Source organism: Bufo bufo, chromosome 1 (assembly GCF_905171765.1).
Source record: "Bufo bufo chromosome 1, aBufBuf1.1, whole genome shotgun sequence".
Lineage (NCBI taxonomy): Eukaryota > Metazoa > Chordata > Amphibia > Anura > Bufonidae > Bufo > Bufo bufo.
The window spans coordinates 280830845-280902933 of NC_053389.1; positions in this window are offsets into that span (position 1 = coordinate 280830845).

A 72089-nucleotide genomic window follows, 5' to 3' on the forward strand; every position below is an offset into this window, starting at 1 on the left:
CATCTACTAAGTATTTTGTGGCTGAAAATAATACCTGGAGGTTTTTCATGTTCGCATGCCATTAAAAAGAATGGTACCCGCTGCGAACCTGCGGTTTGCGAACATTTGAGCGAGTTCGAGCGATCGCGTTCGCGAACCGTCCCATCAGAAGTTCATCCATCACTAAATGAGAAGACAAAGCGTCAAGATAGCTTTGAACCTGGAAGAGTCGCGAAGTTTATCAAGATACATCACTAAAGATTTTACCGCATATAACCGAAAGGCAGACCGCAGAATAAATTTTGTTTTTTGACCGAAATACTTCAATAAAGATTTTACCGCATATAACCGCAGCGCTGACCACTGAATTAATTTTGTTCTTCGACCAACATACTTCAATAAAGTTTTTACCACATACAGGTATTACTACAGCGCTGAACGCTGAATAAAATTTGTTTTTCAACCTAAATAAGTCACAAAAGATTTTACCGCATATAACTGCAGCGCTGAACGCTGAATACAATTTGCTTTTCCACCAAAATAAGTCACAAAAGATTTTACCGCATATAACGGAGCACAGAGATGGACAGGGTCTTCGGATTCCACCCGCACTATACGGACGTCTCAGAAATGAACTGCTGCTCTCGACAGCAGCTCCTGGGAAGGTCATGGAGCATCCCGGTCATCCTGCATCTATTCGCCCCGCTGGAGGATTATTTTGAAAGTGTGTAGAAGCCACATGGGGCCCCCATGCTGCAGATTTATCATAGAGACATCATGTAGATTTTACCGCATATAACTACAGTGCTGAACGCTGAATAAGATTTTTTTTTCCACTGAAATACATTACACAAGATTTTACCGAATATAACTGCAGCGCTAAACGCTGAATACAATTTGTTTTTCTACCGAAAAACATCAATAAAGATTTTACCGCATATAACCACAGCGCTGACCGCTGAATAAATTTTGTTTTTCGACCAAAATACTTCAATAAATATTTTACCACATATAACCGCCGCACTGACTGACTGCTACCACCGGCACTTCTATGAACCCTTTCAACACTACTTCCAGGGTAGGTAGGCTGCTGCTACCCTGCTGACTCCCAGCCATGCTTTCAACACATATAACCGCCGACGTGAACTGAGAATATATTTTTATTTTTGTACTGAAATAGGCCACTAAACACTTTCAAGACATAACAGCCGCCGACGTGAACTGAGAATGTATTTTTCTTTTTGTACTGTAATACAAAATAACACTTATAACCGCCACACTGACTGACTGCTACCACCGCTACTTTCGTGAACCCCTGCACCACTACTTCCTGGGAAGGTACAGTTGTGTTCAAAATTATTCAACCCCCACTGAAATTGAGTGTTTTGGCCAGTTTGACATTGATTTTGATCATTTCAGTCATCTTGTTTACAATTAAATCAAAGAGGCACTTGTAAGTCAGACAAATATAACATAACATTTATAATGAAATAACCACAAATGTCTTTTCTGTGCTCACATCATTATCAGTTTTATTCAACCCCCAAGTGACATTCAATCTTAGTACTTAGTACAACATCCTTTTCCAGTTATAACAGCTTTTAAACGTGAAGCATAGCTTGACACAAGTGTCTTGCAGCGATCTACGGGTATCTTCGCCCATTCTTCATGGGCAAAAGTCTCCAGTTCAATCACATTCTTAGGCTTGCGCGCTGCAACTGCTTTCTTTAAGTCCCACCAGAGGTTCTCAATCGGATTTAAGTCTGGTGACTGCGATGGCCACTTCAAAATGTTCCAGCCTTTAATCTGCAACCATGCTCTAGTGGACTTGGACGTATGCTTGGGATCATTGTCCTGTTGAAAGGTCCAACGTCTCCCAAGCCTCAGGTTTGTGACGGACTGCATCACATTTTCATCCAATATCTCCTGGTACTGAAGAGAATTCATGGTACCTTGCACACGCTGAAGCTTCCCTGTACCTGTAGAAGCAAAACAGCCCTAAAGCATGATTGACCCCCCGCCATGCTTCACAGTAGGCAAGGTGTTCTTTTCTTCATAGGCCTTGTTATTCCTCCTCCAAACATAGCGTTGATCCATGGGCCCAAACAGTTCTAATTTTGTTTCATCAGTCCACAGAACACTATCCCAAAACTTTTGTGGTTTGTCCACATGACTTTTGGCATACTGCAGTCGACTCTTCTTATTCTTTGGAGACAGCAAGGGGGTGCGCCTGGGAGTTCTGGCATGGAGGCCTTCATTACGCAGTGTGCGCCTTATTGTCTGAGCTGAAACTTCAGTACCCACATCTGACAAATCTTTTTTCAGTTCCTCAGCAGTCACACGGGGACTTTTCTCCACTTTGTGCTTCAGGTAGCGCACAGCAGTCGAAGTCAGCATCTTCTTTCTGCCACGACCAGGTAGCGTTTCAACAGTGCCCTTTGCCTTGAATTTGCGAATGATGCTTCCTATGGTGTCTCTTGGTATGTTTAACATCTTTGCAATCTTCTTATAGCCATTGCCCTTCCTGTGAAGAGAAATCACCTCTTCTCTTGTCTTCCTGGACCATTCTCTTGACTTCACCATGTTTGTAAACACACCAGTAAATGTCTAGAAGGAGCTGAGTATCACAGTCCTTTTAAATCTGCCTAATTGGTGCTTATTATGCTTGATTGCTGCTCCTTGACATCCACAGGTGTTTTCAATACCTGATCGAAAACACTTGAATGAACCTCTGTTCTTAAGAGTGGTAGTCTTTAAGGGGTTGAATAATTGTGTCAATGAAGAAATCGCAAAAAAAAACATTTAATACTGTATTACAAAAACAATTGATGTCATTTTAGTTGCATTTGGTTCTTTAAAAAGTCCTTGTAAGATTTCATTCTGAACACAATTACAAATGTACACTAAATTCCCTAAAACCCTTTACAGCATTGGGGGTTGAATAATTTTGAACACAACTGTAGGTGTCATGGCCTTTGCTGTGTGCACCGTGACACTTTTGCCACACTTACAGTTGCCGTTGGCAACGTGTTGCTTTTATGGCATGTCGTGGCAGGGTCTCGGCTTTTGCTGTGTGCGTCGTGACATGGTGGCCACGCATGCTGTTGCCTGTGGTTACGTGTTAGCTGGTGTGTGCACTTCTCCTTTAAGTTGTAGCCTCCCTCTGTCTGGTGCTGTAAGGGTTAACTCCCTGACTGGGTGTGGTCACTTGGCATTTATCTACAGTGGCTTCCTGGCTGGAGTCTGTTGTACTACAACCTTGCTTGGTGTTGGAGCTTTGCTCCAGTCCAGGGTGTTCCATCTGCCCAGTCATTGAGGGCCTCCCTGTAGGAGTTCGATGTCATTTGCAATGTCATTCCTTTGTCTCCCTTGTATCCTCTATGTACCCATCCTCACTCATTGTATGTTTGGTGCGGGTTTATGTTCAGGGTTTGTTGTACATCTTGTTTGTTGTTACATGTCTGGGATGTTGTTGGTGTTTGTCCCTACATGTGTGCAGGACGTTTCACTGTGTGTGTTGTTCCTCCGGAAGGGGGTTGGTTTCCCGGAGGGGTGAAGGCTACAACTTAAAGGAGAAATGCACACACCAGCCAACACGCAACACGTAACCACAGGCAACAGCACGCGTGGCCACGATGTCACGACGCACACAGCAAAAGCCGAGACACTGCCACGACATGCCATAAAAGCAACAAATAAATGCACCACATTGCCAACGGCAACTGCAAGTGTGGCAAAAGTGTCACGGCGCACACAGCAAAGGCCGTTACAGTAGGCTGCTGCGAAGCAGGTTCTCTACCCCAGGCATGTTTGGGTCCCGACCTCCCACTGCTCCCACCCTGCTGACTCCCAGCCATGCTTTCAACACATATAACCGCCGACGTGAAATGAGAATATATTTTTCTTTTTGTACTGAAATAGGAACACTTTTAGCAAAAATAAATGCACCAGTGAAGTGCGTATATATTTTTCTTTTTGTACTGAAATAGGCCACTAAGTGCTTTTGCCACAAATAAGTGCACCAGTGAAGTGCGTATATTTTTTTCTTTCTATAATTAAATAGGCCACTAAACCCTTTTGCCACAAATAACTGCACCAGTGAAGTGCGTATATTTTTTTATCTTTCTATAATGAAATAGGCCACTAAACGCTTTTGCCACAAATAAATGCACCATTGAAGTGCGTATATATTTTTCTTCTTTTACTGTAATACGCCCCTATAAGCTTTCAACAGAAATAACTGCAGAAGTGAACTGAGAATATATTTTTCTTGCTGGACTGAAATAGGCCACTATACGCTTTCTATTTACTGCCTATATATAGTACGCTAAAAACTATTTATTATTTTTTATATTAAAAGTCTCCACAAAATAGGCTTGATAGGGTGAATAGGGATATCTCAGACTAATGATGCTGATCCCTAAAACACTCCTACCACTCAAACTCCTAATTCTAAGGAGTATGCTGTGTTGGTGTAATTCCTCTACCAGCAATTAGGGATAAATGAATATCCAATATTAGTGTACCTGAATGAACAACAACATATAGTGTGTCAAATCTCCTTGTTACTAGGAGAACATGCACAAGATATAGTGTCAGGTTACACTGTAAGGATAGAACAACCCTAGACTGGTAACTTTCTACACAGGAATAAACCACTTGGGCTCCAAAAATATCGGCAAGAGTCAGTCTGCATATGTGACTACAGAAATATAATGCTCGACGCTGATTGTTGGTTCATCAGGAGCAAAGTCCACTGTTGCCGCTGTATATTACCCCCTCACAGTGGGTGTGCAGCAATTAACAGAGAACTTAAAAGTGACTGACTAGACATATGTTGCACGCCACTGATGTCGTGTGTGCAGCAATCAGAAGCAGATCCCTAAGTCCACTGTTGCCGCTGAATATTACCCCCTCACACTGGGTGTGCAGCAAATAACAGAGAACCTAGGAATATCTAACTGAGAATATGCTGCACGCCACTGATGTCATGCGTGCAGCAATGAGCCTCCGGCATATGTGGCTGTAACCCGCGCGTAGCGCGGACTTGTTTAAATGGAGGAAACTCCTCCCCTCTGTGTAGCCGACCCACAATGAGTATCCAATAGAGACTGAAGCACGTCACCTGACTGCGCCCAATCCTTCCGTCACAGCCAGATGACGCGCGATCCATCATATCGTTAATCCAGGGCTGACAAAAACCTGGCTCCACTAACCCGTAAGCGTCACTCATAGGGGGGAGGATGAAACGATGACGAGTGCTTCTTCTGCCCTCACTGTATTGGTCAGTACAACAAGAGGGAGGGATAATGAAAGGTCTGTGACGCACGCTTGAGTTTCACAATAAACGGGGACACCAAAGGTAAACAGATACATAGTCATAAAATCCGAGCTCCTTGTAACACCAGAGGAGAACAAAACAGGTCCCCCATAATAGGTGACAAGGAGTAACAAATGGAATAATGCAAAGGATATATTTAGAAATAAGCACTAAATTCCTAGGTAAATATATGAATTAACCATAGGATTCAGGTAAGATGTCAAAGGTCTGGAGGGGAACAATAATCATATTACGAACCGGTATATCAAATAAAGATAAGTAGTGAGATATGCTACTGGAAATTCATTCAATAAAACAGGCAAAAGAGATAGCATCGTTAAGGCCCCTGGGCTTAACAGTATTGAGGGTGAACATCCACTGCGCCTAGTACGTCAACATCACCAACCAAACCTAGTTAATTACACTATACGCTTTCACCAGAACTAACTGCAAAAATGCACTGAGAATATAATTTTCTTGTTGTACTGGAATACGACCCTATAAGATTTGACCAGAAATAACTGCAAGAGTGAAGTGCATATATATTTTTCTTGCAGTACTGAAATAAACCCCTATACGCTTTGACCAGAAATAACTGCAACAGTGCAGTTCGTATATATATATTTTTTTTTTACTGTAATACAGCCCTATACGCTTTCAACAGAAATAACTTCAGAAGTGAACTGAGAATATATTTTTCTTGTTGGACTGAAATAGGCCACTATATGCTTTCACCAGAATTAACTGCAGAAATGCTCTGAGAATATATTTTTCTTGTTGTACTGGAATACGACCCTATACGCTTTGATCAGAAAAAACTTAAAGCGTGAAGTGCGTATATATTTTTCTTGTAGTACTGAAATACGCCCTTATACGCTTTCACCAGAAATAACTGCAGAAGTGAACTGAGAATATATTTTTCTTGTTTGACTGAAATAGGCTACTATACGCTTTCACCAGAACTAACTGCAGAAATGCACTGAGAATATATTTTTCTTGTTGTACTGGAATACGACCCTGTATGCTTTGACCAGAAAAAACGTAGTAAAGTGCGTATATATTTTTCTTGTAGTACTGAAATACACCCCTATACGCTTTCACCAGAAATAACTGCAATGTGCAGTGCGCATATATTTTTCTTTTTTTACTGAAATACGCCTCTATACGCTTTCAGCAGAAATAACTGCAACAGTGCAAAGCGTATATATTTTTCTTTTTTTACTGAAATACGCTCCAATACGCTTTCACCAGAAATAACTGCAGAAGTGAACTGAGAATATATTTTTCTTGTTGGACTAAAAATTGGCCACTATACGCTTTCACCAGAATTAACTACAGAAATGCACTGAGAATATATTTTTCTTGTTGTACTGGAATACGACCCTGTACGCTTTGACCAGAAAAAACGTAGTGAAGTGCGTATATATTTTTCTTGTAGTACTGAAATATGCCCCTATACGCTTTCAACAGAAATAACGGCAACAGTGCAGTGCGTATATATATATATTTTTTACTGAAATACGCCCCTATACGCTTTTACCAGAAATAACTGCAGAAGTGAAATGCGTATATATTTTTCTTGTAGTACTGATATAAGATACTAAAAATACTAAGATATAAGCCACTAAAGGCTTTTCAACATAACACTTGCAGTCCAATAACAAATAGCTGGAATGACAGAGCTGTCTAATAGTGTTGAGCGAGCACAGGGCCGGCCTTAGGTGTTCCGGCTCCCTGTGCGAGCTAACCTTGTGGCGCCCCCCCCCCCCCCAAAAAAAAAAAAAACACTGCTTGTTGCTGGCACACCCCAAAGGCCGGTGTAATGTTATACTTCCCTACTTCGTGAGATTTCCCTACCTTCGTCACTTCCGGTCGCACCGGACATGACGTGAGGAGGTGTGCAGCGCCGCGCAGGCGCACAACGACAGGTTAGGGAAATTTCACAGCAGAGTGCGCATGCGCCAGGAGCCTCGCCGGCGGTTAGGGTAGGGAAAAACTATGGGCCAGTGCGCAGGCGCAGAGATCGGATGGATGTTCTCAGCTGGACACCGGGCGACACTGCGCATGCACCGGGAGCCTCACCAGCGGGAAGGGAAAAATTACGTACGGGCCAGTGCTTTTTCCCTACCCTAACCGCTGGTGAGGCTCCCAGCGCATGCGCAGTGTCGGCCGGTGTCCAGCTGAGAGCATCCATCCGATCACCGCACCTGTGCACTGGCCCATAATTTTTCCCTACCCTAACCGCCGGCGAGGCTCCCAGCGCATGCGCACTCTGCTGTGAAATTTCCCTAACCCGTCGTTGTGCGCAGTGCGCCCCCCCAATATAATAAACATTGGCGCAGTGCACCCCCCCCAACACCCCAGTATAATAAACATTGGTGGCGCAGTGCGCCCCCCCCCCAACACCCCAGTATAATAAACATTGGTGGCGCAGTGGGCCCCCCAATATAATAAACATTGGTGGTGCAGTGCGCCCCCCCAACACCCCAGTATAATAAACATTGGTGGCGCAGTGCACCCCCCCTCAATATAATAAACATTGGTGGCGCAGTGCGCCCCCTCTCAATATAATAAACATTGGTGGCGCAGTGGGCAGTGCCAATGAGGGTTAAAAAAAAAATTAAAAAAATAACTCACCTCCTCTAATTGATCGTCTCCTGTTCTTTCTTCATGACCTGTCAAAGGACCTGTGGTGACATCACTGTGCTCATCACATGATACATCACATGATCCATCACCATGGTAATGGACCATGTGATCAGCTCAATGATGTCACCACAGGTCCTGAAGAAAGAACAGGAGACCGGCAGCTACGCGAACAACTGGAGGAGGTGAGTTAATTTTTTTAATTATTTTTTAACCCTCATTGGCACTTCCCACTGAGACACCAATGTTTCTTATACTGGGGTGTTGGGGGAGGGGGGGGGGCGCACTGTGCCACCAACGTTTCTTATACAAATACAGGAGGTGGGTGCCGTAATCAAATAGCCGGCACCCGACCTTTGTGACAGGGAGCTGCGATCAGCGGCAGTTAACCCCTCAGGTACCGCACCTGAAGGGTTAACTCAACTGCAGCTGATCGCAGCTCCCTGTCACAAAGGTCGGGTGCCGGCTATTTGATTCCGGCACCCGCTGTCACGGATGGTGTACAGGAAACAAGACAATACCATATAAACAATGTCTCTCTGGATCCACAACTAAGGAACAAAGGGAGACCCCTGCAATAGACCTGCCGCTCTCCCTCACTGCTCAGCCTATGCGAACACCCTAAAGGTGGATGGCCGCATATCCACGTTCCTCGGCTATCTATTACCTGAAGACCCTACAATAGTGAAGGGACACGACCACCGGCTCCCTACACTGACACGGAGGGAGTCAGGGTCACCTGAATCCAGAAAAGACAAAATCATAAATACATAAACAGCACTTATCTTGCAGACGACTGACGACTGAGGACTGGGAACTGGGAACTGGGAACAGCATGCACACACACTCCAGGAAGTTGTATCAGCCGCACACTACTGCATTATGGGGAGGAACTTAAAGGGTAGCAATCAGTCCAACTGCATGACAGCTGAGATAGACTAACGAGATGAGAAACTAAACCAAAACAAAGAAATTCAAGGAGGAGGATCTGAGAAGCTCCTGTGAGCGCTTCTCAGCTGTCTGGCTGTGACAGTACCCCTCCCTCTAGGAGTGGACTCCGGACACTCAGAGCCCACCTTCTCAGGATGGGACCTATGGAAAGCCCTGATGAGACGAGAGGCCTTAATGTCCGTCACTGGGACCCACATCCTCTCCTCAGGACCATAACCCTCCCAATGAACGAGGTACTGGAGGGAACCGCGGACAAGACGAGAATCCACAATCCTAGAGACCTGAAATTCAAGATTTCCATCAACCATAATCGGAGGAGGAGGCAAAGGCGAGGGTACAATAGGTTGAACATAAGGTTTCAATAAGGACTTATGAAAAACATTATGGATCTTCCAAGTCTGAGGAAGATCAAGACGGTAGGCAACAGGATTGATGACAGACAGGATCTTGTAAGGCCCAATAAACCTAGGACCCAACTTCCAGGAGGGAACCTTCAATTTGATATTCTTGGTAGACAACCACACCAGATCACCAACATTCAGGTCCGGACCAGGCACACGTCTCTTATCCGCCACACGCTCATATCTCTCACTCATGCTCTTTAGATTATCCTGAATCTTTTGCCAAATAGATGACAAAGACGAGGAGAATCTGTCCTCATCAGGCAAACCAGAAGAGCCCTCTCCCGAGAAAGTCCCAAACTGCGGATGGAACCCATATGCACCAAAAAATGGTGACTTATCAGAGGACTCCTGACGACGGTTATTTAAAGCAAACTCAGCAAGGGACAAAAAAGAACACCAATCCTCCTGATTCTCCTCCACAAAACAGCGCAGATATGTCTCCAGATTCTGATTGACGCGCTCTGTCTGGCCATTCGACTGCGGATGGAAAGCAGAAGAGAATGACAACCGAACCCCCAAGCGAGAACAGAAAGCCTTCCAGAATCTGGAAACAAACTGCGTGCCCCTATCAGAGACTATGTCTGAAGGAATCCCATGCAATTTGACAATGTGGTCAATAAATGCCTGCGCCAGCGTCTTAGCATTGGGCAAACCAGGAAAAGGGATAAAATGCACCATTTTGCTAAAATGGTCCACCACCACCAGAATCACAGACTTCCCCGAGGAACGAGGCAAGTCCGTTTTGAAGTCCATGGACAGATGTGTCCAAGGATGGGAAGGAATGGGCAAAGGAAGGAGAGGACCTGATGGCCGTGAATGAGGGACCTTGGCACGAGCGCAAGTCTCGCAAGCTGCCACAAAATCCTCAACCGACTTACGAAGTGCAGGCCACCAGAATCTCCGAGCGATGAGATCCAGTGTGGCTCTTGCCCCCGGGTGCCCAGCAAGGACCGTGTCGTGGTGTTCTTTAAAAATCTTGTGTCTCAAAGCGAGAGGCACAAACAACCTCCCAGGAGGACAAAGATCAGGAGCTTCTGACTGGGCTGCCTGCACCTCTGCCTCCAATTCAGGAAAAAGAGCAGAGACCACCACACCTTCAGCCAAAATGGGACCCGGGTCTTCAAAATTCCCACCTCCCGGAAAACAACGTGACAGGGCATCTGCCTTCACATTCTTAACCCCAGGGCGGAACGTAACAACAAAATTAAACCTTGAAAAGAACAAAGACCATCTGGCCTGTCTCGGGTTCAGACGCTTGGCTGACTCCAAGTAGGCCAGATTTTTATGGTCAGTAAACACGGTAATAGGGTGTCTGGCTCCCTCTAGCCAATGGCGCCATTCCTCAAAAGCCAACTTGATGGCCAACAATTCCCTATCTCCCACATCATAATTTCTCTCTGCGGAGGAGAGTTTCTTTGAGAAAAAGGCACACGGTTGCCATTTGGCAGGAGAGGAACCCTGAGACAAGACCGCACCCACCCCTACCTCAGAAGCATCAACCTCAACTATGAAGGGTAACGAAATATCAGGTTGTACTAGGATGGGAGCGGAAGCAAAACTCTCCTTGATATTAGAAAAGGCCTTACGCGCCTCTACCGACCAGGAAGAAAAATCTACCCCCTTTCTGGTCATATCAGTGAGTGGTTTAACAACAGAGGAATAATTCAAAATAAATTTCCTGTAATAATTGGCAAAGCCCAAAAAACGCATCAGCGCCTTCTGATTCTCAGGAAGCTCCCACTTAAGCACAGCGCGGACCTTCTCGGGGTCCATGTGAAAACCAGAAGCGGAGACAAGAAACCCCAGAAATTGGATTTCTGGAACCGCAAACACACATTTTTCCAGTTTCGCGTATAATTTATTCTCCCGCAGGATGAGCAAGACCTGACGTAAGTGTTCCTTATGAGTCTTGAAATCAGGAGAAAAAATAAAAATGTCATCCAAATACACTAATACAAATTTTTCCATTAAATGATAAAAAATGCTGTTGACGAAATGCTGAAATACGGCTGGGGCATTCATCAAACCAAAAGGCATAACCAAATTCTTAAAATGGCCCTCAGGGGTATTGAAAGCCGTCTTCCATTCGTCTCCTTCTCTGACCCTAACCAGGTTGTATGCCCCTCTTAGGTCTAATTTGGAAAAGACTTTAGCCCCAACAACCTGGTTAAACAGGTCCGGGATCAGAGGAAGCGGATAAGGATCACGAATAGTGATACTGTTCAGCTCCCTGAAATCCAGACAAGGTCTTAAAGAACCATCTTTTTTCTTAACAAAGAAAAAACCAGCGGCAACAGGTGACTTCGAGGGTCGTATGTGTCCTTTTTTCAGACTCTCAGAGATATAAGCCCGCATAGCGACCCTCTCAGGTTGGGAAAGATTGTATAAACGAGATTTAGGCAGCTTGGCGCCTGGGATGAGATTAATAGGGCAATCATACTCCCTGTGCGGAGGTAAACCCTGAACTCCACTCTCAGAGAAGACATCCAAAAATTCAGAGAGGAAAGGTGGTACAGTCTTAGTAGAAACCTCAGAAACAGATGTTATGAGGCAATTCTCTCTGCAAAAGTTACTAAGTTACTCCAACCATTTATTTGCCTCGCTTGCCAATCAATGGTGGGGTTATGTTTAGTGAGCCAGGGTAGCCCCAACACTAGAGGAGTAGGCAAACCGCTAAGGACGAAACATGACACATCCTCAACATGAGCATCACTCACAATTAAACGGATATTGTGAACTATGCCCTTTAATGATTTCTGAGAAAGTGGAGCTGAATCAATAGCAAAAACAGGAATATCCTTTCCCAAAGTGCATACCTGGAAACCATGAGTTATTGCAAATTGATTATCAATGAGGTTGACAGCTGCTCCACTATCCACAAAAATCTCACAAAAAATGCTCTTGCTCTCTAGCGCCACCCTAGCAGGCAGGACAAAACGGGAACTACAAGCAAACGGAAAACCTTCAATTTCCGCCTCAACCTTGCCAATAGTAACAGACGGAACATTTTTAAAAGATTTTTTCCTTTTTGTCTCTTTATTACTCCCAGAAAACTGCCTGAATCTCCTAGAGGGACAAACATTTGCCAGATGATTTATACCTCCACAACAAAAACAAACCCTCCCCTGCGGGCTGAATCTTCTATTGTCAGAGGCAATCAACCCCAGCTGCATGGACTCCTGCTCAGAAGGGGCTGACAGCGACTGAGACCCCTGTGCACAGAATGAGACCGCTGCACTGTCCCGGGACTGAGTATGACAGGAAGGAGAGATCTCTCCTCTCTCTCTAAGACGCCTGTCAATACGAACAGCCTGAGACATAGCAGAATCCAAGGAGGTAGGTCTTTCATGAAAGGCAAATGCATCTTTCAATCCCTCTGAAAGACCATAGCAAAATTGACTTCGGAGTGCAGCATCATTCCAACCCGTATCTGCTGCCCATCTCCGAAATTCTGAACAGTATATCTCTGCGGATTGTTTACCCTGGCATAACAGACGTAGTCTAGACTCAGCCAGAGCAATACGATCCGGATCATCATATATCTGACCCAGGGCTAAAAAGAATTCATCCACTGAACTAAGAGGCCGTGCCCCCTCCGGCAGCGAAAAGGCCCAGGACTGAGCGTTACCCCTGAGCAGCGATATAATGATCCCCACCCTCCGTTCTTCATCACCAGAAGAATTGGGAAGAAGGCGAAAATGGAGTTTGCAAGCCTCTCTAAAACGCACAAAATTCTCACTACCCCCGGAGAACGTATCCGGGAGCGAGATCTTAGGCTCAGCACAAACTCCATGAACGCAAGCTGAACCGGTCACTTGAAACTGAGAAAAAGTCTTACGGAGATCAGCTACCTCCAAAGAAAGACCCTGAAAGCGTTCAGCCAAAAGTGAAACCGGATCCATGCTTGAGACGGTTTTGGCGGCTGATAATGTCACGGATGGTGTACAGGAAACAAGACAATACCATATAAACAATGTCTCTCTGGATCCACAACTAAGGAACAAAGGGAGACCCCTGCAATAGACCTGCCGCTCTCCCTCACTGCTCAGCCTATGCGAACACCCCAAAGGTGGATGGCCGCATATCCACGTTCCTCGGCTATCTATTACCTGAAGACCCTACAATAGTGAAGGGACACGACCACCGGCTCCCTACACTGACACGGAGGGAGTCAGGGTCACCTGGATCCAGAAAAGACAAAATCATAAATACATAAACAGCACTTATCTTGCAGACGACTGACGACTGAGGACTGGGAACTGGGAACAGCATGCGCACACACTCCAGGAAGTTGTATCAGCCGCACACTACTGCATTATGGGGAGGAACTTAAAGGGTAGCAATCAGTCCAACTGCATGACATCTGAGATAGACTAACGAGATGAGAAACTAAACCAAAACAAAGAAATTCAAGGAGGAGGATCTGAGAAGCTCCTGTGAGCGCTTCTCAGCTGTCTGGCTGTGACACCCGCCTCCTGTATTTGTATTTCAGGTCAGTTATCTTCATTGGTGGCGCAGTGCGCCCCCCTCCTCCTCCTGTCTCTCTTCTTATTGGCAGCGGCGGGGGCAGCAGGCAGGTCAGACAGGGGAGGAGGAATCAGGTCAGACAGGGGAGGGGGAGATGGAGGGGGCGCCCCGAGGGAGAACACAAGTGTGTGCAGCCTCGCCTGCCGCATATTACATTGCGAGCTGTCGGCCACCCAGCGCCCCTGTTGCTATGGCGCCCTGTGCGGCCGCACAGCCCGCACACCCCAAAGGCCGGCCCTGAGCGAGCATGCTCGGCCGAACTGCGGTTCTGCTCGAGCATTGCTATGCTTGGCAGATCCGAGTTCTCGGCCGAATACTTCGGGTGCTCGAGTACAATTTAGTACAATGAAAGTCAATTGGAGACCCGAGCATAAAACCAGGCACCCCCTGCCCTAAAGAAAAGAGGGTGTCTGATTCGTGAATATTCTAATCGCGAATTTTTATTGTGAATTTTCATGCAAAAGGCTACACTAATAAGCTTGTCACAAGACTTATAGTCTAATATTCTTGTCAGAAGACTATGAAACCAATAGATGGCGCTATTGAGTTATGAACAGCGCCATCTATTAGTTTCATAGACTTCTGACAAAACTATTAGTCCACTCTTGTCCTAAGACTGTGAAACCAATAGATGGTGCTATTCATAACTCAATAGCGCCATCTATTGGTTTTTTTATAGTCTTATGACAGCTGAAAAACAAGGCAGATTCTGCTCATTTGCATGTCTTTCCCATATGCCCATTTTGTGGCTGTATTTTTATTTTTGAGGTAAATTTGGCTTTTTTGAAGTTTGGTATTTTTGTTCCTCCCTTAAGAAACACTCTTTTGAATGACAATTGGAAGGTTATTATTTTATGGTCACTATTTTCCAGGTGTCCCACAACCTGCACATGTGTTGTTCTGTCAGGTCTATTGGTTAGTACTAAGTCCAGTATGACCGTCTCTTTAGTCGGGTCCTCAACAATTTCGGAAAGGTCTCTGTCTTTGGTTATTGCCAAGAAACTGTTTCCTTTATTAGATGTACATGTTTCAGTTTCCTAGTCTATATCTGGGTAGTTGAAGTCCCCCATAATAACGACCTCATTATGATTTTGCTCTGTTCTGTGTATGCCCCCCCTTAAGCATGTCAACTACCTATGTCTGCATGATAAAACTTAAAAAAGGAATATACACAGAGTGCATATGAAGTGTGGGGGCGCCAAAGAAATGCCAATCCTTGGTATGTTAGTGAAGAATTACATAGTAAAAGAAAAAAAAACTACATATTTCTGAGTGAGGTAGATACTGGTTTTAAAACGGTATATCAACCACTTACTTTACCAGGGAGGGGAGTAAGAGATAAACTCAATACACTCATATCCTCACCTCCCTGGCCGAGATCGCTTGACAGATGTAACAGATTCCTTATCCCAGAGAGGTAAAAAAGGGACCTCACAGGATGTGGCATCAAAAGGTTGCTTTATCCCAATTAAAATGAGCTCTACGCATTTCGGGGAAGTAAATAAAATCCCCTTTCTCAGGAGCAAGATATGCAAGCATACATACTGTGGGGATTCCCTCTGGTAGGCAGATTAGCGGATGCAGTACAGAGGCAAAAACAAAGTCTTTGACTTAAACAGTGCAGTGTTTATTCACACATAAACAAAAACGACAGTTCGTCATCTTGGTGTTCATTCACACCATGGCAAGTCCATAAAACAAAAAGCATTCACCTTGTCAGCGGTTTTAGCAGTAGCAGTCCACAACAGGATTTAGGGCCTGCTTCCCAGCAATGCGGCTCTCAGCCTTTAGTACGGCACACATCATGCAGATCCCAACATCCCAACACCACAGAGACTCCACAGAATAACTGTGAAATGGTGGATAATCCACATACCTAACTAAAACCCGGCCTGGAGCGTGGGGAACAGCCACCCACCCTGCACTTTGGCTGCTCCCAGTAAGAGTCGGCCTGGATCGGCTTTACAGCCACACTAAATAACCAATAGTGTCAGTGAGCACTAGCTGCCGCTGACACTTAACCCCTTCAGGACACAGCCTTATTTCACCTTAAGGACCAGGCCATTTTTTGCAAATCTGACCAGTGTCACTTTAAGTGGTGATAACTTTAAAACACTTTGACTTATCCAGGCCATTCTGAGATTGTTTTTTCGTCACATATTGTACTTCATTTTGTCCAGGACAAATCTAGATTTCCCTCTGAAAAAAGGGAAAAGAAGGGGTGAAGAGAAGCGCACAATAGGGTAATATTGTTTACACAATCAAATAAAAGATAGTAAATAGTGGGATTAGTCCACACTCACCTTGTAGTGTTGTGCTTAAATAGGCACAACTCTACTGAAAACTTCGTAATAGTAATGTCTTTTTTCCAGGGATGCAGCCGCAGATGGTTTGTTCTTTTCGGTGGGATGTCCACTCCCCCAGAAAAGAGTTTTCAATATAAAAGAAGAAGGAAAATTTCTGCCTCGGCGCAAAGTTACTGGAGAAGACAATCTTGGTGCAAGAGGAATTCTTGGTTTTAATAGAAACAACGCGTTTCGGGGATTACAGACTCCCCTTCATCAGGTTTCATAGTGTACTTCATGACACTGGTAAAATGAAGTAAAAAAAAATCATTTTTATTTATAATAAAATACCAAATTTACCACATTTTTTTTTAAAAATTGCAAATTTCCAAGTTTCAATTTCTCTACTTCTATAATACATAGTAATACCTATAAAAATAGTTATTACTTTACATTCCCCATATGTCTACTTCATGTTTGGATCAATTTGGGAATGATATTTTATTTTTGGGGGATGTTACAAGGCTTAGAAGTTCAGAAATTTTCAAAAACCCATTTTTTAGGGACCAGTTCAGGTCTGAAGTCACTTTGTGAGGCTTACATAATAGAAACCACCCAAAAATGACTCCATTCTAGAAACTACACCCCTCAAGGTATTCAAAACTGATTTTACAAACGTCGTTAACCCTTTAGGTGTTCCACAAGAGTTAATGGCAAATGGTGATAAAATTTCAGAATTTAGATTTTTTGGCAAATTTTCCATTTTAATCAATTTTTTCCAGTAACAAAGCAAGGGTTAACAGCCAAACAAAATGCTATATTTATTGCCTCGATTCTGTAGTTTGCAAAAACACCCGTGTGGCCGTAAACTACTGTACTGGCACACAGTAGGGCATAGAGGGAAAGGTGCGCCGTATGGTTTTGGAAGGCAGATTTGCTGGACTGGTTTATTTACACCATGTCCCATTTGAAGCCCCCCTGATGCACCCCTAGAGTAGAAACTCCATAAAAGTGACCCCATCTAAGAAACTACACCCCTCAAGGTATTCAAAACTGATTTTACATGGAAAATAGAGATCCAATTTCAAAAGCAAGGGTTAACAGCCAAACAAAACTCAATATTTATGGCTCTGATTCGGTCGTTTACAGAAACACCCCATATGTGGTCGTAAACTGCTGTACGGGCACATGGCAGGGCGCAGAAGGAAACGAATGCCATACGGTTTTTGGAAGGCAGATTTTGCTGGACTGTTTTTTTTTACACCATGTCCCATTTGAAGCCCCCCTGAAGCATCCCTGAAGTAGAAACTCCAAAAAAGTGACCCCATTTTAGAAACTACGGGATAGGGTGGCAGTTTTGTTGGTACGAGTTTAGGGTACATATGAATTTTGGTTGCTCTATATTACACTTTTTGTGAAGCAAGATAACAAGAAATAGCTGTTTTGGTACAGTTTTTTTTTTTTTTGTTATTTACAACATTCATCTGACAGGTTAGATCATGTGGTATTTTTATAGAGCAGGTTGTCACGGATGCGGCGATACCTAATATGTATACAATTTTTTTATTTATGTAAGTTTTACACAATGATTTCATTTTTTAAACAAAAAAAATCATGTTTTAGGGTCTCCATAGTCTGAGAGCCATAGTTTTTTCAGTTTTTGGGCGATTATCTTAGGTAGGGTCTCATTTTTTGTGGGATGAGATGATGGTTTGATTGGCACTATTTTGGGGTGCATATGACTTTTTGATCGCTTGCTATTACACTTTTTGTGACGTAAGATGACAAAAAATGGCTTTTTTTACACCGTTTTTTTTTTTTTTACGGTGGTCACCCTAGGGGTTAGGTCATGTGATATTTTCATAGAGCCGGTCGATACAGACGCGGCAATACCTAATATGTATACTTTTTTTATTTATGTAAGTTTTACACAATGATTTTATTTTTGAAACAAAAAAAATCATGTTTTAGTGTTTCCATAGTCTAAGAGCCATAGTTTTTTCAGTTTTTGGGCGATTATCTTAGGTATGGTATGATTTTTGCGGGTTGAGATGACGGTTTTATTGGTACTATTTTGGCGTACATGCGACTTTTTTGATCACTTTTATTACATTTTTTGGGAAGTAAGGCTACTTTCACACTAGCGTTCGGGGCTCCGCTTGTGAGCTCCGTTTGAAGGCTCTCACAAGCGGCCCCGAACGGATCCGTCCAGTCCTAATGCATTCTGAGTGGAGGCTCAGAATGCATCAGTCTGGCACCGTTTGTCCTCCGCTCCGCTCAGCAGGCGGACACCTGAACGCTGCTTGCAGTGTTCGGGTGTCCGCCTGGCCGTGCGGAGGCAAACAGATCCGTCCAGACTTACAATGTCTACTTTCACACTAGCGTTCGGGGCTCCGCTCGTGAGCTCCGTTTGAAGGGTCTCACAAGCGGCCCCGAACGCATCCATACTGCCCTAATGCATTCTGAGTGGACACGGATCCGCTGAGAATGCATCAGTCTGGCAGCGTTCAGCCTCCGCTCCGCTCAGCGAGCGGACACCTGAATGCTGCTTGCAGCGTTCGGGTGTCCGCCTGGCCGTGCGGAGGCAAGCGGATCCATCCAGACTTACAATGGAAGTCAATGGGGACGGATCCGTTTGAAGATGACACCATATGGCTCAATCTTCAAACGGATCCGTCCCCCATTGACTTTCAATGTAAAGTCTGGACGGATCCGTTCAGGCTACTTACAGACTTAGAATTTTTTTTAAACTATAATGCAGACGGATCCGTTCTGAACGGATCCAAACGTCTGCATTATAGGAGCGGATCCGTCTGAGCAGACATCAGACGGACCCGCTCTGAACGCTAGTGTGAAAGTAGCCTAAGTCAATGGGGACGGATCCATAGTTTTTTCAGTTTTTGGGCGATTATCTTAGGTATGGTATGATTTTTGCGGGTTGAGATGACGGTTTTATTGGTACTATTTTGGCGTACATGCGACTTTTTTGATCACTTTTATTACATTTTTTGGGAAGTAAGGCTACTTTCACACTAGCGTTCGGGGCTCCGCTTGTGAGCTCCGTTTGAAGGCTCTCACAAGCGGCCCCGAACGGATCCGTCCAGTCCTAATGCATTCTGAGTGGAGGCGGATCCGCTCAGAATGCATCAGTCTGGCACCGTTTGTCCTCCGCTCCGCTCAGCAGGCGGACACCTGAACGCTGCTTGCAGCGTTCGGGTGTTGGCCTGGCCGTGCAGAGGCAAACGGATCCGTCCAGACTTACAATGTCTACTTTCACACTAGCGTTCGGGGCTCCGCTCGTGAGCTCCGTTTGAAGGGTCTCACAAGCGGCCCCGAACGCATCCGTACTGCCCTAATGCATTCTGAGTGGACGCGGATCCGCTGAGAATGCATCAGTCTGGCAGCGTTCAGCCTCCGCTCCGCTCAGCGAGCGGACACCTGAACGCTGCTTGCAGCGTTCGGGTGTCTGCCTGGCCGTGCGGAGGCAAGCGGATCCGTCCAGACTTACAATGGAAGTCAATGGGGACGGATCCGTTTGAAGATGACACCATATGGCTCAATCTTCAAACGGATCCGTCCCCCATTGACTTTTTTTAAACTATAATGCAGACGGATCCGTTCTGAACGGATCCAAACGTCTGCATTATAGGAGCGGATCCGTCTGAGCAGACATCAGACGGACCCGCTCTGAACGCTAGTGTGAAAGTAGCCTAAGTCAATGGGGACGGATCCGTTTGAAGTTGACACAATATGGCTCAATTTTTAAACGGATCCGTTCTGAACCGATCTAAGTGTTTGCATTATAGGAGCGGATCCGTCTGTGCAGATACCAGACGGACCCGCTCTGAACGCAAGTGTGAAAGTAGCCTAAGGTGGGCAAAATTTCTATTTCCTCATAGTTTTATTTTTTTTATTTTTATGGCGTTCACCGTGCGGGGAAAGTAACATGACCGTTTTATAGATCAGGTCGTTACGGAAGGCGGCGATACCTAATATGTGTAGTGTATTTTATTTTTTGTAATTTTTTATTTAGTGATAAATGTGTTTTTTTTTAATCTTTACTTTTTCAAATTTTTTTGACCCAGACCCACTTGGTTCTTGAAGATCCAGTGGCTCTGATGTCTGTATAATACAGTACAGTACACTATATAGTGTATCGTACTGTATTTTACTTACACTTTGTCTGAACAGATCTATGCCTTTAGCACAGATCTGTTCAGCACCATGGACAGCAGGATGCCTGAGAAGGCGTCCTGTTGCCATGGGAACCTTCCCTGTCTGCTCAGTTGTGGCCACAACTGAGCAGACAGGGAAGGGGAAGGAGGGGGGCTCCCTCCCTCTGTGACCCCATCCTGTCTGGGGGCTGCAAAGGCACAGCAGCCCCCCGATGGGAGAGGGAGGGAGCTCCCTGACTGTTAACCTTTTCCATACAGCGGTCCGTACGGACCGCGGTATGGAAAGGGTTAAACGGCTGACATCACAGCACAGATGTCAGCCGTTTATACCAGAGTGTCAGCAATGTGCTGACACTCTGGTATAACCACTGGACGCCAATGAATATTCAAGAGGAGGCGGGCGGGGGATCGCGATCCCGCCTGCCGCACCGCCCGCCTCCTGCACCGCCCGCACCACCTGCAACCCCCGCCGGCATAAAATCATTCAGGGTTGCAGGGGGGGTGAAAAATCTATATTTTCGGCATATTAAAGTTTCTGATCCCCGCGATCAGAAACTGCAGAAAGCACAGCAAACCGTAGGTCTGAATTGACCTGCGGTTTGCTCCGATCGCCGACACTGGGGGTCACGGGACCCCCCCGCGCATTTAGCCGAGGTGCCTGCTCAATGATTTGAGAAGGCACCTTGTTCCGATCACCTCCCGCCGGGCGGCGGTGATCGGAACAACACATGACGTACCGATACGTCATGTGTCCTTAAGGACTCGGGAAACATGCCGTACCGGTACGTCATGTGTCCTTAAGGGGTTAAAATTACCGGCTCTTACCTCACCGAGGCCAGGAACCTCGGTGACACATATCTTCCGTCAATGACGGCCCCTTGCGCTTTCCTACATACCTCCCCCCTTTGTTCAACCCAGAGGGGGTGAACACTTGCCAGACAGTGCACCCGGGACAGGGCATCTGCATTTCGCTGTAACCTGCCTGCCCTATGTTCCACGGAAAACTTAAAATTCTGTAGAGACAAAAAACACCTGGTGACCCGAGCATACCCACTTTGATGGCCAGGCACTCTCCCTCCACTATACTGTACCCAGTCTCGGCTGGGGTAAGTTTACGGCTCAGAAAAACAACAGGATGTTCCTCCCCATTGATGTCCTGAGAGAGGCCTACTTCAGAGGTATCGGTCTGTACCACAAACTCCCTCTTGAAGTCAGGCGTAACCAACACCGGGGACCCACACAGGGCCGACTTGAAAGCGAAGAAAGCCTTTTCCGCCTGCTCATTCCACTGGACCGTCACTGATCTGCCTCCCTTTAAAAGGCCTGTCAATGGTGCGGCAACTGTAGCAAAATTGGGGACAAACCTCATGTGGTACGCCACCATACCCAGGAACGACTTTACTTGCCGAGTAGTGACAGGTCGGGGCCAATTCCTAATTGACTCAATTTTGTTTACCTGAGGTTTGATCATTCTGCGTCCAATTACATACCCCAGGTACTTGGTCTCTTCTAACCCTATCGCGCACTTTTTTGGGTTAGCAGTTAAGCCAGCCTTCCTAAGGGAGTCCACTACAGCCTGTACTTTTTTTTTTTTAACAAGTCTCTTTTTATTGAAAATAAGTCTCAAATTGATGTAAAGCATACATAATTGTGATCAATGAGACATAGTGACATTGTCGATATCAGAGCATCATATTACATAAAAAGTTAACATAAATGTAATAAGGGTAAGCAGAAAAGGGGGGAGTGTGAGACGTGGGGGGGGGGTCAAAAAGTAAAATGGTAAATGGAGGGGGGAGGGTGAGGATGGGAAGGGGGAGATATACAATAGCTTGTATTACGTAATAACACAAATCTCCATGTTACATAGAAATGTAAAACAATTTAGAGAAGGGTGGGTATTCACCTAGACCAGTGGTGGGCAAACTTTTTAGTCAACTGAGCCAAATATCAACAAAACCGCAATTGAAATTTCTTTTAAGAGCCAAATTTTTAAAACCTAAAATATATAGGAAGGTACATTGTTTTTAGTTTCAATAAGTGTCCGCTGATGATAACCAATATGAAGAAGACAACTAGCATAGTATGCACATAAATCCATCAGGGTGACATAAACTTCAGGTAAAAACATAAAAAGACTATCAGCCGCAAAAGACACACTATATTGAAATTGCCTCAGACGGCACCCTATTTTTGTGGGGCTTATTAACTAAACTGCAATATCTCACCTTTCTACAGTTTGATCATTGCATTGTCCATTGGTGAATTCTAATACATTACTGCATTGCCTTTGGAGTCTGCACTTTTTATGTTGACATCGGACTTTGGGCATGACATAAATGATTTCTATGTCTCATGTTTTCTATATTTTCATTACAACAACAGTACCAGTGAGGATTATTAGAGTGTGTTTTTACATATTTTTATATGTATTTTCTGTTATTTTGATCTTGATTATTATTTCATTTTATCTTTATCATTTTTTACTTTTATTAAACTTGTATGCAGAGCCAGTGCAAGTTGTGCACGCCTATTTTATTACTTTTTCTGTTTAAATAGTTTACATGCCATGTAAATGATGATGCCAAATAATTAATGAGTCACCTGTAGTAGGAGGTAGCACACTTGACTATGCCTACTATGGCGTCACGTTCGTAGCACAGCAAGTGCCTGCGGCGGTGTTCTGTCATATTTCCCTACCAGGGAACTTTCACTACCCTCGTCACTTCCTGTTGTGACGCAGCACGTTCCGAAGTTTGGAAAGAGGTGTGTACACCCTAGTGAAGGCGATTACTCCGGCTTCCTGTGTGATGATGGGCGTGCGCTAATAGTGGGAGGAAATATGCGCATGTGATATGAGATGTACATGCCCTCTCCAGCTCTGCAGAACGCAAATGCGATCCACAGGCAAGAAGCCTGTAGTGCGTGCTTCACAAATCAGCAGGAGGGGTTGGTCATTCGGCTATGTGGGAGCCCGCACCTGTAAGAGCCGCATTCAAGGGGCTAAAGAGCCGCTTGTGGCTCGCGAGCAGCGGTTTGACGACCACTGACCTAGACTAATAACCCATACAATATCTACTAACATAAGTGAACAGTAAAACTACGGAACTACAAAACCGTGCATGACAGAAGGTTAATCTGCATCGGCAGTCTAAGGGTCCATTCACACGTCCGTTGTTTCTTTCCTGATCTGTTCCGTTTTTTGCGGAACAGATCTGGACCAGTTCTGTACCCATTCATTTTCAATGGGTCCTGAAAAAAAACCTGACATTGAGCTGTCCGATTTTTTTCAGGACCCATTGAAAATGAATGGGTACAGAACTGGTCCAGATCTGTTCCGCAAAAAACGGAACAGATCAGGAAAGAAACAACGGACGTGTGAATGGACCCTAAGTATGTAAAGCAGCAAATACTACCCATTAATTTAATAGTTCAAATGTCAGAGGCCACAATTCTGCAGAGATGTAAGATATGACAGGTCTTCTTTAACATTCCTTCCACAAATGACGAAAACATTTCCATGGCTTCCACAGTAGCACAAACTTGGAATGAGACCTAGATGCCCAGCTTGCCAATTCCTTCATCAAGTAAATCTGGTCAATCTTTTCGTACCAATTCTTTAGTGAGGGAGGTGAGGAGTTTAACCAGTTTAGCAACCTAGCTGCTTGAACTAGAAGGGTCGGTAAATTAAACATCGATGGTTGCCACTTATTGGAGGGTAGCCATAAAAGTACTGATTGGGGAGTTAACTCTATTGTGGTGTTACATATTTAATACATTTTTTGTTCATCTCGGTCCCAATAGGAGCGAATTAATGAGCAATGCCACATAATGTGACCTAGTGTACCTCTTTGTGTCTTACATCGCCAACATAAATCATGGTCTGCGAGACCCATTTTGAAAAGCTTGTAAGTCAAAGTTTTGAAAGAATGTTCTTGCGTTTTTATGCATCTGGAAAACCCATGGGATCTCAAAAAGATCTGATCAACCTCCTGTGGGGAGAAGGACTTATATAGGTCCTCTTCCCAAACTCTTATGAAAGCCGGGGTAACACTGCCTTTTTTAGGGATTAACCATTTATATAGAAGCGAGACACTACAGCCTGTACTTTAGAAAGGTGACTTTCCCAGTCGGTGCTATGGATAACGATATCGTCCAGGTACGCCGAAGCGTACCAACGTTGTGGGCGTAGTACAACGTCCATTAGCCTTCGAAACGTGGCGGGAGCGCCATGTAGACCAAAGGGTAATACCTTGTACTGATACAGCACCTCTGGTGTGATGAAAGACGTTTTTTCCTTGGCAGCCTCCGTCAAGGGTACCTGCCAGTACACTTTGGTGAGGTCCAACACAGAAAAATACTGGGCTTGGCCTAACTTCTCAATAAGCTCATCTACTCGGGGCATGGGATATGCGTCAAACTTGGACACCTCGTTTAGTTTGCAGAAGTCGTTACAGAACTGCAATGTCCCATCCGGCTTGGGTATTAAGACGGACTGGTCCATTCACTTTTTGACTCCTCGATGACACCTAGCTGGAGCATTAGCTGCACTTCCTCCGTGATGGCTTGTCGCTGAGCCTCGGGTACCCGGTACGGTTTTAACCTGACTTTTGTCTGAGGCTCAGTGATAATGTCATGTTGGATTATAAACGTGCGTCCAGGGAGGTCTGAGAACACATCCGTGTTCCGACTAATGAACTCCCTGGCTTCCTGAGCCTGTTTTTATTGGAGAGGCTTTCAGCAATTTTCACTGTGGCAGCCGCTTCCCTTGCTACAGACAGAGGTGCCGAAACCACTTCCCCTAAGAACCCTGGTCGTGGGCTGTCTTCCGTACAGCTTTCCCTATCTTTTCATGGTTTGAGCAGATTCACATGGTACACCTGCTCCAGCTTTCGCCTCCCTGGCTGGTGCACCTTGTAATCTAGCTCTCCAATTTTTTCAAGTACCTCGTGGGCTCCCTGCCACCTAGCTAGGAACTTACTGTCTACAGTCGGTACCAGAACCAACAAAGTTCCGGACCAGAGCCTGACACTTATAGACCCTTCTCTGGGATCGCTGTACTGCCTCCATATGCTCCCTAACCAGAGGTAACACTGTTTCCATCCGTCCTTGCATCTGGGTGACGTACTCAACAACACTTTTGTGCGGTGTGGGTTGGTGTTCCCACGCCTCTTTGGCAACGTCCAACAGACCGCGAGGGTGTCTGCCGTATAGCAGCTCGAAGGGTGAGAACCTAGTAGAGGCCTGGGGCACTTCTCGCACTGCGAACATGAGATAGGGCAGAAGAAGGTCCCAGTCCCTCCCATCCTTAGACACCGCTCTTTTTGACAAATTTTTTATGTTTGATTAAACCTCACTACCAGGCCATCCGTTTGCGGATGATACGCAAACGTCCATAACTGTTTTATGTGGAGCAAGTTACAGAGTTCCCTCATGACCTTGGACATAAACGGGGTCCCTTGGTCGGTCAGAACCTCCTTAGGCAGACCCACTCGAGAAAACATCTCCATTAACTCCTTAGCTATGTGTTTGGCTGATGTATGACGCAGTGGCACCGCCTCTGGGTACCGAGTGGCGTAGTCGAGGATGGCCGAGATGTGTTGGTGCCCTCTTGCGGACTTTGGTACTGGGCCTATGAGATCCATAGCGATCCGCTCGAATGGAACCTCAATAAACGGGAGAGGAACCAGAGGACTACGGAAATGTTGCTGGGGGCTGGTTATTGGGCAGGTTGGGCAAGACTTGCAATACTCTTCCACCTCTCTGAACACAATGAGCCAGTAGAACAGCTGTAGAATCCGGTCATGCATTTTGTGCTGGCCCAGGTGTCCCCCAAGAACATGTTGGTGGGCTAACTTCAACACGAACTTGCGATACGCTGGGCACCACCAGCTGTTCAATATGCTCACCCCGTAGTTGATTTACTCGGTACAGCATCTCCTGTTGAACCACAAAACAGGGGAACATAGACTCGTCCCCCGGTTGTTGCGGCTCACCCTCAACTACTACCACATTCTCCCAGGCTCGGGATAGAGTCGGGTCCTGGTGCTGTGCTGTACCAAAATTATGTCCAGAGACTTTGAGGTCTGCCAATTCCGGACCCGGGGGCAAGTCCTCCACGTCTCCCATCATCACACTTAGCGGGGTTGTCTCCCCCTCTTCCACCAAAGTGGCGGTCACCCCTACCGCTGGCCCTTCGGACTCAGGTTCCCAGGGTTCTGGTCTCCCTACTGAGCCAGGCCACTCTGCTAGGGTTACGTCTGTCTCCCGGGTATCGGTAACTTTCGTATCTGGCCATAGTGTCGGTGAAGTCTCTCCCAATTAAGAGTTCATACTGTAATTTTGTGGCCACCTCATGAGTCCACCTGCCGGCCACCGTTGATAGAGGGACCAGGGCGGTGGGCTACACACTACACCGACCTTTCGGCCAGTATACTCGGCGGGCCGTACCAGGGCAGCTCTTACCAGGGACACCAGACTCCCTGAATCCAGCAGAGCCACCTGGCACAGGTGGCTATTGTCTATAGTCTCAGAGGTTCCTGTGGCACACAACTTCCTGGCATATAATGAGTGGCGATAGCCATAGATGGTGTCCATTGGTGTCCATGGGTTCACCCTGATGGGGACAGTTGGTCCTTATGTGTCCAGGCTCCTGACATAGTCAGCAGACCACCAGGGCTGGGCCTACAGGGGTTACGTCCCGGGTGGGTTTGGCTGGCACTGGTTGCCGAATCTGGGGTTTCCGGGGTTTGACTGGCCCCCTCCCAAAAGAACCCCCCTGTAGACCATCTCCAAGGCATTACCCAGAGACACCTGGACGATCCAGTGCTGGAGGGAGTACGGCAAACCCCTGCTTCCCAGCAATGCGGCTCTCAGCCCTTTAGTACGGCACACATCATGCAGATCCCAAAACCACAGAGACTCCACAGATTCACAGTGAAATGGAGGATAATGCACACCCAGCTGAGACTGCTGGCTGGGTTTTGTATCCCTAACTAAAACCCGGCCTGGAGTGTGGGGAACAGCCACCCACCCTGCACTTTGGCTGCTCCCAGTAACAGCCGGCCCGGATCGGCTTTAAAGCCACACTAAATAACCAATAGTGTCAGTGAGCACTAACTGCCGCTGACACTTAAAATTACCGGCTCTTACCTCACCGAGGCCAGGAATCTCGGTGACACATATCCTCCGTCAATGACAGCCCCTTGCGCTTTCCTACAATACACATAAAATCTCACATATAAATAGGCAAATGCTTAGGAAGAGGTGGGCTTAGACTTGTGAAAAAGAAAAGTGAGGTGAGCATGTGCCACAGGAAGTGAACTTACTTTTTTTTTCTTCTCTTCCAAACTTAATTGCCTCTATTCAGCATATGCCAAAGGACATAACCTCACTTTTCTTTTTCTTTTTTTTCTTCTCTTTCCAAACTTAATTGCCTCTATCCCTCCTTTTTTCCCTTTTTCCCTTCTTCCTACCTGAATTCTGGTTACATTTCATCTCCTTTTTTTGTTTTTGTTTACTCAACCTGTGTCTGTTTCATCATTTACCCTTTACCTTCTGTATGTAAATAAACACTATATGAAGGTGTGTGTGAGTCAAATTTGTATGCTTCCAATGGTGGTTGCTACCGTCAGAAACAAACATCTTACAACCTAAAAAAAAACAACTATTATTTGCTAATATACCAGTATTCTCTGTGTAAATGTTATCTTGATATTCCTTATTGCTTGGAGACCTAAGGAGAGTTCCCTAGGTTTATCTTCTTCTTAGTCTCTGAATATACGTGGATCGAAACTCGCACACCTATTGATCTAACAAAAACATAAAGATAGCAGCACCATATAATAAAGGAAAACAGCAACGGGGTACAAAACCAAAGGGAACTCAAGGACCCATCTAATAAAAATTCAAGAAGGCAGCACTCCCACAGTATTCAGTTCCAAAAAAGAAGTCTTTTTATTTGCCCCATGTGGTTGCAGTGTTTAAGGAAACCTATCACCTGGGTTTTGGATATAGAGCTGAGGACATGGGCTGCTAGATCGCCGCTAGCACATCCGCAATATCCATTCCCCATAGCTCGCTGTGCTTTTATTGTGTCAAAAAAAGATTTTATATACAGTTGCAAGAAAAAGTATGTGAACCCTTTGGAATGATATGGATTCCTGCACAAATTGGTCATAAAATGTGATCTGATCTTCATCTTAGTCACAACAATAGGCAATCACAGTCTGCTTAAACTAATAACACACAAATAATTAAATGTTACCATGTTTTTATTGAACACACTATGTAAACATTCACAGTGCAGGTGGAAAAAGTATATGAACCCTTGGATTTAATAACTGGTTAAACCTCCTTTGGCAGCAATAACTTCAACCAAACGTTTCCTGTAGTTGCAGATCAGACGTGCACAACGGTCAGGAGTAATTCTTGACCATTCCTCTTTACAGAACTATTTCAGTTCAGCAATATTCTTGGGATGTCTGGTGTGAATCGCTTTCTTGAGGTCATGCCACAGCATCTCAATTTGGTTGAGGTCAGGACTCTGACTGTTGATTTACTTCTATGTTTTGGGTCGTTGTCCTGTTGCAAAACCCATCTTCTGTTGAGCTTCAGCTGGTGGACAGATGGCCTTAAGTTCTCCTGCAAAATGTCTTGATAAACTTGGAAATTAATTTTTCCTTCGATGATAGCAATCCATCCAGGCCCTGACGCAGCAAAGCAGCCCCAAACCATGATGCGACTACCGCCATACTTCACAGTTGGGATGAGGTTTTGATGTTGGTGTGCTGTGCCTCTTTTTCTCCACACATAGTGTTGAGTGTTTCTTCCAAACAGCTCAACTTTGGTTTCATCTGTCCACAGAATATTTTGCCAGTACTGCTGTGGAACATCCAGGTGCTCTTGTGCAAACTGTAAACATGCAGCAATGTTTTTTTTGGACAGCAGTGGTTTCCTCTGTGGTATCCTCCCATGAAATCCATTCTTGTTTAGTGTTTTACGAATCGTAGATTCGCTAACAGGGATGTTAGCATATGCCAGAGACTTTTGTAAGTCTTTAGCTGACACTCTAGGATTCTTTTTCACCTCATTGAGCAGTCTGCACTGTGCTCTTGCAGTCATCTTTACAGGACGGAGACTCCTAGGGAGAGCAGCAGCAGTGCTGAACTTTCTCCATTTATAGACAATTTGTCTTACCGTGGACTGATGAACAGCAAGGCTTTTGGAGATACTTTTATAACCTTTTTCAGCTTTATGCAAGTCAACAATTCTTAATCGTAGGTCTTCTGAGAGCTCTTTTGTGCGAGGCATCATTCACATCAGGCAATGCTTCTTGTGAAAAGCAAACCCAGGACTGGTGTGTGTGTTTTTTATAAGGCAGGGCAGCTGTAACCAATACCTCCAATCTCATCTCATTGATTGGACTCCAGTTAGCTGACACCTCACTCCAATTAGCTCTTGGAGATGTCATTAGTCTACTTTTTCCACCTGCACTGTGAATGTTTACATGGTGTGTTCAATAAAAACATGGTAACATTTAATTCTTTGTGTGTTATTAGTTTAAGCAGACTGTGATTGTCTATTGTTGTGACTTAGATGAAGATCAGATCACATTTTATGACCAATTTGTGCAGAAATCCATATCATTCCAAAGGGTTCACATACTTTTATTTGCAACTGTATATATAAATGAGGCTACTAACGTTTCCGGAGCCCAGCCACGCCCACTGTGAAGGAGCCCAGCACCGCCCCGCATCCTCCGAATCTTCTCCTTGCTCCCCAATGTCACAAAGCTAGAGCGCCGTAATCTCGCGATGCGCGAGCTAGCGCATGCGCAGTGTCGGCATAGTGCTCCTTCCCTTTGCTGGCATCTGCCTCAGGGAATGAACTGCGCATGCGGGGCGGTGCTGGGCTCCTTCACAGTGGGAGTGGCTGGGCTCAGAGTCAGAGAACGCCGGACTCATCTCTCAAGCATGGAGGAGACAGGACTCATCTAAGGTTAATTTACATATCTATAAAATTGTTTATTTGACATAATAAAAGCACAGAGAGCTATGGGGTCTGGATATTGCAGATGTGCTAGCGGCGATCTAGCAGCCCCTGTCCTCAGCTCTATACCCAAAATCCAGGTGACAGGTTCCCTTTAATCTCAGCATTAGAGCTTTTTACAACCACTGTATAGAATTAATGTACGTACTATTTCAATTGGTAATAGAGTCGTGGACTGCAGCCCTGTCTGCCTATACTGTAGGGTAATAATGAGATGGTGGTACAAAATAAAACCAATCACAATTTTAATCAGACATTATTGTTAGTATAGGGTTTATTAGTTTTTAAAATGTTCAATAAAGTTTTCGTTTCATAGTTGAGTGCTGTGGGAATTTTTTTGCCTAGGAATTTAAATAATGGGCACATTTACTAATACTATCTGACATTCAGACAGTGTAAATTTAGACTCAGGGCTCATGCACACGGTCGTTGCTTGCAATTTGCGGTCCCCAATGCACGATTCCGCAGACGGATCCAGACCGATTCAACTTGAATGGGTCCGTGATCTCTCCGCACCGTAGTGCTTCCGTGGGGTTCCGCACCGCACCTTCCGGATTGAGGACCCATTCAAGTGGCTGATTCTGGATGCTAAATTTGTACCACCTATAAGTGTCTAACTTTGCCTCAGAACTTTGCACTAAAATTCTAGAGCAATCTTGGTGCATAGTAACATATCATAAGCCACACACCCATTTCCACAAAGCCACACCCTATTTACACTAAGACACACCCCTTTATTGGCGACTGTTGCTAAAACCCCTTACAAAATATGGTGTTAGGTATGTGGACAGAATTCTGGCTCAATCTGAATTTGCCCTGTTGTGTTTGCCACACCATGGGATTTGGATCTACTTTATGTTTATAGTGCCGGGTAACAAACCCAATTATCTTCTGACATGAGACAATGGTATTAGACAATTACTGATTCCCAAGGCACCATGGTACACTGCAGAGAGCGTTCGCCACTACGGGAATCTCTTCTACTAGAAGGGTTTTCCAGGATATACATTTTGAAGATCTATCCTTTAATGGGAATGAGCTTGCCGTACAGTTCCCAGCATGTTGTGGCCACTTCACCTAGAACTGTTGGACTGTTGCTATACCTTTCATTTCTTGCTATATACAGCACATGCTGCTTTATTTCTTTCTGCACTTAACTGGTCACTTGTTTCAACAAACTTTGCATTAATCTATAGTACAGGTGAAACTTGTAATGTATCTTATCAGAGAAAATGCATGTTTTTCACCTGTCCATCTCCTAAACCAAGATTTTCTGCTTGAGAGCCAAGATGGTTGTCACCTCACTAAAGGATCAGATTACATGCTGCTCATAGAGGGCTATGGAGAGGGGAGGGTGACGAGGAGGGAGTTTCCCTGAGAGACACAGAAAATAGCTTATTTAAATAGACATAGCCACACGTGCTGCTAATAGAAGGGGAAGAAGATGGAGAAATAAGCATTTTTCTCTAGAAAGGTATATTACAAAGTTTCCTATATTAGCCTGTAATATTAATTTATGCAAAGTTTGTTAAAATGACAGTAAGCCATTTAATGTTCCACTATGAAATTGCATTTTTGTTGATATGTCATGTTTTAGAAGTAATGTGGTGTGGTGTGTTGCATATGTACCACAAGAGTAGGTACTGTTCTAAAAGGATAAAATACCTTGAAAGCAGACGTCCTGGACATGGCTGTCAAATGGTAGGTTATGTCTCCCATTCAGGGTTAGGCTCTATTCACACATCCGCAATTCCATTCCGCATTTTGAGCAACGGAATTGCGGACCCATACATTTCTTTGGGGCCGCACGACGTGCAGCCCCGATCCGGAATTGCGGACCCACATTTCCGGGTCCGCAATTCCGATCCTGAAAAAAATAGAACATGTCCTATTCTTGTCCGCAATAGCGGACAAGAATAGGCATATTCTCTTAGTGCCGGCAATGTGCGGTCCGCAAAATGCGGAACGCACATTGCCGCTGTCAGTGTTTTGCGGATCGGCAAACACACACGTATGTGTGAATGGAACCATAGTCATATACAATGAGCATGACGCAATGGACATTGTTGATGAGCCACACTGGGGACAGGAGAAATACCCTGTAGATATACTGCACAGTAATGCATTGTATTGAGCATGCTGTAATGTATTGCACTGTATTGGAAATGTGTTGACCAATTGTATCATTATTGTTGGATAATATGCCATGAGAGATGTAGATGAGAGGACTGATCACATGATAGAAGTGCTCTTCAGACTTCATGAAAGTAGGAGTAGCAGGCAGGAGATTGAACAGTCAGCTGGGTTGCTGCTTAAACAATGACAACACTATTTCTGTATGTAGCTAGCTAGCAGTGAAGGTGGTTAATACTAGTCATCAGGGTGCAACACTTTAGGGCACAGGTAGAGCCACAGAACAGCTGAGCTTCACAGATAAGTTGTAACTGGATCTGAGGGGTAAGCAACCTCGTATGAGAGACTGTGAGACATCAGGAAGACAATGCTGCTACTGATTGGGACTGCTCAGGTTGTGCAGTATTGCAGCACTTGTGCGCCATTTTTCTGAAAGAGATAAGCACGATGCAGCATGCTGCCCTGGCCCACCCCTTCGCCAGATGATAATTTACAGTTTTCTTTCCTATCCACAACAGGAAAGAAACTGTTGATAATCGCCAGAGGCAGAGGGCATAAGGGCAGATTGTTTAATCAGACTCATCTCTCTGGCAGCACTGGCACACAATGCAGGCTTTGGCAGATCACTGTATGCCATTACAGGTGTGACAGACCTCCTAGAACAGGAGGTCTGTCACTGTACTAAGCTGCCCTCAGTAATGGAAGCATACGGGACCTGACAGGTTCCCCTTAAAGGCACTTTGCCTGTCCCAAAAAAAAGTTGCCATATGGATTTAACAAAGCAAATAGTTATGAGCCTCCTATTGGATAATTACCGCATGGGCAATTATCTATCAGCTGGCAACAAGTTATTTAACCCCAAATGGTGCAATGAGTTGCTTCTCATTTCTTAAACAACCATGTCGAAAGACACATCTCGTAGTCGTGGAAAAGATGTTAGTCTGTTTGAGGGTCAAATCATTGGCATGCATCAAGCAGAAAAAACATCAAAGGAGATTGCAGAAACTACTAAAATTGGGTTAAGAACTCTCCAACGCATTATTAAAAACTGGAAGGATAGTGTGGACCCATCGTATTCGAGGAAGAAATGTGGTGGGAAAAAAATACTGAATGATCGTGATCGGCGATCACTTAAACGTTTGGTGAAATTAAATCGAAGAAAAACAACAGTAGAACTCAGGGCTATGTTTAATAGTGAAAGTAAGAGCATTTCCACACGCACAATGCGAAGGGAACTCAAGGAATTGGGACTGAACAGTTGTGTAGACATAAGAAAACCACTAATCAGTGAGGCAAACCAGAAAAAAAGGCTTCAATTTGCTAGGGAGCATAAAGATTGGACCCCGGAGCAATGGAAGAAGGTCATATGGTCGGATTAGTCCAGATTTACCCTGTTCCAGAGTGATGGGCGCAGCAGGGTAAGAAGAGAGGCAGATGAAGTGATGCACCCATCATGCCTAGTGCCTACTGTACAAGCCTGTGGGGGCAGTACTATGATCTTGGGTTGCTGCAGTTGGTCAGGTCTAGGTTCAGCAACAGTATGTGCTCCAAGAATGAGGTCAGCTGACTACCTGAACATACTGAATGACCAATGGATTTTTTCTTCCCTGCTGGCACGGGCATATTCCAAGATGACAATGCCAGGATTCATTGGGCTCAAATTGTGAAAGAGTGGTTCAGGGAGCATGAGACATCATTTTCACACATGGATTGGCCACCACAGAGTCCAGACCTTAACCCCATTGAGAATCTTTGGGATGTGCTGGAGAAGGCTTTGCGCAGCAGTCAGACTCTACCATCATCAATGCAAGATCTTGGTGAAAAATTAATGCAACACTGGATGGAAATAAATCTTGTGACATTGCAGAAGCTTATCGAAACAGTGCCACAGCGAATGCGTGCCGTAATCAAAGCATTGAATCCTGGCATTGTCATCTTGGAATATGCCCGTGCCAGCAGGGAAGAAAAAATCCATTGATGGAATAACCTGGTCCAACGAAATATTTTTGGTGGCGACTTTTTTTTTGGACGGGCAGTGTATTTGCCTTATCCACATAGATATACTGAACCTAATTAACTTGTTTCTTCTCACTAAGCCTGTGCCCTCATTGAGAGACTGTAACCACTAAACCAATTGGCTGTAAAATGGCTGTTGTAACCATTAAACATATTACATAATTAGAGACCAGTATAAAACACGTTGTTTAAGTTACAACTGGGCATACCAATAATGGCCAAAAAGATTCTGCCTGTAAGGTCTGACCCCATTATATGTGCATCACTATTAGTGTTGAGCGAAGCGAAACATTCAAAGCGGAATTCGGTCCAAAGTTTAGGAAAACTTCAATTCACAACAAGTCTGATTTTTCTTGTGCTTTGTGGTAACAAATCAGGTTTTCCTAAAATCTAAAATTAATGCCATGTGGCTGGCTGATCTGCAGATAGCCATCCCCTGTGATGTCACAGCTAGGAAGAGCCCTATAAAATCCCATGCAGTCTCTGCCATTGTCCTGTGAGCTGAGCATAGGGAGAGAGGTGACAAGTGCTCATGTGCAAGGGACAGTGTTGCTGAAAACGATTAATCGAAGAATATTGGAGAGAGAGAGAGAGAGAGAGAGAGAGAGTGCAGGGAGGGTGCTGGGAGACTGCAGGGAGAATGCTGGGAGAGTGCAGGGAGACTTATTCTGCGTCAGTTTTATTTATTTATTCCTACATTTACTTATTCCTACATCAGCCGTAAACTATATGTAATTCAATACAAATAATATGGAAGCCTTTATTATACCACTGCCAGTATGACAACCAATACCATCCAGTCTGTACCCCTTAAAGGGGTTATCCAAGGCCTATAATGCCCCCATATGCCCAGGCCCTCACACAGATTGTACTTACCTTGATCACTGCACCGCCGTTGCATCTCCCCATCGCGCGGATGAAAACAACTGTCGATGGGGGAAGGATGGTTACAGCCAATAGCAGGCTACGATGGGAATGAGCCTCCCTAGCATCGAGGGTGATGCTAGGTAGGCTTGTTTCCGTTGCGGTCTGCTATTAACTTCCCAACCCCTGTCGCTGGATGTTTTCATCCATGCGACGGGGAGATGCAACGGCAGCCATGCCGGCATCAGAAGCGACGTGGGTGCCAGGGAGCGGGGTAAGTACAATCTGTGTAAGGGGCCTGGGCATATGAGGTGGCATTAAAGGTCTTGGATAAACCCTTTAAGGGGGCTAGGTCTTAATGATGATCATCCTCTTCAATTGCTGGCTTTACTTCTTCCAAATCATCCTTCAAAGTCTCCATGTCCTAGAAAAGTCAACAAGATGCAGAGAGAGGAGGAGCTGGATGTTCCTGATGACATATTCTCATCGATATTAGATGATGTGGAAAAGGAGGAAAAGCAGATAGCAGAAGAAGGGCTGCCACCTGTAGGGCAGGATAGCGCTGGGGTTACATAGTTACATAGTTAATATGGTTGAAAATAGACATATGTCTTTTGGAGAGGTGGGTACAGCCCCTGTTTAAAGGTGCATTAAAGGTGCTGCACATTAGTGTTGGGCGAGCATGCTCAGCCGAACACCTTTTTCACTTGAACATTGCGATGCTCGGCACATCGCAGTGTTCGGCTGAACACCACGTGTGCCCCCAACGCGATGCTCGAGTCTCCTCCCCGCACGTTTGTTGGCTGCTATGCAGCCAATAAACGTACGGGGATTTAGTGCCACTCACTGTAATGCCGTAGCCATGTTGGTTACTGACATTACAGTGATTGGCTGGCCGGAACGCGTCATAGGGTGCTATATAGCACACGATGACACATGGTTCGGCTCAGACTTAGTCAGGGCGAGCTGCAGCAGAAGGGACCGATAGTGTAGGGAAAGGAATTGTGTTTTTTTAGGGAGTTTTGAGTGTTGAAAGGTGTTAGAGAACCAACAGTCCTATTAAGGACTATTGTTTTATCTGGCTGCGAAACGTGCGCTAAATTGCCTGCAATTGTTTGGGTGTATAACGTTAGCCACTGGTGACAGCAGCGATATTACCTGCTCTACATATCCTGTTTAACGTTAGCCGCTGGTGATAGCAGTGACATTACCTGTGCTACATCTCCTGTATAACGTTAGCCGCTGATGACAGCAGCGAAATTACCTGCGCTACATCTCCTGTATAACGTTGGCCGCTGGTGATAGCAGTGACATTACCTGCGCTACATATTCTGTATAATGTTAGCCACTGGTGACAGCAGCGACATTACCTGCGCTACATATTCTGTATAAAGTTAGCCGCTGGTGACAGCAGCGACATTGCCTGCGCTACATCTCCTGTATAACGTTAGCCACTGGTGACAGCAGCGACATTACCTGCGCTACATCATCTGTATAAAGTTTGAGCATCCTAAATATCTGTGACATTGAGTTTAACTTATTTGCGCATACACTTACAAAACCTGCAGAGGGGGAGGGATCCACAGCACCGCAACAGGATGGAAGAGGCAAAAGGGAGAAGGCGGGCCACACCAAACAGGCCAGCAACTGTTCCCCGGAGCACCCCCTTGCGGCAATCTCCCTTGCCAAGGGGTAGGCATTCCGCCGTCTGGCGCTTTTTTGAGGAAAGTGCGGACAATAAAAGAATTGTCATTTGCAACCTGTGCCGTACTAAAATGAGCAGGGGCGTGAACACTAGCAACCTCACCGCCACCAGCATGATCCGCCACATGGCATCAAAGCACCCTAATAAGTGGGCCGAACGCCTGGGTCCACAATCAGTGTCTGCGGGTCACACAACTGCCTTCTCTTCCCCTGTGTTACGTGCTGGCCAATCCCCTGTCCAAGATGCAGGCCCTGATGCCTCCTGCCCTGCACCTGGACCTTCGCAAGCACTAACAGCTAGCACATCCATTTCTGTGTCCCAGTACAGCGTACAGATGTCCATATACCAGGATTTTGAACGAAAGCGCAAATACCCAGCCACCCACAGACCATAGCACTAAATGCGCACCTTTCCAAATTGCTGGCCCTGGAAAAGTTGCCATTTTGGCTTGTGGACACTGAGACTTTCCACAGCCTGATGGCAGCGGCGGTCCCTCGTTACTCAGTCCCCTGCCACCACTATTTTTCCCGGTGTGCCGTCCCCGCCTTACACCAGCATGTGTCCCGTAACATCACCTGTGCCCTGACCAACGCAGTTATTGGGAAGGTCCACTCAACGACTGACACATGGACAAGTGCTTTTGGCCAGGGACGCTACATTTCCCTGACAGCACACTGGGTGAACAATGTGGAGGCCGGGAGCGAGTCGTACTCTGGGATGGCACAGGTGCTACCGACGCCAAGGATTGCGGGCCCTACTTCCATCAGGATTTCCTCCACCACCAACATTAGTGGCTGCAACCCCCCTTCTCCTCCTCCACCTCCTCCTCCACTTCCACCTCTGAATTCTCATCTTGCAGCACCAGTCAGCCATCAGTCAGTACCTGGAAGCAGTGGAGCACTGCAGTGGGGAAGCGGTAACAGGCCGTGCTGAAACTTGACCCCCGTTACAAAGAGAACTTCTCATCTCTCATTCCTGTGGTGGAGAGGATTAGCTAAATGGTGCAATACCAGAAGGTCCTTGTGGAAAAATTGCTCCAAAGATTTCCAGATAACAACGTTGGCAGCAGAGTACGTAGTTCCTTGGGCAACCGAGGAGGGGAGACGAGGGGAACACACAGCAGTTCCAACAGAGGCAGGGCAACACTCTCCAAGTCCTGGGACAGTTTCATGACACCCCACCAGCACCCTCACCCTGATGCGCGGCCTAGTGTCACAAGGAGGGAAAAGTTTTGGAAGATGGTGAAGGAGTACGTAGCAGACAGTGTCAGCGTCCTCAGTGATCCCTCTGTGCCTTGCAACTATTGGGTGTCCAAGCTGGACACGTGGCACGAACTGGCGCTCTACACCTTGGAGGTGCTGGCCTGACCTGCTGCCGGCATTTTGTCAGAGCGGGTATTTAGTGCTGCTGGGGGCATAATAAATATTGAACTTAAACTGAGTGTGCCTTATCAAAAATAAAAAATAACTTTTATTCTAATTTGCTAATGTGGTGATGATAAAATGTAGCTGGATAAGGGTTAAGTAGCCAGGTCTCTTATATTCACTTAAGGCGTGGGTCAGTGTGGCGAGCTGTTCCCTTAAATCACTACAGCCTATATAATCTCTTTCCCTTACAATCCCTAGTTTTAGGTTGGGGAAGACTGTCATGGCTGTATGTCGGAGCACTCGCCCTAAAAAGAGCGAACCCCAGCCTCAGGATACCTCGGGCTTGGTCTAAATCATACCCTTCCTATTATAAGATGTGCTGTGTTGCTTCTACTAGATAGCTTCAATGCGTTTTGCCTCAAATGACGGGCTCCTAATAACTAATAAGCTCATCCGCCTGTCAACTGAAAATGCTGACACGTTGACTCTTATCAAAATGAACAAGGCCTGGATTGCCCCTGACTTCTCTACTCCACCAGAGGAAAGCGGCTGAACATAAAGGCACTTTAAATGTGGCTTTTATGGTGTATTGAATACACTGTATTCCCATGTACCCCTTCCACCACCCCTTCTCGTCCTCCTCCATCATATCAACATGCTTATTAGGCTGCCCTCGCTCCTAATGTTTTAGAGGGTCAGCTCAGCAGCAGGCCCTCGCTCCTAATGTTTTAGAGGGTCAGCTCAGCAGCAGACCCTCTCCCCTAATGTTTTAGAGGGTCACCAGCAGGTCTTCGCCCATAATGTTTTAGAGGGTCAGATCAGCAGCAGGCCCTCGCCCCTAATGTTTTAGATGGTAAGATCAGCAGCAGGCCCTCTCCCCTAATTTTTTAGATGGTCAGCTCAGCAGCAGGCCCTCGCCCCTAATGTTTTAGAGGGTCAACAGCAGGCCCTTCCTCCTAATGTTTTTGAGGGTCACCAGCAGGCCATCAATTATAATTTTTCAAGAGTGTGTATGATGCCCTCCTTTATGTGTAATAAAGGGTGTATTCGAGTGCCGGCTCCTTGTAATTTTTGGCAGCCCTTTCACTTAGTGCATAGGCTTTATGAGTGTAGGAGTCCCACTACCTGAACAATTGTACCACAATGTGAATGAGGCCCTCCATTATGCGATATACAGGTTGTATCGGAGTGTCTCTTCCTTGTAATTTTTGGCAGCACTTGCACTTTATATACAAGTAAGGCTACTTTCACACTAGCGTTCGGGGCTCCGCTTGTGAGCTCCGTTTGAAGGGTCTCACAACCGGCCCCGAACGCATCCGTACTGCCCCAATGCATTCTGAGTGGATGCGGATCCGCTCAGAATGCATCAGTCTGGCAGCATTCAGCCTGCTTGCAGCGTTCGGGTGTCCGCCTGGCCGTGCGGAGGCAAGCGGATCCGTCCAGACTTACAATGTAAGTCAATGGGGACGGATCCGTTTGAAGTTGACACAATATGGCTCAATTTTCAAACGGATCCGTCCCCCATTGACTTTCAATGTAAAGTCTGGACGGATCCGTCTGAACAACTTTCACACTTAGAATTTTTTCTAAACTATAATGCAGACGGATCCGTTCTGAACAGATCCAAACGTCTGCATTATAGGAGCGGATCCGTCTGTGCAGACACCAGACGGACCCGCTATGAAAGCTAGTGTGAAAGTAGCCTAAGTATACAGGAAAGAATGTTTCCTATCAATTTTTCCTCTAAAATCGATTTTATTTCGGTTTTGTGCATATTATTGTCAGTCTGTAAAAGTGGCGTACTACTCGGACAACATCGTTCCCAGCAGTGACCTAGGAGTCCAAGATGCATCCAGACATCCTCCCCATGCTGATCCCGAACCATTTCAGTGGTGATTACATGAATTTCTGACCTTTTCCTATGAACCAGACACCCTCCCCTCTACAGAGCAGGGGGTGCCTGGTTTAATGCCCTGGTTCTTCCATTGACTTCCATTGTGCTCGGGTGCTCTGTAGAGCACCCGAGCATCCTGAGGTTTTTCTACTCGAGCATCCTGAGGTGTTCTACTCGAGCATCCTGAGGTGTTCTACTCGAGCATCCTGAGGTGTTCTACTCGAGCATCCTGAGGTGTTCTACTCGAGCATCCTGAGGTGTTCTACTCGAGCATCCTGAGGTGTTCTACTCGAGCATCCTGAGGTGTTCTACTCGAACACCCAAGCCGCAGATTCATTAACAATGAAGACCGACTATAAGGTGCGGTCTTCATTATTAAATGAAAGGCAGCTGAGGGTTAATTGGCCGTGTGGTTCTTCACCACAGCATGGCCGCAACCCGCCCGCAGCACAGCTGTACAGTATGGTAGAGTGGCCTGGGTATAACTGATGCATTGACAAATTAATTCATATTCGTGACGAATGAAGCTGGAACATATCAAATTTTTCAAAACTTCACTCATCTGTAATCACCATATGAAAATTCAATACCAATCCATCTTGTACTGTAGAATCATGTATGTACAGAAATATCCAGTTAAGTTGATCCTTGTGTGTTGTTCTACATGTGCTCCAAAGTATTTCCTTCCTTTCAGCCAGGCATGCTCAACCTGCGGTTCTCCAGCTGTTGTAAAACTACAACTCCTACACTGCCTTGCTGTAGGCTGATAGCCGTAGGCTATTTGGGCATGCTGGGAGTTGTAGTTTTGCAACAGCTGGAGAGCCACAGGTTGAGAATGCCTTCTCATGAAGTGAAGTGACAGTTGAGGGGCTACAAGCAGTATATATGTGGATGTTTTTACGCAGATCTATATAAGCTGATAACATTTTTCAGGTTCTATTCACTTTGGTACAGACATTTCTATAGGATAATGTGCTTAGCATATTGTGGCTCTGTGATACTTCGTTTTGACTGACATTTACTACTGATGGGTCTGTAGGGATGCGTCAGGAAACAGGTAGATCAGCTGTAACACGTGGACAGTGAATCAGTGAGAGTCACTGCTTCTGAATGTTCTCTCAACTGGCTCATATAGTAGGCATCCATAAGGGAATTTGAACAGGAATTATGTGATGGGACAATCCCTTTAAAAATAATTGTAGCAAATTTTGTTGTTTCTTTTGAGGGATTCCATCTTCTCTAGCTTCTATCTATGCTGCAAGTACTGTCATCTGAAAATGAAGCTGCAAATCCTTCAAGGAAACATAGACATTGATATGTTATGTATTTATATGTGGAGATTTCAAGGATCACAGATCGGGGTCATTGCGCATCACCTTTATGTCCAGTGTAGCCTGTGACACTTATTACCAGGCCAGAATTTGTCACTTTCATATAGGAAATAATAAGTGACTCTTGGTTGCTGCTTCTTCACCTTGAGTTCACAGCTTTGCTTTTCCTAGATTAACTGGGTGTTATTTATGGTTATGGTCTTGTATTGGTATGATGTGCTGACATGAGGCTCATCTACTCCCCTCCATGTATAAAACCCATCCTGATGTCCTCGCTGGAGCTGGGATATGCAGTCAGAATGCCATTACACAGTGAGAAGCTAGGTCTGCAAATTACCTGACAGAACACAGAGGTGGCAAAACCCATTCACTGTTATACAGAACCCATCAGTCTCCTATAAGAAGTCAGCAGAGCTGCTCTGTATGCATCTATTACACTACAACATGATACTTCTCTTGCCAAATGACAAATCCCAGCGGAGACCTGACCTAGCGCCCGTCTCTGTAGGTTCCATCTATCATTACATCTCAGACCAGATGCAGACTCTCCCTTGTGGAGACATATGTTTTTATACGTACTGCATCTGTTACATAACAACCCAGCCTCGACTCCTATAAGCGCTTTCATTCCCTCCTGTTTAACCTGATGGTGTAATGGACCTCAGCAGTTGGGAAATTATTGTCAGCACATCAGGTTATTTTCTATTTCCAGAACACTCAACAGGAATCCTTTGCTCAACTGAAATCACTTATATGAAAAATATGTGGTTCGGAGGAGAAAAACAAGAGGAAATCATGAGATGGTTCAACAATTTGTAGTTTTATTTAATAGATAGATAGATATGATATAGAGATTAGATAGATAGATAGATAGATAGATAGATAGATAATATATAGTAGATAGTAGATAAATAGATAGATACAGTAGATAGGGTAGATATGAGATTAGATAGATAGAGATAGATAGATAGATAGATAGATAGATAGATAGATAGATAGGAGATAGATAGATATGAGATAGATAGATAGATAGATAGATAGATAGATAGATAGATAGATATGTATTAGATAGATAGATAGATAGATAGATAGATAGATAGATAGATAGATAGATAGATGATAGATGATAGATAGATAGATAATATATAGTAGATAGTAGATAAATAGATAGATACAGTAGATAGGGTAGATATGAGATTAGATAGATAGAGATAGATATATAGATAGATAGATAGATAGATAGATAGGAGATAGATAGATATGAGATGGATAGATAGATAGATAGATAGATAGATAGATATGAGATAGATAGATAGATAGATAGATAGATAGATAGATAGATAGATATGTATTAGATAGATAGATAGATGATAGATGATAGATAGATATGAGATAGATAGATAGATAGATAGATAGATAGATAGATAGATAGATAGATAGATAGAAAACACAAAGGGCTTGACAAAGGCTCCATTGAGGTGAGCTGAAACGTTGTAGCTGGTGTAATAAAGGATCCACTTTTCTTCATCTAAGTCCGGAGTGCTGCGCTGTGCTTCTTTATACTAGATAGATAGATAGACCCAAATGTATGTGAGCAGCACAGCAAATAAATAAAGATGGGTGCCAGCGGCTGTTGGAGCGATCTGTCCTCCAAAATTATACAAACCAAAAAATTTCCATGGCACTTCCTTTGCTGGGGTCTATGGTGGTCATGGGTTAGCTGTGCCACTATCTATGACTTCTTCCTGCTCACGCCAGGCCTAAAATTGTGGACGTGGCGTGGGTGGGGAAGGGCTGGCAGGCCCGTCTCATTCACCATTTTCTATGCCTGTTTCAGGCATAGGAAATGGTCAAAATGTAAGACAGATCGGAAGCTGTCTTACATATAGAGCTGGTGCTGGATGCGCAGAAGTTATGTAAAGGCCTGTGCATCTTCATACCTTCGGCAGAACCACCGCCAGCTAGGGTCCTTTACTAAGACCGGCGTAATAAATGTGCCCCTATGTATTTATCAAAGTTGAACATGAAGTTCTTGAGCCCAAGTCCAAAATCTCTAACAGTGACCCCATCTACCATGTTTTATTTCTAATTAATACCTATCTATCTATCTATCTATCTATCTATCTATCTATCTATCTATCTATCTATCTATCATCTATCTAATCTCATATCTATCTATCTAAACTAAAAAAATGTCCATGGCACTTCCTTTTTAGTAAAAAAGTGTAGATTTATTCACCAATAGCAACGTTTCGGTCCACACACTGGAACCTTTCTCAAGCAGTGATACACATAATGGGTGCATGAAGCATATAAATAGGGTGATCAATATCATTCAATTAACAACACAATTGTGTATAAAAAATACTACAGTACAGGCAGGACATATCTGACTAGCATCTATCAACTAGCATATGTCATGGTGGCAAACAAGATAGATGCAACTTTCTCCTTGATGGTCCCAAAGACATTGCGGTAATAAATTAGTCGAGCCAGGGAAGCATAGCTATTCAATTTGAGCAGCAGTAATCTAGATAAAAGGGTTAATAAATGAGAATGACATTCACTTAGCAACGACTCCAAGATTTATTTATGCGCATATCCATCACAATTTATACGTGTTCTCTTTAATATTTTGCTCAGGTTGAATTACGAGTCCTTTATTGCTGTAATATTCGGAAACGTCTGCCGTGCAGACCCAGAAATAACAGCTGTTTTATTTCTGCTCTCTGCTAGCAGTGTTTTCACAGGCATGCTCATAGCTGTGTAACACTATCCAGAAATGTCTAATAACAACATTTGCCTAATGGACGCAACGTTTTCTCGCATGGCACCAATTAAAATTTGTTAGGAAAATATATTGGATGTGCTTTGGAATCTTGACAGAGATTTATTTGATCATGACATGCACAATAAAATCTGGCCCCCAGTACTCCAGAAATTCAGATCTAGAACTGCTCATTATATCTTCCTGCACTTCTTGGGGTATTTTGGTTATATAACGATATACCATATCCATATAACTATTATATTGTTGGGGTCCTACCACTGGGACCCCCACTGATCACGAGAATGGGGGCCCCGTACCCAGTGAAGCCCCACAAAATGAACAGGGCAGCTGATTGGACAGGCGCACAGGCGTTCTATGCATTTCTAAGGCAGTTCCAGAGATAGCCAAGTACTTCTAATGTATATGTTAAACGATAAAACCATAGGGTTTTATTGTAAAAAAACTATAACATTAAGGGGCACATTTATTAAGACCAGCGTTTTAATAAAGCCCTAAGCTGGTGGTGGTTCCGCCGAAGCAATGAAGATGCGCAGGCCTCTTTACTAGTGATGAGCGGCAGGGGTCATATTCGAATTCGCGATATTTCGTGAATATTTTGTAGAATATTCCTCTAAAATTTGCAAATTCGGGAAATTCGCAATTTTTTTTTTTACTCAAAAAATCGGAAAGGTAATGATTGTGTAATATGCAAATTTTCGGAATTTGAATTTTCGGATTCGAATTTTTTATTGCGAATTTTTCAACTTTTTTTTTCAAAAAAGATTAGAGCACTATATTAGCTAAATTGCTCTATTTGTTTTTTTAGAATATTCTCTGTATTGCTATAACTTAGTTTTTTCGAATATTCGTAATATTCTAAAACAAGAATATATAGCAATATAGCGAATATTCAAAAAAAAAAGAATATAGAGCAAAATTCGCAAACACTATTACTCCTAAAGTCAAGTATATTGCAGCCTTCTTATTGGCCCACAAGCTAGAAGCAGTGAGGGATCTTGTGTACTGATAAAAAAAAAAAATAATAATAATCGGAAAAAAATTAGAATATTCGAAATTACGAATATATATAACTATATTCTAAATATTCGCGAATTTTCGAAGTACCTATATTCACGATAAAAATTCGAAATTCGAATATTCGTGATCAACACTACTCTTTACAACTTCGGGGGATCCTGCGCTAGTTATAAATGTAAGACAGGTTCGGCGCTGTCTTACATTTAGACCTTTTTCTACACCTGAAACAGGCGTGGAAAATGGTAAATGAGACGGGCCTACTGGCCTGTCCCCTTCCCCACCTGCACTCAAACCCATTTATTTAGACCTGACATGAGTGGGGCGAGTTGCAGATTGCAGCGTAACTAGCTGTTGTGCCGTAATCTGAGCCTGAAATACAACTAATATAGGCGTATTTCAGCTTAATAAATTATCCCCTAAATGTAAACTTTTTTTGCTGGACTCTGCTGGATAGAAAAGCAGAGCTTGCTATGGTTTTGCATTTTGACCCCCAATATACACTCACCTAAAGAATTATTAGGAACACCATACTAATACGGTGTTGGACCCCCTTTTGCCTTCAGAACTGCCTTAATTCTACGTGGCATTGATTCAACAAGGTGCTGATAGCATTCTTTAGAAATGTTGGCCCATATTGTTAGGATAGCATCTTGCAGTTGATGGAGATTTGAGGAATGCACATCCAGGGTACGAAGCTCCCGTTCCACCACATCCCAAAGATGCTCTATTGGGTTGAGATCTGATGACTGTGAGGGCCATTTTAGTACAGTGAACTCATTGTCATGTTCAAGAAACCAATTTGAAATGATTCGAGCTTTGTGACATGGTGCATTATTCTGCTGGAAGTAGCCATCAGAGGATGGATACATGTTCTCATTCTGTTTACGCCAAATTCGGACTCTACCATTTGAATGTCTCAACAGAAATCGAGACTCATCAGACCAGGCAACATTTTTCCAGTCTTCAACAGTCCAATTTTGGTGAGCTCGTGCAAATTGTAGCCTCTTTTTCCTATTTGTAGTGGAGATGAGTGGTACCCGGTGGGGTCTTCTGCTGTTGTAGCCCATCCGCCTTAAGGTTGTGCGTGTTGTGGCTTCACAAATGCTTTGCTGCATACCTCGGTTGTAACAAAGTGGTTATTTCAGTCAACGTTGCTCTTCTATCAGCTTGAATCAGTCGGCCCATTCTCCTCTGACCTCTAGCATCCACAAGGCATTTTTGCCCACAGGACTGCCGCATACTGGATGTTTTTCCCTTTTCACACCATTCTTTGTAAACCCTAGAAATGGTTGTGCGTGAAAATCCCAGTAACTGAGCAGATTGTGAAATACTCAGACCGGCTCGTCTGGCACCAACAACCATGCCACGCTCAAAATTGCTTAAATCACCTTTTTTTCCCATTCTGACATTCAGTTTGTCTTGACCAGGACCACCCCCCTAAATGCATTGAAGCAACTGCCATGTGATTGGTTGACTAGATAATTGCATTAATGAGAAATAGAACAGGTGTTTCTAATAATTCTTTAGGTGAGTGTATATGTTAAAAGTGGGACAAAAACATGGTGTGAACTGACTTACTGCTGGAAAATGCCAGCTGAAATAGCATAAGTGAAGGTACTGCACTAAGGACGGTAAATGGCCTGTGTGCACAGACTGTCAAATGGTGGGAAATTTCACAAGAAGCTGTTGTAGCTGATTGTAGATAAGCTGCAGTAATGTAATGCACTGTATATTCTGCAGGCCTCATGGTAATTAACAGGCAGGAGATGTAAGAGTGAGCTGGGAAGCTCCTGCTGGAAACATAGCTAGCATTAATCCTGCAATTAACTAGCTAGGTAGTAGAGGTGATCGGTTCTAGTAATACAGGTACAAAAGCTGAGGAACTAGCTAGGGCATAGGGCGTGGACTACAGGCCTGACAGAAAGAAAGAAGCCGTCTAGTACATGCAAACAGCAAAGGCCTGTACAGTAGGCAAGCCTGTAACCAATCCCAGCCTGCCTGCATCCTGTAAGCAGCATTGTGTGAAAGACTGTGCTAATACTGTCTGCCACCAAGAGGGAAATACCACAACTGAGAAGAGTGTGTGCAATGATTGTGAGGACAAAGATATCACAAGCTGGGAATGCCTGCTAGAGGATGTCCAGATTGTAAGGTACTCCGCCACTAGGAGAGATAACCTTGGTGATAACTGCAGATACAACCACCTATATCACTCGCACTCTGAGAAGACCAGGACCAGAATCTAGATGCCCAGGGAGCTTGGTGCAACCTAAGCCAGAGGAAGAGTGAGCAGCTTCATAATGGCAGCGGACGGGGATCACTATAGGTGAGCTCTTTTTTAAGGACACAAAAAAAGTGTCATAAAGATACACCCTAGTTGTTATGAGGATTGTATCAGTTTATAAGTATGCAAATTTTCAATCTATAAAAAGACATGAAATAGTGTCATACATCCATTAAATTATCTGTAAACTGCATAGACACATCAGCCCAAGAGACTTAATCCCTGTGTTCTGCTTCGCGTTATTGAACTGTTGTATAACACTAGTCAGACAGCTTAACAATAATTCAGAAGTCAAGAAACGTGAGACATCAGATCTGTATGTATTCTTTTTTCTGAATAACTTTGTAAAACTACAATATAAACATAAACAAAACATATGTGTCAATACATTAAACATAATACAGCAGCCTCACTCCATCAGTGAGAGTACTCACAGACAATTCCATCATAAGTCCAGGAATAGATCAAGAGCTCCTCTGCATGCAGCCTGCTAGATCCAGGAGCAGTCATGAAATGGAGGAAATACAGTTCCAGGTGAAAGGTTACTGCCTCTGACTCTGAGAACAATACACTTCCTGTAAAGTTCTGGCGAAGTAGAAACTAACTTTGACCACTAGATGGCAGCAACGTCAAACATAACATTTCAGTATAATCTTTACAGCACATTACAACCATTTATTATGCATAAAATGGGCAGAACACCCTGCATGGGGTTCTCGTGCTCTGGCACAATATTGTTAGAACTACCGAGCTAATATTCATACAAATTGCAGATGTAAATGATGTTCAAGTTTATTCCAAAGTGCAGGAAACTTGCAAAACCAATGTTTTTTATATTGTTTGTATGTGCTAAGGGATATGTCACTTAAGTACAGCACATGTTTGGATATAACATGAGTTAAACTGTATATAAACACCCTGTGGTTTATCGTTCATGTGACTAATGCAGACAATCACTGGTCTCAGTGGTCACATGCTATTCATGCACATGTGAACGCTGAGGCCAGTGACTGGCTGCAGCAGTCATGAGATAAACGGCACATAATGGCAGTAGACTATGCATAGATTGGAGTGATGGGGACCACAGCAGTGGTGCAGGAGCAGCAGGACAGTTAAAGGGAACCTGCAACTTCAGTGGGCGTCATGCAGGAGTTAAAAGTAAGTGGTTGCCGAGAACCAGTATCATAATCATTGTCAGGGCCGGTTCTAGGTGAAATGTGGCCCTAGGGCGAAAAACAATAAGGCCCCCCCCCCCATGACACTTCATGACTTTTACAGAAGAAACTGTATATTGTGTGGCACGGTGTATGCTATATGTGTATAACATAAACATATTTTACATGAAAACTTACAATTACTTGGCTTGGCCCTTGGGGATCTCAGACGCCACTTCAACACTTTGGCCGGGGGCTCAGTGGAGCTGATGTTGTGTTTTATCCTAATGAGAAAGATTTCATAATAAGGATTTGGAGAAGGGGCAGAGGGATAGCAGAGTAGGGAGAGGGCTGGTGCTGCTACTAGGGGGCTCATACCATGGGGGAGTTATAAAGCCCACCATAATGCCCCCCCCCCCCCAGTAGAAATAATTCTCCTTATAATGTGACAGTGCAAAAGATACCCCCTTGTAATGCCCCCAATTGAGCTAATGTCCCCATAGTGCCCCCATAATGTGCCAGTATAAAATACCCCTATATAGTGCCCCCAGTAAATGCCCCCAGAGTGCTCCTCTTCCCCCTCCCTCCTAGTGCCCCCATAATGTACCAGTATAAAATGCCCCATATATAGTGCCCCAGTAGATGCCCTCAGTGTCCCCCATAATTTGAAAGTATAAAATATCCCTTCTCAGTGCCCCCCGTAGATGACCCCATAGTACTCCTCTCCCCCCTTCCCCATAGTACCCACCATAAAGTGTCCCAGTATAAAATGCCCCTATACAGAGCCCCCCATATAAAATAACCATTCTTTGTGGCCTCAGTAGATGCCCCTATAGTGCCCCCCAATCATGTGCCAGTATTAAGAGCCCCCCCACCATCATGTGCCAGTAACAAGAGCCCCCCATATCATGTGCCAGTAGCCAGAGCCCCCCATATCATGTGCCCGTAGTCAGAGCACCCCGATCATGTGCCTGTAGCCAGAGCCCCCGATCATGTGCCAGTAGCCAGAGGCCCCCCATAGCATGTGCCAGTAGCCAGAGGCCCCCCAATCATGTGCCAGTAGCCAGAGCCCCCCATATCATGTGCCAGTAGCCAGAGGCCCCCCCCCTATCATGTGCCAGGAGCCAGAGGCCCCCCATCATGGGCCAGTAGCCAGAGCCCCCCTCATATCATGTGCCAGTAGCCAGAGCCCCCCTATATTATGTGCCAGTAACCAGAGCCCCCCTTATCATGTGCCAGTAGCCAGAGCCCCCCCTGTCATGTGCCAGTAGCCAGAGCCCCCCCTGTCATGTGCCAGTAGCCAGAGCCCCCCCCTGTTATGTGCCAGTAGCCGGAGCCCCCCTATCATATGCCAGTAGCCATAAGCCCCCCTATCATGTGCCAGTAGCCTGAGCCCCCCCATCAACATGTGCCAGTAGCCAGAGCCCCCATCATGTGCCAGTAGCCACCAGTATTGTACACAAAAAAAAACAACACATACTCACCTCCATGTCAGCAATGCGATGCAGGCCTCTTCCGGCCTGTGTCCCGCGCTGTATGGCTCAGGCGGCACGATGACGTCATCGCGCCGCCTGCACCGGCCTCTGAAAGGCTGCTGGCCTAGTGCCTGCAGCCTATCAGAGGAAGGGACACACCTCTCCCTCCCCTGCTGCACAGCCATCTGTATCGCTGTCCTGAGGACGGCGATACAGATGACTATGGAGATGAGCGCTTCCACAATGGAAGCGCTCATCTCCCTGTGTGACTGTCCTGCCACCGCTGCCCCCACTTGCCACCACCAAAATATAGTTAGTTGCGGGCCGGCGCGCAGAGGCCCCTAAGGACTCGGGGGACCGGGGCAATTGCTCTCCTTGCCCTCCTTGCCTATATAGAAGCGTCGGCCCTGATCATTGTAGCCCAGGCCTGCAAAAGAGTCAATCTACTATGGTTATTCATGAGCTTCTGCTCTACCCACCCACCTGCTGATGATTGACAATGATCTCCTTAGTTTACTCTCAAAGAGAAAACTGTCATTCATTTGCAGATGGGCAGGCAAATCAGGAGCTTAAGATAACCATGACTCTTCTCCGGCAGCTGTGACTCTTTTCAAGGCCCAGTCTACAATGATTATGATGCTGGTTCTCAGCAACCACTTTTAGTTCATGAATAAATACAGCATTGCAGTCAATACTTTATAGTGCCTCAGTGAGGTCTGCATAAAGTTGATGACATATTCCTTTTAAAAAGTAAGGATTCTGTCTTGTTTTGGTCTGTCACGTCTTGTGATGTCTTCCTTGTCTTATGTGGTTACTAGTCTGGAAGTTAGAGAATAAATGCCGTGTATGCTCTTAGATTCATCTCTGGAAGCCCCAACGGTACTAATGCTTGAAATTTTGTTCCGTAAGACTAATTATTGAATGTAATACTACCTCAGACTTATTGGTATGTCCAGTTCTCGACCTTGTACTTTACTGTTTTGTATACTCATTGGATATATTTATACATTATTCAATTATACGATTTAATAAAATAATGATTGAACCGTAAAAAGTAAGGATTCTTACAGCCCCCCACTAATTGGTATTTAAAAAAATACTGCCAAAAAAAATCTTAAAGAAGCACTCTAAAAACTGTTTATATTCTCTGATCTGTTAGAAAGGTACATGATGTAAACTGCATTGAAGGTAATTTTCTTGCCAAAGTCTATTTGTGAGTTATAACCTCCCTTCTGATCATCAGCTGTGTCATGTGACCAATACTCTGACTTTACAAATAACACAGCATCTTATGGCTGGACAGGAAGTCAGTCTCCCTATGGAAGCCTCAATGTCAGTCTCATAGGAATGAATAGTGACTTAACTGACTTCCTGTCTTGTGTCAGTTGGAAAGTCAGAGTGTTGGTCACATGACACAGCTGAGGATCAGAAGGGAGGTTATAACTGACAAATACAGTCCCTGGTAATAAAATTACCTTCCCTACAATTTACATCATGTACCATGAGTGCTTCATTAATACTACAGTATTAAGAATTAGAGTATTTTGGGGGTACAGACATATTATTCAATGAGAAAACTAATTGATCTGCAAAACAAATAATAACTAAATGAAAAACAGTGAGTGTTAGACTATAAAGTAGAAAGAAAAAAATCACCTTCCAAAATGAGAGATTTTACTTTGGTTATTGAGGCCCAAAAAGTATTTGGCTTGAAAGTGTTAAACAGGGGTAGTCTTCATGAGAGTAGGAATAGATATATTTAGATATAAAGCATAAATGTGCCCTTGAAATTTCACATTTATATAAATCGGCTATCGGTTTAGTAGTGCTTTAATGAAAACATGACAGCAGAATCTGGATCTGAGGCTTTGATTCATCTAGTATTAGGGGTCAATACCTCCTTTTCTGAGGAAAGTACATCATAGACATTGATCCACATATAAGTGGGGTCGTAGTTTGCGTCACATTATGGATCTGCCTTTAATGAATTATCTCACTATAAAAAGCCAAGTTAAGCCACATGAAGAAAATATGTTTTTTTACTGGTTGATATAGAAAGGACTCCACATTCTCTGGAATGGAGATGAAAAATCTGTTCATAAGGCCAGAAATAGATGACAGCTCTGAATAGTACAGAGGATATTCTTCTGGGACCAGGCTTTCACATAATGGGACCCAGGGGTCCGGCAAAAGACAAACCCATAAGGAGGTGTCTTTGGAACCAATCACTTGTCTCTAGCATCTATTTCTTATGGAGTGATTCACAATAAATTTATTAGGATCCTATTGCAAACAGTCCTGAGTTTGACAGGACAGCCCCATGAACCAGATCACAAGAGGCTGGGCTTTATGCAAATTTTCATCAAAGTGTGGTTTTAGGGACGTTCCCAGAGGCAGAGCGTAAATGTCTCAATTTCAGTAAATGTTGGCAAATTTGTATATTTTTTCCTCTAGAGGGCTCTGGGAACCCCAGTCTGACACTGGCTCTGAAACTAGTATATTCATCTATTCTAATTATTAAACAAATTGTTTTGCCATCTAGAACAAGATGTTTGTCTCTTGGACTGCTCTCCTCCAGTGGGCTATAGATTCATAAATCACTGAAAAAAGGTGCACCACAATAATATGTGACTGACCATACCGACTAGACCCTCACGGTGATGTTAAAAGCTGAGACTTTAGCTAATATCTTCCAGTCAGGAACATATCGGAGCCCTGCATACCCCATCAAGGTATCTCAGTGTGGCGTGGGTCCTACCACTAAACTACCTATCGTGTGTGAACACAGTCTGATAGGTGCTAAGGACCGACTCACAGCCAAGCTGCTACATACCTCCATAGTAAGATCCCTAATACAATAGGAGGAGGCTGCAAGTGACATGTGACACAGGCTACCAGGTGCACCAGAATGTTACCAATGACAAGCATTAGCACATTCAATACATGTAAAGAAAAGTCACTAAATAAAGTACGACCGTTGTGTGCATCCGTGGTCGTTGTTCCGTTTTCCGTGATTTTCTGCGGACCCATTGACTTTCAATGGGTCCGTTCAAAACTCGGAAAATGCACCGTTGTTCATCCGCAGCCGTGATCCGTGTTTCCTGTCCGTCAAAAAAATATGACCTGTCCAATTTATTTGACGGACAACGGTTCACGGACCCATTCAAGTCAATGGGTCCGTGAAAAAACACGGATGCACACAAGATTGGCATCCGCGTCCGTGATCCGTGGCCGTAGGCTACTTTCACACAGACGGACCAATGAATGTACAGTAATACAGGGGAGGGAGGGGGGGCCCACTGGCCACCAATGAATGTACAGTAATACAGGGGAGGGAGGGGGGGCACACTGGCCACCAATGAATGTACAGTAATACAGGGGAGGGAGGGGGGGGCCCACTGGCCACCAATGAATGTACAGTAATACAGGCGAGGGAGGGGGGCCGCACTGGCCACCAATGAATGTAATACAGGGGAGGGAGGGAGGGGGGGGCACACTGGCCACCAATGAATTTAAAACTGGGGAGGGAGGGGGGTGTGCCCCCTCCTGCCTGGCAGCACCTGATCTCTTACAGGGGGCTATGATACGCACAATTAACCCCTTAGGTGCGGCACCTGAGGGGTTAATTGTGCGGATCACAGCCCCCTGTAAGAGATCGGGTGCTGCCAGGCAGCAGGGGGCAGTCATGTACACAGTTCGTAGTATATTCTAACGTGAAGCGTACCCATCACTATGGGAACGCCTCTGTGTTAGAATATACTGTCGGATATGAGTTTTCACGATCTAACGCAAATCCGATGGTATATTCTAACATAGAGGCGTTCCCATGGTGATGGGGACGCTTCAAGTTAAAATATACCATCGGATTGGAGAAAACTCCGATCCAAAGGTATAATAGGGACTCCTGACTTTACATTGAAAGTCAATGGGGGACGGATCTGTTTGCAATTGCATCATATTGTGTCAACGTCAAACGGATCCGTCCCCATTGACTTGCACTGTAAGTCAGGACGGATCCGTTTGGATCCGCACGGCCAGGCGGACACCAAAACGACTTTTTCTTCATGTCCGTGGATCCTCCAAAAATCAAGGAAGACCCACGGAAGAAAAAACGGACACGGATCACGGACCTACGACCCCCGTTTTTGCGGACCTTAAAAAAAACCGGTCGTGTGCATGAGGCCTAAATGGGAGGAAATGCTCAACCCCAAACACTGTAGCGTGTTTATAATCGGGGAGCAATTCCTCCGCAAGTGATCCGTTGCTAAACGGCAATCCCCAGCAAAAATGCATACACACGATAGGTAGTTTAGTGGTAGGACCCACGCCACACTGAGATACCTTGATGAGGTGTGCAGGGCTCCGATATGTTCCTGACTGGAAGATATTGGCTAAAGTTTCAGCTTTTAACATCAGTGTGAGGGTCTAGCCAGTATGGTCAGTCGCATATTGTTGTAGTGCACCTTTTTTCAGTCATTTATGTATTTTTATATTTTCATCCACACATTATTTCATCTTGCGTAGGATGCCTTTGTGGTGCATGTGGTCCGCTGCCGGCATCCTCCATTGTATGCATTTTTGCTGGGGATTGCCGCTAGCAACGGATCACATGAGGAGGAATTGCTCCTCCGATTATAAACACCCTACAGTGTTTGGGGTTGAGCATTTCCTCCCATTTAGGCCACTTTATTCAGTGATTGGGCTATAGATTCAGCCTAAGACAACCCAATTCGGTGGTAACTCTGGAGCCAAATATTTGCCCAAGGAACAACAACACTATACACCACATCATCCATTTGTCCAAGACCTCCTTGAGCAGTATTAGACTAAGGCTACTAGGGCTCAACACAGGAGATGATGCTAAAAGTCCCATTTCTATCATCAATAAGGTCTAATACAGGGTGGCCCACAAAAAAGTAGTCCGCCTCCAATATCTCTAAATCAAACTGCCTAATAGTAAATCTGTCTTAGTTGTCCATAGCAACCAATCAGAGCTCAGCTTTTATTTTTTCAGAGCCTTGTAGGAACTGAAAGCTTAGCTCTGATTGGTTGCTATGGACAACTAAGACTGATTTATTATTCAGTTAAAAGTGGCCTATTGTTTTAGAAAGATGGTGTTTTCCCTGGAACAGCAAATAGTGATTGTGGAAGGAAATATGTGAAGCTGATCGAACAAAACCACCTGCTAAACGTTGTATTCAGAGTCTGGTTCGGAAATGGCATCAAACCGACTCTGTTGCAAACATGAAGAAACCGAGGCCTCCATGAATCAGGACAGCTGAAGTTGTACATGGAATTCAGCAGCAAATTGCAAGTAGCCCCCAAAAATCTATTGGAAGACTGTCTCAGCAAGTTGGTGTATCACGAACAACGTGTCAGTGAGTGCTGAAATCTCTGAACCTGAAACCGTATCGAATAACGTGTGTGCATGAACTGTGTCTGACAAAGCTAAACGCATAAATTACTGGACTTGGTTGCTATGATTGCTGACAAACATTTGGACCCATTGCTGTACTTCATGACAGACAAAGCTTGGTTTCATTTATCAGGTCACATAAAATCCCAGAATATGAGGTGCTGAAAATTCCCATTTGACTCACGCAACACCACTTCACGCCGCTAGTGGGCCCAATTTTCTTCAAATCAACTTTGAATACCACAATTTACCTGGACACTTTTAAGCTGTTTTACAATGGGTTCAAGAACTGTTAACAGAGAAGCGAACTGTTAGCAAGGGGTTATGGGCGCCATGTTCCCCAGACTTGTTCACATGCATATTTGTGGGGAAATTTAAAACAGAAAGTGTACGGTAACAATCCACATATCCTGGATAAACTCTGTTATGTTCAGCTGGTGAAAACCCTCTGTCCCTCATGACCAACTCCCTCAGAGGGTAATGTCTAAGTACACCCCTCGTTCTTTATAATACCTCTGATGGTGAGGATAGACTTTCCAGAGGTGTGTACCAGGTGCTACCCCTGAGAGCAGTTGGGACATGAGGGAATTGGGACCTGGGTGTGGACCCACTGGAAATATCTCCAGATTGTACAGTACACCTAGAGGGCGCTGGGAGGCCAGAGGCTAATCAGGCAGTGGTGAGGCAAGATGTAAGCACTAGGTTCGAGGTCAGGGGCAGGTGGTGGTATAGCATAGTCTGTAAAAGGGTAAGAGGTCAGGGCAAGTGGCAAAGTAGCAGGGTCCATAGGCGACAGTCAGGCAGAGTCCGTTAAACAATATCTAAGGTCTGGTACCTTCGCTAAAGACAGGGACTAGACAAATTTGGAAACCTAATTGCTCAGGCGCCTTTCTGTTGAAGGAGGCACCTTTAAATACACATTGCAGACCAGCCATAGGCGTGTGTGTGCTGCCTCATAAAAGGAGGAGAGACATGTGCGTGCATGCCCTATAAACACTAAAGAACTCTGAGCCAGAGCACAAGGAACAACGTAGCTGCACCCGCGCCGGCAGGGAAAGGAAGCATCTGCACTTTTATCATCTTTTGTGACTTGTAGGTAATTAAAAAAAGACAATCCACATGCTCGTTCATCTTGTTCTACTATTTATTGCTGGTGGTGGGCTACTTTTTCGTGGGCCACCCCACAATTATTTGTGATCAGCTCATAAGAAATAGACCCTAGTGGCCTAGTGGCAAAAGATTGACTCCAAATTCAACTCCAAAGAGTGTTCTGCTGGGCCTACAGTCCTGTTGGATTATACGTCAATTATTGCGTCAGAACCATAGCTCAATAGAAGACCCTGTAATGGACAAGTCCAACCCTGACCTTGAGTGACCTTGCATCTTCTGTACTGTTATAACGCACTGTTCTAAACCCTATTGTCTATAAAAACAGAATAAATACACCAAAGGAAACCTGTCACCATGAAAATGCTGTTTACCGCAGCATGATATCAATCAGGAGGAGCTGAGAAGATTGATATATTGTTTTATGGGAAAAGATTCATTTAAAAAATTGTAATCTGGCAAGACAGCATCGTGGATGTGTGGGTGTGTGTGGGGGTAGGGGGCGTCCTTCTAGAAATGGGTGAATGTCCCAGAGTCGAGACTTCCTTTTAGTTGATAAGCTGAAACAATTGTGTGACATGGCTTTCACCATTTTTATGGCACTGTTTTGGGGCTATGTGGTAAAATACGAGATAAAAAGTGAAATACCTAGTTTTTAACTGCATTGTGTGAACGAGATTTCATTAAAGCATATTCACAGCAATGTGACATCTGAGTGCAGAAAAGTGCAGAAAACACCCAACATGATGGAAACATTTTGAAAAGCCTTGTCTTGCTATAGTTTGCCATGTATTGTAATGTCTAGCTACATCTTGTAATGTCCTGAGTCAAAGACCTTCACAAGGTGGACAGCTTGTGTCTCAATCAAGAAAAAAAAATGCAATTTACCATTACACTCGAATTCTAATTTGGTTTTATCTCTTGCGGAGTTTAGGCCCTGAATCTTAATTAAATCCTGATGAACTTTGAATCTAATTTTTCCACAAAGACTAATTTATCCTTATCAGGTCTCAACTAACTGACTAATGTTTGGTCAAGTGGCAACCACAAGGATCAGGCACCCATGAATCATATTACTTAAAACTGAAATCTAACCTAACTGGCAATTGGTTTGAGTAAAAATAAACATATAGGTAACCTGCTGTTGACTGAAGCATGGGACATACCGGTACATTTTTCACCATACATGTGTCCCTCTTTAGCTCCAACCTACTAGAGCATACGATTAAATATACATAATAATACCACCATAACATGACCAATAGTTACCGACATATACTGAATAGGTAAGTAAAGGATTGATCAGCCACAGTAACAAAAATGCTAATGACTCACAGGTGAATCTAGTATTTGTTCACTTTCCCTTTCTTTCACTTTTCCTTACTTTGCCTAACATTTCAACTAACTTTTCATTAGTCAGTTGTACAGTGTGTACATGTGGAATAACACTATTTCTGGCAATTATATAGCTTGCATTTTATCAGTTTTCTCCTCTCCTAGTTTGCAGTTCTCCAAGTTCTGGCGGGTTCAGACTATCTGCCATTCACTACATATATAAATCACAGGAAAATCTGCTTCCTAACTTTCTCTTACTCATTCAGGAGCAGCCCTAGGATCATGCAGGACATCACAGATAAGTACTGATTTGTTCTGATGTGAATATAGCACTTGAACTGAGATAACCTCTTTAAATCTACAGTCTCTCTGGATGTGTGTATCTCACTAATTTCCTGCTCACTCATTCCCTCCCCTCTCCATAGACTTGTATAGCATAAGTTTATCTGATCCATCAGTGAGCAAAGAGCCGTCCTGGTCACACCAAGACGGATTTCTCATAAAATTAGCTACAGTCATTTTACAAAGGGGGTTGTGTGAAGAAGGCATTTGTCTGTCAAATATATTACAAAGTTTCTTTTGGTCACTTATACTATTGATTTATGCAAATTTGTGTGAAAAGTTAGTGACCATTTGAGGCTTCCTCCAGCTATTTCTCACAACTGCAAAGTTTGCTGTCATGCTCCTCACCTTTACAGCATCCTATGATAGCCACAGATTTTCCTATGACAGTACCCCTATGATAGCCACATAGCCACCAAAGCGCCCTATATCAGCCACAATGCCCTGTTTGCTAGCCACAAGCCTCATGTCATAGTACCCATCTTTCTTGCATATGCCCAGCCCTTGCTCCTCTGCTGTGGGCAGACTTCTCTCTATGTTTACCATATGGTGCTACAGCATTGTACAGCACTCCAATGCCATCTACATAAGTTACTTACAAACGTTCAGGCATCTGCAACATAATGGTCATGGCTGCCAACTGGATCCAGATCTTAAAATCAGGATTATAACTGAAGTGGCTATTAGAACCTGGGCAGCAGGGGCACTGAGCAAAAGACCCCGGGTATGTGCCTCTGGTGCCCAGACCTCACAATGACACTGAACTCAGTTACTATAAAAGTATAGTGCACTGAAAAAGTAATTTTAATCAAATTTCTTCTATTCGTAAAACAAAAAAACAAGCATGTAAAAAAAAATTTGTTCAGTCTTGTAAAAGCCGTTGTAAAGCCAGTGAACCAAGCTGTATCATTGAATATCTCATATTTCCTAGCACTGTCCTTTTCTCCTTGGCACCAGTTTACACAGTAATTGCCATTATATCGCCTGCTGTTTGGTCTCTCCTCGGTTTCTCTGTAGATGCCACTAGGAATATAACCTAATCCATGTTCTCCCAAAATACAATTGTTTTCTGCATTTGCTTCATGCTGTTTTAGTGAGTGGAGATGAAGTCACCTTGTGACCTGTTACACCCCGCTCCTGATCTGCTATTATTCAGAGTATGGCTATAATGTAACCTTTTCACTACTGGCCACTAAAACATAGATGTAGTAATAATTGACATAAAGGGGTATACGGGCTTTTGCTCAGGATAGGTCATCAATACGAGATTGGCAGGGGTCCAACTCCCAGCACCCCTGCTGATTAGTGTTCGAATCGTGAATTTTAATCGCGAATATCGCCACTTCGAGAATTCGCAAATATTTAGAATATAGTGCTATATATTCATATTCACGAATATTCTAATTGCGAATTTATTGTGAATATCGGCACTTAGCAACATCCCTAGCAACCAATAGGAAAGTTGCCTATAGGAGTAGTGTTGATCGCAAATTTTAGTATCGCGAATTTTCATATTGTGCATTTTCCAATTGCCGATTTTCGCAATCAATAAAATAATGACTGGAGATAACGAATTCTCTAATTTATGACGAATATTCGTCCACATATTCGTGAAATATCGCAAATTCGAATTTTGCCCCTGCCGCTCATCACTGCTGCTGATTAGCTGTTTAAGGAAGCCACGGCACTCACCAGAGTGCCTAATGTGCTCCCTGGCCTCCTCACAGCTTACCAAACACAATGTTGTCCATTTGATAGCAGCGGTGCTTGGTATCACAGCTCAGCCCCTTCACTTGAAGCTGCACCTAGGCCAAGTGACCGATGAACATGATGTCACATGGCCTAGGAATGGGCCTAAGTGCTCCCTAAGTGCTTCTTATTGGTGATATAGGACTTGGGCCTCAAGAATAGTTTCTTCTGGTGGGCCCCAGGAACACCCGTCTAGTAGTGAGTATGCATCGTATTCCCCAAACTTTTGGAGTATATGTAACAGCTACTAAAGTGATGTAGCCAGGATCTCCTTCAGCCATGGCAAAGATCCAGATTTTTGTTTTAACCCTGTATATAAAGACCCTGGTTAAGGCAAAGTAGCTTCTTGGCACAGACTCACTGGCACTCAGCATTCAGGTCATATGCTCCTGTAGCCATTAGCTATTCCCCTGGTTACTGAACGATGCCAGGTTGTGTGTGGCCTTATTCACCTACACTTTACTAACTCATTTACAGTCATTTACTAGCCCCCACTTCCATTGCCTGTAGGTTAGCAAAAAGAGGGGGCAGAGGAAGTAGAGTAACACATGACTGTAGGATCAGGCAGAGTTCATTTATAGTATGTACCCAAGGAAACACACCGGTCAGAAGAAGTGCTGTGCACACAGAATTGCTAAGTTGCTTTGTTCCTTTTTTGCTTTCTTTTAGATGCATTGGAGCAATGATAAATGATTGCTAAAGTGCACTTAATTTCCTTCACCACCCCAGACCCCCTAAATGTCAAATTCCTGGGTACTTTCCGGCTGCTGCACAACCTCTTTGAGAATTAAGGGTGTGCTCATCGCTGTGCAGCCTGTGAAGTGGAGTACTAGAAGACAGGGAGGAAGAGAAGAGAGGTGAGATATGGAACTAAGACCCCTATAGCCACTAACAGTTTTGTAGGTTGTTGTTGCATAAGTGGTTCCCTTTTTAAGGAGAAAATCAGGTGCAAACAATTCAATTTTACTGAACAAGACTGCAAATAGAGCGGTACTGAATCTTAGTGGTTACTATCACTTTCAGGATACAGCTGGACTTCATCCACACAAACATATTTTTGGTTCGCCTTTTTTGTGGGTCACACGCAAACCTATTCATTTCTATGGGTCTGCAAAAAATGTGGACAACACACGGATTTCATCCATGAGATGTCCACATCCATGTGGCTATTCCGCATTTTATAGAACATGTCCTATTCTTGTCCTGGGGGCGTCTACTGGGGGCACTATATATGGGGCATTTTATACTGGTACATTATGGGGGGCACTAGGAAGAAGGGGGGAGAGGAGCACTATGGGGCATTTACTGGGGGCACTATATAAAGGTATTTTATACTGGCACATTATGGGGGCACTGGCACATTATAAGAATTATTACTACTGGGGGAATTATGATGGGCTTTATTACTACTGGGGGTCTATGGGGAACATGATTACTAGTATGGGCACTATGGGAGCATTATTACTTCTGAGGCACAGTGGGGACATGTTGGGGCCACTGTAGGAGCACTATTACTACCATGTGTGGTCTAGCAGAGAATTATTCCTATTGGTGTGACTTTTGGGAGCACTATTACTGTGGGGTCACCTTGGCACAGTATCAGCTTACCACAATTATTTTTGGGGGCGTTATGTTATCATGATTAGTGTCAGGGGCACTATTTGCTGGACGCAGTTATTTTAGGGCACTGTATGCCAATAATTATTGAAGGGCACTATCTGCATGGTACTACTATCAGGGGGTTTATATGTTTCTGCAGTATAGTATTGGGGAGCTGAAAGCTCGTTCGCATCTGAGGTGGCTTTGAGATAGTTCCACATTGAGATCCTAGACCTCCACCAGTGAACTTTCACTCCCTTACAGTGAATATTCTCTCTTCCAGCTGGGAGATATTCAACCACTCTGCACTGAAGCCTGAATGGTCAAACATCTAATTTCTTTATTCAATAGCACATTTATTTATGAGACATCATGGCGGGAAATTCCAGATGAAACTGGAATGAGTCACATGTGTTAAACAGCTCCTTAGACAATACAATCTGTTTGTATACATAAAAGGATTCTTTACATATCAGCTAATAGTGATGGACGAACATCTGATGGGACGGTTCGCTCCAGGTCATATTTGCAGCCACAAAATACTTAGTAGATGTGCACACATAGTCCCACAACATGGACACTGACATACCAGAAGTATTAAGCGAATCTGCGATCGACAAGCATTCTTTTTTTATCTGCGAAATTTCGGCAAAGTATATTAAGAGCACATGTGCTAGGAAGGCGTGGCCTACAGCAACTGCTTTGCATCGACTAGCAATTAAATGGATTCGATGGTTGGAGCGAAGTTCAACGAGGAAGAGGAAGAACTCCTGGTGACTGTAAGTAATCTTACATTAAAGTAGTGTATTTGATTACATTTCACCTGCATGTCTGAACAATCGCTTTATATGCATAAAGAGTGTTATAAAAAAATCGCCAGTGCGACCTTCTGCGATTCTAATTTTTCTTAAGTGCACAAAACATCACATTTTATAAGGTCTCACTAGATATTATTGATTTTTGCATTAGGTATTCCTGTGACATCACACCTACTATGATAGTAGCACATTTTTATGGACAGCAGAGAAATATATTTAACATGCACATTGCACATCCATTGTCATGCGGCACACTATATACCGCACACGCACACACACTATATACTGCACACGCACACACACTATATACCGCACACACACTATATACCGCACACACACACACTATATACCGCACACACACACTATATTCCGCACACACACACTATATACCGCACACACACACTATATTCCGCACACACACAGACACACACTATATACCACACACACACACACAGAGTCTATAGATTATAGTTTGTATCCTGTTGGTCAGGACTCAGGAGAAGCTTTCTTTGTCAGACCGCCAGTATTTGCTGGTACATTTAGAGTTACCCAGGGTGCATCCCGGGGAGGCAAACCAGCTGTACACCCCATACCGTACCGTCACTTCACTAGACAGGTACATCTCTGCTTAGCTGGACAGTATCTGATAGCTCAGAACCCACCCACATACAGTCGTAATACAATCCCATCTTCTAACCATAACAGTAAGGCCGCATGCACAAGGGCGTGTTTCTTTCACAACTACGGACCGTAAAAACCCAGGCTGCTGTCCTGCAGAGTGGACGAGCGCACGGCGTCATTGGTTGCTAACTCGCTCTGACACCGTGCGCTTCTTGCCGCCACCACTGTACATTAATACACTTGTATAGATCATACAAGTGTATCACAGTACAGCGGTGGTGGCCGGAATCGCACGTCGTCATAGCAACCAATGACGCCGTGCGCTCGTCCACTCTGCAGGACGGGTTTGTACGGTCCGTAGTTGTGAAAAAACACGCCCGTGTGCAGGCGGCCTAAATCAAATATTTCCACTTCAAAGCATTAAATACTTTTTGCAGTTTACTTGAGTAAATTATTTTCAATACTATTATTGTTAAAAATTGGGATTATATGCTTGCATTTTCATCTTGCAGCGAATGTTGGGGCGGGAATATGACCGCACCCGGTCCCACGCCGAGAAGCAGCGAATTGTGCGGGAGCTGGCCTATGAGATCTGGCGCCAAACGGGTGTAAAACACTGCCGTCTGGCCATTATAAAGAAATGGTCAGACATGAAGCGAAGACACCCCCGGTTTATAAAAAGAATCCGGGACGAAAAATGCCCAGGTAGATGCGTAAATAACTTTTGTATGTTTTGCTAACACTCTGTAATGTATACAGTGCTAAGCAAAAGTATTCACCCCCCTTGACTTCATTCTTTTTTTTGTTGTCTCATCCCCTGGAATTAACATGGATTGTTTGAGGATTTGCATCATGTAATTTGTAGAACATGCCCACAACTTAGACCTTTTTTTTAATTGGTTAATTGTAAAGTATACAACAAATAGGACAAAATAATAGAAAAGGTCAATGTGCAAAACTATTCACCCCCCTAAAGTCAGTACTTTGTAGAGCCACCTTTTGCGGCAATCACAGCTCCAAGTCGCTTTGGAAAAGTCTCTATGAGCTTTTCACATGGTATTTTTGCCCATTCCTCCTTGCAATACTGCTCCAGCTCCTTCCAATTGGATGGTTTGCGCTTGTGAAGAGCAATCTTTAAGTCTGACCACAGATTTTCTATTGGATTGAGATCTGGGCTTTGACTATCCATTCTAACACATTTACATGTTTCCCCTTAAACCACTCAAGTGTTGCTTTAGCAGTGTGTTTGGGGGCATTATCCTGCTGGAAGGTGAACCTCCGTCTTACCCTCAAATCACACACAGAGTGGTACAGGTTTTGCTCAAGAATATACCTGTCCATGTTTCCCTCAACTCTGACCAGTTTCCCAGTCCCTGCTGAAAAACATCCCCACAGCATGATGCTGCCACCACCATGTTTCATTGTGGGGATTGTGTTCTTTGGGTGATGTGATGTGTTGGCTTTGTGCAAGACAAGTGACGGACTGAACCATCACTGTGTCTGCAGTAGAAGCCTGAGGGCTAGCCTCCTTCCTACGGGCTATTGAGCCAGGACTATGGAGACCTCCACTCTGACCTATTTGGTTTAGTGGGAACTATAAACCATTATTTTTTGGTTGAGTTTATAGGCCACATCTTTCCTATTCCCCATTAAAGTTGCATGGTGTGAATCCATAAACGTAATAAGGGTTAACTCTGCACTGAGACTCCCAATGAATGTGTTGGTTTATTTGTCCCTTTGTTCTATTGTGTTAGTGATGGGATGAAGAAGTAGCCGACTCTGGTGTAGAGAAGTAGATCATCCTATGGTGGTAGAGGTTGAGGAGGAAGAGGAGGAGGAGGAGGCCGGACCCTCCCAGCCTATTGAGCCACCCCCACCAGATGTGGGAGAAGTGAAAGGAGGTGGAAAATGCTGGACCCTCCAGCACTGCCCCATCTCAGGACTCGGAGGAAGAGGAGGCGATCACCAGCCCCCGCCAGGAGGGTAAATATGTGCACATAGCAATATGATTATGTATCCATAACATGTACATAAACATTAAAAGGGCCAACGATGAGGCGACCACATACACTATAGTAATACAAAAAAAGAACACTGGACAATAACGCTTTAATCTACATTAAAACCATTAACTTAACAAATAAATAATATTAAACTCTATAGAACTATCACTAACTAACAAACAAAATAAAATTATACTGTACTGAAATATCACAAACTAATAAACTATGTAATGATCATAAATATCACTAACTAACGTATTGAGATTTAAATCGTCAATGTGTATAAAGAGTTAAAAAAAAAAATGTAAAAAAATATAGACATATTTTGTACCGCCATGTACATATCGACCGTCTTTATAAAAATATCTTATGATCTAACCCGTCCGGTGAACACTTTAAAAATAAAAATAGAGAAATAATTTTTAAAAAATACTAATTTAGTCACCTAACATCACAAAGTGCAACACCAAGCTATCAAAACAGACATATGCCACCCAAAATAGTAACAATCGGTCATTTAATTCTGCCAAAAATGAGACCCTACCATTAGACAATCGCCAAATAAAAACAATAATATGGCTCTCAAACTATGGAGACAGTAAAACATGAATTGTTTTTGGTTCAACAATGCTTTTATTGTGTAAAATAGAAATAACAAAAAAATAAGGAAAAATATTCAGTCTTGCCGCATCTGTAATAAGCAGCTGTATAGAAATATCATACCAACTAACCTCAGGTGGACACCTTTTAAAACAAAAATGTAAAACTTTCCAAAAAGGCTTTTTTTTTTTACAACTTTTATCACAAGAAGGTGTAATAGCAAGCGATCATAAAGTCAGATGCACCACAAAATAAAGGTTTAAAGGTTTACTAAGAATTGCAAATAATGTTCATATATTTTTTTTTCAAACAGGACTGAAGACATTGAAGGCCAAATTGGCCAAAATGCAGTTGGAGCAGCGCAACGATATGCGGGCCATTCAGGAGAGGCAACGCCAGGCCATGAAGGGGGTGCAGGAGATGATCCTACTATTAGAAAAGTTGCCCAAATTTTATTTATTTTTTTCTAATAAGTTATATAAATCGTTTATACAGTTATAACGTGTATTTTGTTTTTTGTAATATTGCTCGGTTTTAGTGTAATAACTCGGCCTAAATCAGCCAGAACTGACAGCAGCCGGTAAATACCCGTCAAATACATATAGGATCCATTCATACGTCTGTAAAATGGGTCCGCATCCATTCCACAATTTAGCGGAACGTTTACAGACCCATTGATTTTCAATTCCAGTCTGAAAAATTAGGCATTCACAGGATAAAGAAGTAAGTGTCGGCCAATACAGGCCCCAAAAATTAGCCGACAGGCGTTCACCTGACAGCAAAGAACTTTGTATTCTTTGGCTGGAGGTACATTAGGCATTCACAGGATAAATAAGTGTCGGCCAGTACAGGCCCCAAAAATTAGCTGACAGGCGTTCACCTGACAGCAAATAACTTAGTATTCTGTGGCTGGTGGTACATTAGGCATTCACAGGATACAGAAGTAAGTGTCGGCCATTACAGGCCCCAAAAATTATCCGACAGGTGTTCTCCTGACAGCAAATAACTTTGTATTCTGTGGCTGGTGGTACATTAGGCATTCACAGGATACAGAAGTGAGTGTCGGGCATTACAGGCCCCAAAAATTAGGCCTTTTATGCCGCTGTATTTACCGAAGACAGGGACCATAAATTGTTATGGGTGGTGGCGGATATTTGTGGGCTGTCATGAGGAATTTGAATCAAACATGGTCTACTGGTCACATGTGTTGAATTCCTCCAAGATCCATGCCTCATTAATTTTTAGAAATGTGAGGTAGTCAACACTGTCGTGAGCTAGGCGAGTGCGCTTATCGGTCACGATCCCCCTGCTGCGCTGAACGTCCTTTCGGACAGGACACTTGACGAGGGGCAAGCCAACAGTTATATTGCAAATTGTGCAAGCTCTTGCCAGAGGTCAAGCCTGCTCACCCAGTAGTCCAGGGGTTCATCACTTCTCAGAGCGTCCACATCGGCCGTTAACCCGATGTAGTCGGACACCTGTCGGTCTAGGCATTCCCTGATGCTGGATCCGGAGGACAGCTGTCGATGGGTCGGCTGAAAGACTGATCTCATATCAGAAGTGACCAACACATCTTCAAACCGCCCTCTTCTTGCATGCGCTGTTGGATTGGTACCCGCAACTGTTTCTCTGTGAGTGGAAATTCCCATGCCAGCGCCCAAAAAAGCAGGATGCAGCATTTCTCTAAGCAAGGCCTGGAAGTGCTGCATTCTGACAGCCCTCTGTGATGGTGGTAACATTTCCGCAACTTTTTGCTTGTACCGGGGGTCTAAGTACGTTGCCACCCAGTACTGGTCCTTGCCCTTTATGCTTTTTATACGGGTGTCCCTCTTAAAACACTGGAGCATGAAGGCCCCTGTAAAGGGGGAATATTAATCACCAATATTTATGCAAATATCGATAACTAATATTCATAAATGGGAGGAGCCATCTAGTGATAACTCCGCCCATTTATGCCTTTATATAACAATACCTTCGCTATACTTTACACTGATCACTATGCTAGCTGCATGCGCCTTACTAAACTAACTATCGCCAATAACCACACGCCACACAGATAGTTATAAACCAAACACAGTATTTATTACTAACAATACACTACGCACGCAATACTAACAATACAGCACTAAATATACAATTCTAAACTACGCTACACATTCCCAATTCCACCCATCAACTAACTACACAGTTCACACATACAAGTAATATTAACAATAACCCACCCATCTGTACTCACTGTCCCTACGGGGTTAACGGTGGCACTGCAAGGGAGTGCAGGCCACAGACACTATAGATTCAGCACTGCAAGGGTTACTTGCAAGTGAGTGCTGAGGTTTACCAGGGGTACAGCAGGGATCAGGGATACAGCAGGGAGTGGGGGTAATCAGGGGTACTAATAGGGCCACAGGATCAGGGGTACAACAGGGGATACAATAAGGCAAGGTTTTGGGGGATCACAGGATCAGGGGTACAAACAAGGATACAATAAGGCAAGGGTTTGGGGGATCACAGGATCAGGGGTACAAACAAGGATGCAATAAGGCAAGGGTTTGGGGGATCAGGGTGTCCAGTAACACGGAATCAGGGCCCAGGGTACACATCAGGGAAATATAGGGGTTACAGGACCAGGGGTGATACTTAGGCCTTATCCAGGTGGTCATCATGGAGGTCCTCTCTCCCATGCGTCTCTGAATCTAGTCTGGTTGCAAGAGGCCGCACCTTTGCTCTGCTTGGGGCTTTATAGCCCAAAACCAGCCCCCCTCCTCCTTCTTCAGGGATGTGACATCATAGCATCACTGTGACGTATACCTGCCTACAATCCCCAGAGTCCTCCCCCCCCCCTAGTCCCAAAAATGCTGGGAGTAGGGGCATGGAGTTTTAGCCAGGGGCAGAGGTGTGGAAAAACAGGTCTTTGATGTCTCTGATTAGAAAATCCTCTCACGAACGGTGCCACAGAGTCTGATTGTATGGGGCCTGAACAAAAGGGGACTAGATGCTAATCAGCTGTTATCCTACAGGCTATCAGCACAAGTTTTTCTCTAAACAACTCTGTTGATAACAGTTGGAATTGCATATATACATATAACACATACAAATACAAAACCGGGGGTATGAATGGGCAGCAATAAGCCCACATACATACTGTCATGCTGACATAAGTGTATATACATAGACACGTGTGCAAATACATACACACATATCTATATATACACACACCCTCGCATATATCTGGGGCCAGGAAATATATGCTAACTATAAGGGGACACATATATATACTAATATAAGGGGGATTATAAGGGGGCACAGCTTCCAGGGACCACATATTTCCCACAGGGGCCACCATGAGCCCCTGGGGATCAACATGGGCATCACCCCATGATGCGGTGGTTAATGTATGCATATATATACCATACATGCCTGCACGTGTTTGCAGGCATGCATGGATATATATGCACACGTCTCAACCGTTCCTCAACAGCCCCCATTTGCACTAAACTGCAAGCGGTGTAGTGGCCTGGCTCCTGCTCATCATCCAGGATAATGTCGTCCTCGTTCTCCTTCCCCCATCCACAGACAACACCAGGGATCCCAGAAAGGTTTAAAGTATGCTCTTCTTGCTCCTCCTCATCCGCCCCGGCACCATGCTCCTCTGACTCCTTTTCAGACTCCTGTTGTTGACTTGTCTCAGATGGAGTAGCCCTCCCTGGGAATTCATCCAGCATTGCGACTTCCTCATCTTCCTGCTCCTGCTCCTCGACGGCTTGATCAATGACACAACGCAATGCACGCTCCAGAAAGAAGGCAAAAGGTACAATGTCACTGATGGCGCCCTGGCTGCGACTGACCAGTTTGGTGATCTCATCAAATGGCCACAGAAGTCTGCATGCATTGCGCATGAGCAGCCACTGGCGCGGTGAAAAAAAAACAAGCTCCCCAGAACCTGTCCTGCCGCAGAGTTCGTACAGGTATTCGTTAACTGCACATTTCTGCTGGAGCTGCCTATCAAGCATATACAAGGTGGAGTTCCATCGCGTCGGGCAGTCACAAATAAGACGTCTGACGGGCAGGTTGTGTCGCCGCTGAATTGTGGGTAGCAGAGGTAACGCAGTAAAATCGGCTAAATTTCTGCAGTACCCAAATACACTATTTGAAAAGTATATTCTTATATAACACCCCGCTTCAATATGTCGTTTTGGGGGCCACTGGTCTATAATCACACCAGTTATAAAAAAAAATTTCCTTTAAATTTTCTCACTGTGTGTAGCAGAGGTAACGCAGTGAAAGCGGCTACATTTCTGCAGCACCCAAATACACTATTTGAAAAGTATATTCTTAGATAACACGCCGATTCAATATGTCGTTTTGAGGGCCACTGGTCTATCACACTAGTTATAAAAAAAAAATCCTGTAAATTTTCTCACTGTGTGTAGCAGAGGTAACACAGTGAAAGTGCCTACATTTCTGCAGTACCCAAATACACTATCATAAAAGTATATTCTTATATAACACCCCGCTTCAATATGTCGTTTTGGGGGCCACTGGTCTATAATCACACCAGTTATAAAAAAAAAAAAAATCCTTAAAATTTTCTCACTGTGTGTAGCAGAGAGAACGCAGTGAAAGAGGCTAAATTTCTGCAGTACAAGAATATACGATTTGAAAAGTTAATTCTTATATAACACCCCGCTTCAATATGTCGTTTTGGGGGGCCACTGCAAGGTTCCTTTCTTCCTAGTTGTTTGGTGCTAGTGTATTTTCAAGTGATACCTGTCTGTCTTCTTTGTAGTGTCAACATCTAGTTCTGGTGTCTATAGCATGTCTCTGCAAGCTTTTTAATGTAAACACTGCCTTTTCAGAAAAAAAAAAAGTATTTACATTACTGCCAAGGAACACCTCTAGTGGCCACTCATCATTATTAAAGTTTAGTACTCTACGAGCTGTGTGGATTTTTTTTTGTGCGTGGAGGAGGGCGTGATTGCATGCTAGGGTGTGGGAAGGCGGGATCCAGGGGGCCCCAAGTAAATTCTTGCCCAGGGTCCGATCAATATTAAAGATGGCCCTGCATACAATGCCTCAGACTTAGGCCTAGTTCCCACGATCGTATGGCTTTTATAGTTTTTTGCGGTCCTTTTTTCACTGATCCGTTGTTCCATTTTTGAGTTCCGTTGTGTTCCCATTTCCTTTCCGTTTTTCCGTTCCGTTTTTTCCGTATCCCATGTACAGTATACAATAATTACATAGAAAAAATTGGGCTGGGCATAACATTTTCAATAGATGGTTCAGCAAAAACGGAACGGATACGGAAGACATACGGATGCATTTCCGTATGTGTTCCGTTTTTTTTGCGGACCCATTGACTTGAATGGAGCCACGGAACGTGATTTGCTGCCAAATATAGGACATGTTCTATCTTTCAACGGAACGGAAAAACGGAAATACGAAAACGGAATGCTTACGGAACACATTACGTTTTTAATGCGGAACCATTAAAATGAATGGTTCCGTATACAGACCGTATACGGAACACAATAAAACGGCCCGTACACTCGCAAAAAAAACGATTGTGTGAACTAGGCCTTAGATTCAAGCAATCAAGGCCACTTCTCTGGTAAAATAGCTGCATTAGTTACTAGTTAGCAGCGATTTCTGACTGTTATATGTAAGGTCTTGTTTTAGCTGTACTTATCTGTCTATTCTTCTTAAATCTTAATTTTCTCTTATCTTGGATGACATTTTGGGGCTTTGGAACCAATTACTCAAGTTACAATGGTTTCAACATATAATGGTCATCCTGGAACCAATTAAAATTGTAACTTGAGGGACCACTGTATTTGCAAGCAGAGTTAGGATGTAACTAGAAAGAGTAAGGCACCAGAGCAACATCGCCTACATACAACCCATACAAAGAAGTCAGGCAAAATGGTATGAAGTCTAGAGAAACATATGGACACAAAGACTGAGTGAATGCACAGGAGAAACAAATAGTGGAGAAGAGCCAAACAGCATATCCAAGACGCAAAGGCAGGAGCTAATAAAGTGGGCACACATACATCTTCAGGCATTTAGATGCACATGCATTCTGGAATATAAGGTGCTGGTGGAATATGTATGTAATAAGGGCTGTGTACTGA